Genomic DNA, 71,833 nt, shown 5'->3' on the forward strand with positions numbered 1-71,833 from the left:
CGTTATAATTGTTGATTGGGTATTTGGAAATTTATGTTCAACCAAATTGTTGAACGTGAAAATACAGCAAGAAGACTTTGGTTTATACACAAGGTGGAAGATATGCGTCTCTACATTTAATCTAAATACTTATGTTCTATTCTTTTCCCTCCCTAAAAATTATAGAGGGAAAAAGAAGGATAAATAAGAAAAGTATTGTGCACTTAGCAATGAAAGTATCGAATTAACCTTAAGATAATATGTTAGGTAGTTATAGAGATTACAGAGTGGTCTTTGAGTTCAAATTTGGACCTCATATAGCAAAGGTATACACCATATTTATTAAAATCAAAATTATTTTAAAATATTATTTTCTATATCTACCTTTTATATTTTATAGCAAAATAAGTCTTTATGGTATATACTACCATTGAGACATGAAATACGCTATTTATGTTTTTCCTCTAACTTAGACAGCTCAGCATACCTATTTTTAAGGTGATTGCCGTTACTATATTCATGAATACATGGCGCAAATACATGTGAATACATGTGCGTACAACTGGACTGCCTTGATTTTAGGCGCTTTTTACTGTTGTATTCATGAATACAGCAATGCGAATACATGTAAATACATGCGCGTACATCAGAGGTGGCCCAACATCATCCGAGGCCTAAAGCAAAGCCTTAATATATATATATATATATATATATATATATATATATATATATATATATATATATATATATATATATATTAATGAACATCGTTTTTTAAAAAATAAGACAAGTGAGGATGTGGAATAAAAAAAATGAGAACTTAGTTTTATAAAGTACAGAAAATTAAATGAATTTAACGTTGATTGCATCACAACTGAAATGGGAGAACCCAGAAAACATACTTCCTCCGTCCCAACTTAAGTGACTCCTTTTTTTTTTTAGTAAGTCCATTTCTATATTTGATAACAATTCAACTTTAGATTATTCTTTTTACCATTAATGAGATGATTTCTAGCCCACAAATTTCTATGATTTATTTAAGATTACAAGTTTCAAATGCCTTCCTTTATTTCATAAACTCCATATTCGGTCAAACACTTTAATATAAATTGGGACGGAGAGAGTCTAATTTATGTAAGGAAAATAAATAATAAGTTAGATTATTAGATATAGTTACGCGACCAACTAATGAATAGAGAAATATAATTAAGTAAAAAAGTAAAATAAGATTGACAGAAAACTATTTTAGTTATATTAATTAGAGGAAGAAATCGAGTTATTAAAAATTAATATGACAATAAAGAAATAAATTTATCAATAATAAGAGATAATTATATAAATAATATACTACTATATATAGAGAAATAGTAATTTTGGGGCCCTTAAATTTTTGGGGCCTTTCACTTGCTTTAGGGTCGGGTCGCCCCTAGCGTACAGCTGGACTGCCCTGATTTTAGGCATTTTTTGTTGTTGTATTCATGAATACATTGCGTGAATACATGCGCGTACAACTGGACTGCCATGATTTTAGGTATTTTTTACTGTTGTATTCATGAGTACCGCAACGCGAATCCATGTGAATAAATGCGCTTACAATTGGACTGCCCTGATTTTAGTCGCTTTTTGATGTTTTATTCATGAATACATGGCGCGAATACATGCACGTACAGCTGGACTGCCCTGATTTTAAGCGCTTTTTACTATTGTATTCATGAATACAGCAATGCGAATTCATGTGAATGCATGCGCTTACAACTGGACTGCCCTGATTTTAGGCACTTTTTGCTGTTGTATTCATGAATACATGGCGCGAATACATGTGAATGCATGCGCGTACAACTGGACTGCCCTGATTTTAGGCGTTATTTACTGTTGTATTCATGAATACACCAACGCGAATCCATGTGAATACATGCGCGTACAACTCGATTGCCCTGATTTTAGACGCTTTTTGTTGCTGTATTCATGAACACATGACGCGAATACATGTGAATGCGCGTGCAACTGGACTGCCTGATTTTTAGGCGCTTCGTGAATACAGCAGCGCGAATACACTACCGTAACAACTGAATAATAGGTATAAGAAGTAGTTATGTATATGGTAGCTATAGGAAGTTAATAGCCACTAAACAGTAGTGGAATCTGAAAAATCCTCTTCAAATTTCTAACCAAGAGTTTTAGCTTGGTTACCTACATTGGCGGAGCAACATTGAACCAAGGGGTGTCGAGCAACACCCCTTCGCTGAAAAATTACACTATATTGCTAGATAATTTTTTTATTTTATGTATATTTACTATACGTTGACTCTCATATATATATATATATATATATATATATATATATATATATATATATATATAGATTATGAACTCGACTTTCAGTTGTGACATTTTTGAGTCCCTTTATCTCCAATTCTATCGCCAACCTTGTTTGCAGTATTTCATCTTTTAATTAACGTAATTGTTTAAATATATTTGTTAAATTATGAGAAAATAAACGCTTAACCAGTCGAAGGTGGCTCCAAATAGCGAAATACCTATTTTTCAAAAGAAAGGGAAGGAACAAGAAAATTGATACTAATGTAGATGATCTAATTAAATAGACCAGAGAGACGGTCTTTTACTTTAGTGGAATTTGTTCAACAAAAAAGTGGTCTCTTATCTTTTGGATGTTTTATGATGCAAACAAACCTAAAGATTTTAATGGAAAAAAGTGCATATATTTTTGTGTTTTGTTTACGGAGACATGATTTAAAGTTTATAAGTTTTGAATTTGCGATCGAACTTATAACTTGTTTTAGTTACTGAATTCGTAAAAAAATATTTATATATATTTAATAAATTTTTTAATATATAAATATAAAATTTAGGCAAAAGCTACTGATTTTGTCTGTACCCGCAGCTCTGCCCCTGTATGTGGAGATATAGATGGTTGAGGTAGGCTTGACCAAAAAAAATAAAAAAATTAATAATATTAATATTATTATTAATAATAATAATAATAATAATAATAATAATAATAATAATAATAATAATATTGTTCGAAGCTTGACAAGTTGACTACTCAAAATTATTTAGTAAGTAATAGAGATTTTGCTTTGCTTGCCTGCAAAGAGCTCAATGTAGTTGACGACATTAACACTTGGTGGAGCTTTAAATGTTTGTACACCTTAATTATTTTTTATTTTTATTTTTGTGAATTAACAAATTTATAAGTGATAGAATTAGGCTACCAACCTGATAGTTAACCTTCCAATATTTCTTTCCAACTTCAAACTTCTTCCTCTTTCAAATTAATGATTTCACTATTTTACCCCTTTCTTATGATGTCAACTACTACCATTTCTTAAAAGGGCTAAAATACCCTTTTCTCTTTTCTCTTTTCTCTTTGATATTAGTTGAATATTAGTATAATTTTTTCCTTTTCAGATATATATAACTCCTTGCACATGAACTCGGAAAAAAAAAACAGAAATATTTTGGATCATAGATGCAAAAACTCGAAAGCACATTTAATTAGCTAGTGGCTGGTACAGCGTAATAAGAATTAGAATCTAAATCAAATTTTGAGTTGATATTCGTTGGATTTAATTTATATACATTGGTAGTGTGAAATACTTTCTATGATGTATGATATCAAGTGTATTATTATCCTGTTGTAACAAGTAATCCGCCGTATCTTTTTAAGTTACTTGTCTCATTTTTGTGGACGACATATGTAATTATTTTTTTATTGACGCCATAATTATAAAAATTATTTTACACCGTTGTATATAAAAGTTAAATCTATTTTATGACGTAAATAACATGCAAAACAAAAAAGTGGTTAATGAGAAGAAAAAAAAAGAGTTAACGATCGTGAGTTTTTTTAATAGATCACTAATGCATTAAGCATCTAATTAATTGTTAAAAGCCTGAATTAAAATTTCGGTTTCTTGTTGAATTAAGGAAGCTCAAGGTTATAAATGTAATACTAATAAAGAAAGTAATTGAAAAGGGCATGTGAACCATGCAAAAGCTTCTATATAAAACCAAAGATGGTAGCGTTTCATTTTCTCTTCATTCTATCTGATATATGATCTTTCGTTGATACCAAGTTTTATTTATTTTTCATTATCAACAACATAAAGATTATGAATTTTTTCTTCAGCACATTTTTTGGACACAATAAAATTGTGAAGACAAAAATGAGCAACATTTTCTTGTTTATCTTCTTCTTTTTCTCATTTCTTGTTCTTGAAAGTTTGGCTATAAAGAGAGTTTCTATAGTTGAATCAATTACTATGAGAGAAGATATGATAAAAATGGCTGGTTATGGAGAAGAAAAGCTCTCTACTGTTTTTATTCATGGGAAAGTTGTTTGTGATAATGATTCTGGCTGTAATAATAATAATAATAATATCAAGGATGAGATTTCAGAACTTGGTCCACGAGCTGTCCCAGGTTTGTGTTTGTCTCTCTTCTATAATCTGTTTTTTATATATATAATTGTGGTGTCAAGGCTAGTTTGTATGCATCTCGGTTAATTTCACGAGTACATGTTACCTCCTACTAATACAAATATCTGATAATTAACTTTGTCCACCAAAATTTAGATAAATGGAAAGAAATCGGGTGCCTCCTATAAAATTTGAACTTGAGACATCATAGTTTTTAACCCACTTTTTAATAATCCGAGTCATTCTTATTCTCTTATTTATGATTTTTTCTTAAAAATAATGTTTGGAAAAAGTGTAGTGAGACAATCGTTCGTTTCATTAGGATTATGTATGTGTCAAACTTGATTATAAATTGTCTATAGCAATATTATTTGAAATTCTTTTAGCGTAGTACAAGGACATGCGTAATTATGTTACTATATATTTGAAGCCAAGCTGAACATTTATCAAATTTATTTTTACAGTGTATAGTACTAGTTATCTAGTTTTGAACATTTTAATTTGCAGATAAATAATTAATAGTTGAAAGTTGAAACGTCCGAAGATTAAATTAGGACAGTTTGTGTTGTTAATTAAACCATAGGTAGATCTATATCATCAATAAAACTCAGTTTAATGCTAAACTTACTCCATTCATGGAACATTAGGATTCATTTAACTTAGAACGTTTCTTTGCATAGAAATAACCTTCTTTTAATAAAGTCCTTAACAGTTACCATATCAGAGAGATATTGCATTTATTGAACCTATGCTTCTAAAGTAAAGTTAAAAATAAAACAGAAAAGAGAAAAGGTATTATTAAGAAAAGGCAGGATTGAATATAAAATTTTGGAACTCGTAGAAGAATCTATTTAATAACTCACGTTGCTTAGAACCACGAGGTCTAGTGTTCAAATTAGTAAAAATAAAAAATATTAGATAATTTCTTTCTGTCTGTAATTCTTTCGTAGCAGTTTGAACTGACCCAGGGCTATCAACGTGAACATTAGAATAATGTTCACGGTTATTTAAAAAAAAAAAAAAAAAAAAAGAGCCCTCCCGTTGCTTCTATTAAACACCACCAATTTCTGTTCTTGTAGGGTAGGTGGAATGGAGTTTTTTGTAAGGTAGGATTCTACCAAAGGATAGTGTTATTTGAACCAAAAGTAGTAAACAAACATAAAATAATATTATTACTGCCACATGCATATGCAAATTCTGGATTTATGCCGGATGGATTCGATCGTTAATTTTTTTTTTTTAAATCACTAAACCCATTGTGTATTTGAAATTATGAGTTATATATATATATATATATATATATATATATATGTATGTATATATATATATATATATATATATATATATATATGTATTTCGTGTTAAAAATAGTGGATTGGCCTCTCGCCATATGTGATAAATTTCCATAGCTGGATAGAGTTTACATGGAGAAACATGTTCAGTGAAAATTCATATAGCCTTTGGAACTGAAGCGTAGTAGCTATAGTTGTTGTATTGCAGTAACTGGATAAAAGAGAAATTTGCAATAGGCTGACGAAAAATGTAAAAATAATTTAAGAAACATTAATCTTTAGAAAGCCGAATTAATAGCCATAAATACAGAGGGTTCATATAGTAAATCTCCGGTAATTTGATACTATTAAGGTATAATTGATTGATTGAAGTAATGTCAATTTCCAAAGGAATAATCACTACTAAGCTCCCGCCATGCCACAAAGGGTCTATTATACGTAGTCTTACTCTGCATTTCTGCAAGATGTTTCCACGGCTCGAACTTGTAACCTCATGGTCGCACGGCAACAACTTTACCAGTTACGCCAAGACTCTCCTTCACTACTAATCATATATATTACAAACATATTTCAGGTGCATCAGTAGCTGTGTTCTGTGGATCAAGTGGAAAGGCAAGAAGATCATGGGCAAGAAACACTACAGATGAAGATGGAGAATTCCTTATTGATCTTCCTTCTCATCTTCATGCTATTCCAAACTTGGAAAAAACATGTCTAGTTAAAGTACTTCATCTGCCAAGAAACACCATTTGTGAACATTCTTTTAGAGGAAAACACAAAGGACTCGAGCTTACCTCTATCGGTGATGGCATCCGTACTTACACGACAGATACAATTCATCTACCCCCTAAAGTTTCACAAAGGTGCAGAAAGAGAGTTGACAAAAAGCAACAAGAAACTGTAAGCATCATTTAGGGCAAAAAAATGAGCATGTCCAACAACTCATTCTGTTGGCGCTTCAGTCACAAACATTGGGTTGTTGGATTATAGCTCGGAACATGCTGGTATTAGCCCACAGTTCATCTTACGCTTCCTCCCACGACAAGTTTATGTGTGTGTGTGTGAGAGAGAGAGAGAGAGTGAGTGAGAGAGATATAAATACAAGTTTCTTGAGAAAAAGAGAGATGTAAATACAAGTTTCTTATATGAATTATGTGTAACAGGTACATGTATTTCCACTGAGAATATGAGTAGCCTTTCATATAGTCACAATAGTTTCCACTGAGAATATGATGCACAAAAGTATAATGAAATATATAAGCATAATTGTATTCACTGCAGAATCAATAACTTAAATAGTGGTGAGTAAATGTAGCAAACATTCACATGGATCCACAAAATCTGAAAGAAGAGCTAGAAGAAAGTTGAGGATGATGTAATCCTTGGACTCAACAACTTGTCATACAAACTATCCAGGAGAAATGTTCAGAAGAAACCTTGTCTTTTTAAATGATATGATGCTAACTAAAAAATTACTTATGAAGTCTTCCCGTCTTTCTTCTCAGCCCCAGAAATGATATATTGAGCGACATCAGCACAACATTTAAGTTTGTCTGCTTCTTCATCAGGTATCTCAATTGAGAATTCTTGTTCAAATGCCATGACAAGTTCCACTCTATCTAAGCTGTCTAGGCTCAAGTCCTTCTGGAAATCAGCACTCTCATTAACCTATAAAAGATTTCGAATTCAGCTCCACTATTTGACTCATAGTTTGCAACAAAAGATGCATTGAGTTGACATTGTCCGATAAGAAAGCTTGAGAAAAACTCTGATTAACAAAAAATAGAGGACTTGTACCTTGGTTGCATCGATCTTATCAAATTTCTTCACCAGGTTAAGCACTCGTTCTTTTATCTCATCCTGATTGGTGGCACCAGAACTGTTGCAAGTGCGTATTTGCAAATTGAGAATATTTAACACATTCCGGCTTTCAGCTTGAAACTGTACTTGCAATGGGATCCTAACCCTCATATACTTCAGAATAGAGGATCTCAAGCTTTGCATTGTGAACCTATAATAAGTTCAAAGTCACTGTCACAGTAAATGTACTAGCATCAAGAATAGGCGTTTTTTCTCAACATTTCATGTTTCATATCTACGTATTAGGAAATTCACCAAGATAAGAGTGTAGGAAAAATCTGCTAAATCTAAATAGTCATTACAAGTCTTTTACCCTGCTGAGTATGAGTGAATATTCGACAGCTTTAAGTCTATGAGATGCAAAACTGTAAGCAAGTTTGCTTAACAAGCACTAAATCGAACCAAACTTCTAAACAGTAGAGCCAAATTAACCCCCCACCCTCTTGACATACAGCCGATAAGTCACACGTTGTACTCAACTGTATCTTATAGCGGACTTATATTTCACATCCAACAATCATACACCTACTGTATTGTACCACTTAACAGGCCTATTCTCCACAAGTATATGATCATATGAGCAAAAATGTTGCTACTCCTTTTGACTGGATTATACCTTGCCCTTTTGGTATGAAAAATTTCCTCTGCTGTTAGCCCTGAAAAGATATTAACCTTGCTCCAGGAAATATGTCCCTCAAAACACTCATGCTATGTACGAAAAGAATGATTCTAACCCTTCAATATCCAACAACTTTGTCACAATCCACAACCCATTAAATTAATTTCCAATTTACCATTGGATTAGATAAAAAAAATTCAGAACTACTCTTAGCTAATAGAAACTAAGACACTGAAGCTTATCGCCTGCGAAAGAGCATAATGAAAGGAAACAGGTGAAATATTAACGAACTACTCAATCCATAACCACTACATCAATTATGACGATATCTATCAGATTTATACGAACAGCCAAACTCCGAATTCAAAAGGGTATCAAAATTGCCCTGTTATGCTTTCAAAATCCATATAAAGGACCAAATTTGAAATTTTAATTTTTATAAAACCTATAGAAACTAAAGAACCAAATTCAAAATGTTAACTTTTACTTTTTTGTAATAATGATGGTGTCGATGCCAGCGTGCGACTATTCCACTTGGTACTTGCTACCTCCCACCAGCACAAGTACCAAGTAACTCTGTCTACCAAGACTTAGGCGTATGGGGAAAAAATCACTTAGTGTCCTTTGTGTGAACCTTAATATCCAAGGTTTGCGCTCACCTACCCGTTACCACTAGGCCACACCATTGGGCGCAAAATGTTAACTTTCAAAATATCCATTAAAGCATCGAAGTGCCAAATTCAAAATATTAACTTTATAACACCAATTATAATTCTTTTTGATAATCAGCTTTATAACTCGAATTATAAATCAAAGAACCAAATTCAAAATGTTTAGTTCACAACCTGAAAAAAATGTTAACTTTATGACACCCATTAATCCATTATAAACCAAATCACCAAATTCGAAATGTTAACTTTCATAGCACCCATTAAAGATTACAACTTGAAGTAGCGAGTCACCTAGTTTTCAAGTGATGATAATAAGAGTAAATGGTACAAGTCCATGTTCTTGTTAGGCAGAATGCTGAAAGATATATATAGAAAGAAATGAAACAGCTGAGAAATCGCAGAAAACTTACCAATTTTAGCTTTCTTCTTAGATGTTTTCTGATTCTTTTGATACTCTTCTCTTTGCTTTATTGCCTCAACGAACTGAAATTTGCAGGGGATGGTTCTGGGCCGGGGATATGGAACGGATAGCCCATGGGGGAAATACAGAAATAGTCATTCTTTGGGTTGTTATTTACGGATTAGCCAGTACTTATTTTGTCCTAAAAATTTGAACTAAGAATCTTAATTTACGTACTTTGTGTCCTAAAAAATTAAATTGAAAAACTGAAATTAAGGAAATATTAGCTAATTTCTAAATAGAAGCCCTCTAGAATAGCTACCTGGTCCATGATGGCCATTATGCATACAAGTTGGGCCACGTCTGAGATAGCCCAACTAAGCACCAGCCCAATTGAATCTCGTGGTTAATCAGCCCAATTGAGTTGTAATCTCTTCTTCTTTTCTCATTTTTAACAAAGTTAACAGGAGGAGTGAGGTCTAGCTCACTTAGTGAAATAGTTCCTTCCATAGTTGAGATTAAAGGTGACAGGGGGCCGGTCCGGTCCGGGTTACCGGAAAAGTTGACCGGTCGGTCATCGAACCGGGCCGGTTACCATTTTTTCCATACCGGGTTTACCGGATCCGAGTCCATCCGGTTATTTAATGAACCGGAATGGTTATGTGCCTAAAGGGTCGGGCCTGGCCGATTTTATTTAAAATTATTTTTTGTATTTTGTATAACTACCGTAATTTATATTAAGATAAAATAAAAATATAAAATTAAAAAATAATGTTATAAAAAGAGTGTTTGAATAAAGGACGCAATTGTTTTAAAATCCTTATATTTGAATATTTTATTAAGAATTTAATATAATAGAATACAATGAAGATGGATAAAAATTGCACTTGTAATTTGCAATTTTTTTTAATTTCAAACTTGCATATTAAAGTTTACATTTAACAACAACTAAATTAACGAAAAAAGAATAAATTCAACGTTTAATTATTAAATATAAATCCAGAACTTCAAAGGTTTTGCATTGTCTTAGTAAGTTCTTCATAATAAATATGAACTTCTTGGCCATCTTCTGGAGTGTTAAATTCAGATGGGTTACCATGTGGTTAATATATCTCCAAGTTCCTCGTTTTCTAGTTTATCAACATCTTCACATCCCTGATTTCTTTGTTCCGATCTAATCCAATCTCTGGAACATACTAAAACTTCCAAAGTTGTCACGCCTCAAATCTGAAGAGGCGTGGCCGGCACCTGGTGCCATACTCGACCCTAGCGTACCACTCTATAACTGTGAACTCTGGAGGGTAGCCCTCAACTTAGGCTGATGAGGCCATATTTTGAATCATCTGAAAATAACGTATACAACCAGAAATAACAAACTAAACATCTACATAGGGCTGGTAAAGCCACAATTTTTTGATATAAAAAATGTACAGGACTCGTCTACAAGCCTCTAGGAATAACTGAATTATATCATGGTCGGGACAGGGCCTCGACCTACTCATCAAACCTGTATATATAAAATGGACTCCAAGGTATCGACCTGGTAACTCTGAGGAAGTGGAGCTTACAAACCAAGCTGATGTTTGACTTTATCTACTAGGAAGGTTTATCCAGTTGTCTATTAGTACCTGCAGGCATGAAATACAGCGTCCCCAGCAAAAGGGACGTCAGTACAAAATAATGTACCGAGTATGTAAGGCAACAAGATAACTAAAATTTGAAATCGAACTCATAATATAATAACTGAAAGTACCTAGGAGTCAAATGTAATTTGAAGATATGCTTACCTGCTAATACTGACGCATCTCTCTTAATATAGTAAGTAAAATAGTTGTACGACCCTATAAGGCTCGATATGTATAACTACTCTGCCGTAGTAGGCTCGCTCATAGGCGCTCAGCCATACTAGACTCTGTATCTCGGCCATTCTGGGCTTGCTCATAGGCACTCGGTCACAGTAGGATCAGTATATAACTTACCATATGATCAGAGGTAGCCCAATAGGGGCCTGCCCATCGATTATAGCTCGATGGTGGTGAAAATACTGTAATACTATATACATATATAGACCCTCTGCTCTCTTTACTGGAAGAAAATGATAATTAACTGAATATAAAGTCCCGATAAGGGAGAATACTGTAACTTCTGAGACTAGGATAATGTGAATAAATTCATGAATATGAACTTCTTTTTATGTCTCGTTATCAAATATATGTAGTTACGAGATCATGCTAAAATGAAGAAAAGGTTTAGCCTTAACATACCTTTGCAATCTTCTCTCCAATCGTCAACCAAGGTCAATATGATCTTCTTACGTGTACAATGAGTAACCCGACTTCGTCGTCATCATATAAGCATTTTAACTCTCATATTTCAAAAACAATATTCTACAAAAAAATGAACAGCACCTCCCCTATTTTTACTACATCCCATAAGTTACTAAAAGTCACCAAACAGTCCAAACAACAATAATATAATTCACAATAAACTCTCTGATTACTTCAACAACTATTTTGAGCGGCAAGCTCGATTTACAATTAACAAAATATAATTTAATCCAATTCCTTTTCCATGAATCTTCCTAAAACTTGTATAACATCATACTTATACTTACCATATCATTTTCATCCCAAAACATCATATGAATAATCTTCAAAAATAGTCCATGCGCCTAGCACCTTAACCTTTATCGCCAACCTCTTGTTTTTCATGTTATCTTCTTCAATCCACTGAATTAGCACATAGATAATCTTAACAACAGCAGACACAACACAATCAAACTGTTTATAATAATTTTCAGCCACAACCAACCATATATATAGCCTCAACACAGCCCACAAAAAAAAGATAATGATTCCTTATGCCATGCCAATTACTATCTTGAAGATTTTAACTCAAACAACTCAAATAACACATGATTAACCTTAAGCATAACCAAGAACATGATTTATATACCTTAGGAAGTAGATACAACTTGAAATTTCAGCCATAATATATATATATATATATATATATATATATATATATATATATATATATATATGAGAGAGAGAGAGAGAGAGAGAGAGAGAGAGAGAGAGAGAGAGAGCCTTAAAACAACCAAACAAAAGATAACAACAACTATTTCCCTTTCAAGTGTTATCTTGTAATTTTCATCCAATAACTTAACCAACACATAGATAAGATTAATCCCAAGAAATATGGTATTATACATACCTTAAAGAATCTGAAAAAACTCGAACCAAAGCTTCCCTTATCTTACAACCACCCTTAATCACATCACGACACCATAGAGACTCTCTTCATCACTTAGGCTAACTTTTGATGTTTGATTATGATGTATTCCTTTGGAATTTGTTTGAAGCCTTTGGGGAGCTGTTTGGGAGGGTTTTGAGAGTGTGAGTCTGGAAGGAGAATGAAAAATGAGCAAAGCTCATCCCAAAAACGAGATAAGAATAAGTGAAGAGTGGGCCCCGGCCAAGTGGGTCCCTCATGCGCAATCTCGCGAAAACGCAAATATCTCTCTACAATTGTGTCGTATTGATGAATGATTTGAAGCGTTAGAAATTAGACACATGGGGATTAAATTAAATATAAATATCTACCTGTAACTCTCAATATATTGGGAGAAAACTTCCTCGCAACCTGGCCTATAAACCTACTAGTTTCTCCGAAGTGCGGCGATGTGACTTGGCGACCCTACTTTAAAAATCCATATTTCTTTACTCTGGTATCGTATGAATAAATGGTTTGGACCGTTGGAAACTAGGTTCATATACCTTCATTTTTGTATGATATATGTCCCAAAATGACATCATAAAGCTTACGAATTAATTTCTCAAAAAGGCTCGTTACAAGACAAATCTTAACTCAATTTTTTCGCAACTTAAATCCGATTTTCCCCAAACTTTATATTCTATATCCAAATATCATATATAGTAATATAATGACTTTAAAATTATTTAAGTCATTTAACCAATACATAGATAAGATTAATCCCAAGAAATAGGGTATTATATATACCTTAAAGAATCTGAAAAAATTTGAACCAAACCTCCCCTTATTTTACAACCACCCTTAATCACATCACGACACCATAGAGACTCTCTTCTTCACTTAGGCTAACTTTTGATGTTTGATTATGATGTATTCCTTTGGAATTTGTTTAGAGCCTTTGGGGAGCTGTTTGGGAGGTTTTGGAGAGTGTGAGTCTGGAAGGAGAACGAAAAATGAGCAAAGCTCATCCCAAAAACAAGATAAGAATAAGTGAAGATTGGCCCCCGGCCAAGTGGGTCCCATAGGGGCCTCATGCGCAGTCTCGCGAAAATGCAAATATCTCTCTACAATGGTGTTGTATTGAGGAATGATTTAAAGCGTTAGAAACTAGACACATAAAGAATTAATTAAATATAAATATCTACCTGTAACTCTCAATGTATTGGGAGAAAACTTCCTCGCAACCTGGCCTATAAACCTGCTAGTTTCTCCGAAGTGCGGCGACGTGACTTGACCACCCTACTTTAAAAATCCATATTTCTTTACTCTGGTATCGTATGAATAAATGGTTTAGACCGTTGGAAACTAGGTTCATATACCTTCATTTTTGTATGATATATGTCCCAAAATGACATCATAAAGCTTATGAATTAATTTCTCAAAAAGGCTCGTTACAAGACAAATCTTAACTCAATTTTTCCGTAACTTAAATCCGATTTTCCCCAAACTTTATATTCCATATCCAAACATCATATATAGTCATATAATAACTTTAAAATTATTTAAATCATGATTAGAAAGTCTCATATTCATCTTAACTTACTTAATACTTCGGTAAACCTTTCGTATCCTTGTAGGAGAATTTCGTCCTTTTTTAGCTTACTTTAGATAATCCTATAATGACAGTGACGTCTGAAGTATGGGGTGTAACAACATGTCCCCTTAGAAATATTTTTCCCCAAATGATAACTCTTAAAGGCTTGCGAAAATGGGACGTAACATCATTAAATCACTTTATATCTTTCAAAGAGGATCTCATTTTCAAGCTTACATAATTGACTTACGATATACTTTCACGTACAAAAACATGGGGTGTAACAAAAGTATTGCTTCCCAATGAGTGACGGGTATCTCCTAGTTGTTGTCTTGCTTGACTAAATGCACTCTCTGATGCAACAGTTGAAATTGGCACATTCAGCACGTCCTGAGCATTAGCGGAAAGAACAGAAAATTACTTTTCATTCTCATGCCACCATCCCAATGGTGAAAATTCCTTTGTGCGAGGTTCTGTTTGCTTTTGCAAGTAGAATTGAAGTTCATCAATGTTCGTGCCACTGGTTTTAGTTGAAGGAAATATAGACCAAATATTATAACCATCAAGGCTTTCATCTTCATCCATAGTAGCAGATGCAGTAGAAGTAGTACAATGCATAGTGGGATTAACATTTCCTACATTAATAACATCATCATCAATTATATTTGTATAATAATTATATAATTATTGTAAATAATTATTTAGCTTGTTCATACAACAATATATATATCTGGGATTTCAGTTGGTTCAATCTCCATATAAGTATATAAAGCATTGATTAATTGGTGACAATTAGACATCTTAATAGAAGGTTTTAAAACAACACCAATTAAGTAAATTAGAGAAAATTGAAAGAAATATTTTTTGAATTTTGCTTGCAAATTTTCAACAGCATCCTTATATTTTTCTTTCTTCTTAAATTCAAAGAGAAGAAAAGAAATTTCAGCTATATGTACTAAGCCATAGTAATAGTAGGGTAATATGCTCCAGAAAACTCAACAGTAGCTGTATAAAATTTATGTAAAAATTTAACAACATTATTAATGGCCTCCCAAGTATTAGTTGTTAACATACGATTTGTATCAGTATAATGCGCATTAGCAACTTCAGTTATCGGCAATCTATATTTGTAGCAAAATTTTAAAAATAAGTATGTATAATTCCATCTAGTAACAATTTCATCTGGCATGAATCTAGGGTTAAAGTTATGCTCGGTAAACTTAGTCTTAAATTCCCTAATTCTAGATTGTCTATTATTTCCTTGAATAACACCAACTGCTCTTATAACATGAGTAATCTCAGTTGAAAATAAATCAAGCCCACTTTTAACAATTAAATTATAAACATGACATACACACCTAACATGGAATTTTTCGTCAAGTGGTGTTTTCAAATGTAGATTTAATACTGAAATATCAGAATTATTGTTAGAAGCATTATCAAAAGACATACACAATACTTTTTTTTTATTAAAATTATAAAATTCAACAATTTCGCAAATAGTAGTACTTGTAAAAATAGCAGTATGACTATGATCTTCACCATATTTAAAAGCGATAATATGTTTTTGCATACAATAATTATTATCTATCCAATGACATGTAATTGTCAAATAACATTTCCATTAACAGCATGGCCAATATTAGAAGTTAGAGAAACTCTACAAGGAAGGTGGTCAAACAAATAACATATGTATGTCTGATATTGTCTATGAAGTCTACAGATATCAGATCTACAAGTACTTCTAGGGATACATTTAAATAAAGGATTATAAATCCTTTGAATATACATAATAAGATATGATGAAGAAGCAAAAGAAAAAGGTAGACAACCCAAAGCAATTATTTTTGCTAACTCCTCACGAATCTTCATTTTATCATATTTCATAAGTCCTCTAGTACTAAGGTTTAGAGTTCCTTGATTTTCATCTAAATCAGATCCCCATTCTATAGGATGAGTAATTCTCAGATGTCTACTAAGTGTCCCAGTCCCCCCTAAACTTCCTCCAATCTTATGTTTCAAATCATCTTTACAAATTTTGCATCTAACTCTATCAAAATTCTCTATTTTCTCAAAATATTTCCAAACTTTACTTATCTTTCTTCGATTACTAGTTGGAGCCACATGTGGTCTACTACTAGCGCCACGACCACCACCCCTGCTACCAACTCCAACACTACTAGGTGTAAGAGGTATCTCATCTTCAATTTCTAATTCATTATCTTCTATACCGAAATCTTCCTGTAATTATTCATAATCTATATTATGATCAGGTGATGTTTCAAAAACATGTGTAAAGTGATTTAAATTACTACTAGAAGTTGAAGTAGTACCTCTTTTTCTATTTCCCCGATTACCCCGATTAGCAACCTTATTACAAACTCTTTTTGCAGCATTAGACATATTGTAAAAATTTAACTACTAACAAAAATTAAATATGCAAAAAAATAGTAAATAAGAGAAAGAGTTGGAGGGGGTGCACCGAATTCCTTGATAAATTGAACACTTGATGATTTTTGAAGTCTTGAATATTTGAAATTAAATTTCGCAACTCCAATATTACCACGAAGAAACGCCAATTTTTCAAAGTTCAAACTTCAAATAATACCATAAATTAAATTCCAAAAAAAATGAGAGCCAAATAGTTGATTGTAATTTAGGTGAAGAATGAGAGAATGACAATTGAGAATTTGAGTTTGAGAAATGAGAGATGAGAGATGAGTGAAGAAATGAGGGGGGGGGGGGGGGGGAGGAGATGTATTTATAGTTTTTTAAATGATTAAATTAGTAATTACTAAAAGTGTTATTTTTTTTTAAAAAATATGCCCCAAAAAGGACTATTCTTGCAAAACATCCGTTGGGCAACCGTCAAATTGGAAGCTGACAGTTGCCAACGGTCAAGTTAATTTTAATTTTTTTTTAAAAAAAAATCTGAAATAGCCGTTGGACCGGTCCGGTTAACCGGTTCACAAGTGATTTGATTTTACCGGTTTAGATCAGCCCCGTTAATCGGAATTTCGAAGTTAGCCGGCTCAACCCCCCTCCCCCCCCGAACCCAGCCCTGCCCGACCCCCTACCTACCGGTCTGGTTTAATACCAGTCTGGGCCGGTCCGGAATCGGGTCAACCCGACCCATTAAATACCCATAGTTGAGTTAGAGGGTTCAAAATCCCAATTCATTAATTCATTAGGTCTGAGCTCTAAGTAAGGGCAACCCAGTGCACTAAGCTCCCGCTATGCGCGGAGTCCGGGGAAGAGCCGTACCACAAGAATCTATTGTACGCAGCCTTACCCTGCATTTCTACAAGACACTATTTCCACGGCTTGAACTCATAAATCTCCTGGTTATGTGGCAACAATTTTACCAGTTACGTCAAGGCTCCCTTTCATTAGGTCTAGCTCTAAGAATTTGAATACAAATGTCAAACAATGAAGCCCATTGAACACTACCCATGTCAAAATACAAAGCCCATTTGTCTTAAGTTGGAAATAGGAAACGAAAGCCACTAAACAGAAAATAAGATTGAGACAAAAACAACCTCAAACCAAGACAGAAAAGAACACTAAACCACACGTTTCATCCTCGTCCATAAATTTTGGAATCTTCTCTATTTTAGCATTTCTGTTCATCTCCTTTTCCTGTGGAAAGTTGCCAAACCTCCTTACATAAGATTAAGAAACAAATAATAGGGACAAAGAAAAGAGAGAAAAACAAAAACAGGGGGCAAATTATATTATCCCCTTCGCATACCAAATTGATATATTCCTTTTAATCTTAAAGAGTTAGTGTAGCAGTGAGATGTCACGATTCGAATAGCAGTGTATAAACTTCCAAGTTTCAATTACGGTGGGAGAGGTTAAAATATTTGTATCGGGTAAAATATAGTATATGCGGACGTTTCTCGAACAGACACGTGGCTGTGGTGAAAGAATGGATATGAGTCGGTAGTCAGTTGATACTGGATATGTGACTGGTATTATATGAATTCCGAGGACACAAATATTGAAGAATTACAATTGAAAGCAAGACAACGATTGGAGAAAGCAACATTTAAGGAGCAATCGTTTGAGAAATTTCAGCATTTACTCCGAATGCTATACAGGCATTAAGAGAGATATTTATTCATTTTTAAGAAGGCGAGATTTAGGTCATACTTAACTATTGACAACAGTATTTGCACTCATAGGATTAATAACAAAGCTACTTATTACAAAATATTATGGTGTGATGAATAAGTTTTCTTCCTTCCGTAATCAGAATTCTCGTGTTTGACTCCTACAAAGAAAAAAATATTGTTCGGAAATGTTTTCTTCCTCAACGAGCCTTATGCAGGTATCGAACACCGTGTGAGAAATTAAAAAAATAAAAATAAAAATAAAAAGCCACCTACTCCTTATTTTTTGGGAAAAAAAGTTTACGCCTTATTTGAGATGGTGGGGGCATAAAATAATAAAGCCCATATAACTAACACTGAACAAGAAAACAACCTACAAACTTTCCCAAATGGACACACAATGGAGGGACAAAAAACTATATCCAGCATTAGGCATTTTCACCATTCTTTCTCTTTTGTACTTGAACTTCAATGACAACCTTAATTTCTCCTTCCCACAAATCTTTCTAAGGCAACCAAAGATGGGTTTTGTTGGAGTTAATAAAACTCAATTTGTGATCAAGAATGAGGACCCAAAGACTCATTCTTTAACATTTCAAGAATTGTATATTAATGGGTGGAATTCTTATTGGTTAATGGAGGAAAGTGTGTGGGAATCTTCAAGGTATAGAGTCTCTGAGATGTTGAGAAGAGGTGCTGAAATGGGCTTGAGTGTTTGTAGGACTTGGGCTTTTAGTGATGGTGGTGGGCCCAATGATCTTCAGCTCCTACCTGGAGTCTTCAATGAAAGGGTGTTTAAGGTAATTCACTTCTAAGTTTGTTTGATTTTATAGCAATTATTTGGATTATTGAAACACTTTTGTTGTAACTTGTTAAACTCATTCAAGTATCTAATTTCATTCTGATTTTCACTGTGTTATGGTGGTGTAGAGTGGGAGGTTGATTTGTTTCTCTTGAGACAGAGATAATTTCCTGTTAGTAAAAGTTTAGTGAAAAGAGAAGGTAAAGGTTGATTCTTTGTAAAAGATAGGCATATATAGTTAAATACTATGCTGCAACATTTGGTAGTATTTCTAACTTCACTTTAATCGTAAGTGAATCATCGACTAGTAATGAAGGTTGCGGCCTAGCTGTCAATGAAGTTGGACGAGAATCACGGAAGACCATAGTTCAAATTCCAGCACAGACAAAAAACGCTAGACGATTTTTTTCTCATTTGCGTAAAATTAGTGGGTAGAACAATTCAGATACCTGACGAACAGATAAGAAGATCGGGATAGCTGGGATGACCTATTTCATGATCAGATGATCCACCTCTTTGTCGCTTGGGAGGGATAACGCGGATAGGTCAGATACGAGGGAAACAACCCATAAAAGAGAGATCGGATGCCTTTTTGATGCAGTTCACGATGCGGAGCCGCCAACTAGCTAAGCTAGTTGTAGGTGCACGAAAACTGCCCCAAACACCTCCATTATAGAAAATAATGAATAATCGACCGACTAATTCAGTACCCTGTTGTAATGGTGAGGAGTTGGAGCTGGTGGAATAACAGGTTTGGATATTCAGTTATATTCAAAAGCTAGCTGGGCTTAACTATGGGTGGACTCGCCTTTGGTCATATCATTGGCGTACTATGAAATCATAATTTGAACCTATAGGATTTTATGCAAAAATACATTGAAGGACTCAACTTTTGGTGTTCAACATAAAGCGCATCAGTTAAAAGAGTACTGAAACATTCCAGTAGTCTAAATTGCTACATTTAGCAAGCGAAATAGCTAGCATATAGTATTCTACAATGATAGTACTGACGCATAATTTCCTATGATTTCAGCATCCAGGCAACTTAGTTTTGTGCTGATAGTAGATTGCGTTATAGATGGCCGAAGATACAAATTTTATGTAGTATTTGCTCAAAATCCATTATATTCAATCTTTGATATAATCGATCCCGTGCCATAAGAACGCTGCAGAAAGGAGCAACAGAAACCACAGACTAGTAGACCGCAATAGAAAAAACAGACATTATATTGCAGCATTTGGAATTTCTGATGATTGTCTTGTCCCTATATCTGAAAGCATATGTCCACATAATTCTGTTCATCTTACTGGACTGTTACATATTATTGTGCATGGCATTTCTTAGTGATGCAATTTTAGGCCTCGTGGAATTTACAAGTCCCATCCTAGTACAATAAATCGCCACCCCTTTTTCGCATTTTGATATAGTCTAATTATCCTATCAATTTCAGGGATTGGATTATGTTATTGTTGAGGCAAGGAAACATAACATTAGATTAATCCTCAGTCTTGTAAACAATTTAAATGCTTATGGTGGCACTGCTCAATATGTGAGGTGGGCACGAGAAGAAGGTGGTACCAATGTGTCTTCATCAAGAGATTCATTCTTTACCAACCCAACGGTCAAAGCGTACTACAAGTCTTTCGTCAAGGTATGTTCAAATGAAGAAAATTATGCCATTCTAGAATGTGAATCCAATATACTTCAAAGAAAACTTTTTTTTATTTTTTATTTCTAGCTTTCTTTTCTTTATTCTCCGTTGACATTAATATATGTTTTCCATTTACAAGGGTCTTCACTGTGTGGAAAGCATCCAAGGTTGGCATTCATATACAATTAGCAGCATCTAACTAGTTTAAAATCTGTTTCATGTCTTCAGTAGTCATGATCTGATCTAACTTCAGTTGACATGTGTCTTCGGAATCCCCTAAGGAGTTGCGTCAATGTCATGTTTTAGACACAGGATTTAAATTTTTTATTAGTACTGCATCGCATTAGTGTAGGCTTCGACGAAGTAACATTATGCGAGTCAGCCATTCATAGCCTGAAATGTATGAGGGGTCTATTTTCATATGGTTGCTTTTTTCTTACTACTTCCTCCTAAGAGGCATGATCCAAGAAATGAGATCATTGTGGAATTCTTACTAAATCCTCAGTTCTCTTTGTAAAAACCCTGGTAGCTATTGTTCTTTATTTTTGTGAAGTTGTCACCGATCAAAGCAAAGAGGACATGAATTTGGACACATAGTGTATTAGTCATTGTTTGGTGTACCTGTTCTAATTACAAAGGAAAAATACCTAGATCAATGAAATTCTTCTGGAAGGGCGTCAGAAAAAAGCATTTTTTAATAGAAAAGTTAGCAGCTGTTAATGAATTTCTAGCTCCAACTTCCAGTGGTTCTATTCAATTGTTCATCTATTCAATTATTCATCTTCTTGTAGTGGATGGAGCTTCCTTTATTTTTCCTCAACTTCTTTCTATATACTTTAAGGCGATAAAATAACCAGCCATGGCAGGCTGGTTATTATAATTCATTATTCTTTTTGACACATGGCAGGCTGTTGTGACTAGAAAAAACTCCATAAGTGGAGTCAAATATTCTGAAGAACCAGCCATATTTGCGTGGGAACTCATAAATGAGCCTCGTTGCGAATCCAGCTCATCAGCTGCTGCTCTCCAGGTGAACTTTTTTTGGATTATACTGCTTGTTAGTGAGATTTGGCCTCTCAATGACACAGGAAAAATGGAATATTGAAGCCAGAGCGACTAGCATGCTCTTACCTTAGGTGGAACAATCTTGTGTAGTGAAATTGGTCAATTAGCTAAAATAGTTGTTTTCCGCATGTATGTTCAAGGAAAATAAAGCATCTGACGCAGAAAACGCTTGCAATCATGCCACCTGGCTTTACAGTAGCATTTCTTACTTAAGACTGTTAATTACTATAATTAGTTCGCATATCAAGATTTCTGGGATAATACATAAAACCGCTATTGCTCGTCATGACGTATCTAGTACCTTCTTATGTTTAGCTCGAATGTCGATTTCGTGAACAGGCGTGGATAACTGAGATGGCTGGATTTGTCAAAAGTTTGGATCAGAAGCATCTCGTGACTGTTGGACTCGAGGGCTTTTATGGTGTGGAAAAAACTGGAAGCTTTGGAGTGAACCCAGGAAAATGGGCTGCATCACTTGGAGTGGACTTCATTGAAAACTCCGCTATTGACAACATCGATTTTACTTCCGTTCATGCTTACCCCCACAGTTGGTTAGTCAAAGCAGAATAAATTTATTCCAACTCGTTCCCAAATCTGGTAGTAGTAGTAGTAGTATATGTAGAAGTTTAAGCTTGTTTTCTTTCAAAAAGATGCAGCGTAAACAGCAAAAAAATATGCATTTATCACTATTTCCTTATTGATTCTGTTAAACCATGTTGTGTTGCAGGATCCAAGGTATAAATTCAGACGCGAAAGTAAATTTTCTATCTCATTGGGTTGATTCTCACATTAGTGAAGCTGAAAAGATCCTTAAGAAGCCTGTTCTTTTCACAGAAGTTGGGTTTCCTTCAAGTACGCAAAAGGAAGGATTACATGACAGAAATATTTATTTGAAAATAGTTTACGACAAGATTTATGAGTCAGCAAAGAAGAAGAAAGCTGGTGCGGGAGCCTTAGTTTGGCAGTTGTTGGTGGAAGGAATGGAGCGATATGGTGACAAGTTCTCGTTTATAGCGTGGAAGCATCCCTCTACGTATAAGCTGATAGTAGAGCAATCTTGCAGGCTACTCAATACATCTTCTCAAGGCGCCTCACATAGAAAACTCAATCGAAAAGATCATTGTTTCGCTAATGCATCTTAAAAATGATAGTTGATTGATCAGGGCGGACAAAAAAAAGGACGAAAGTTACCTCTAGAAATAGCCAGTCTTGAATGGTTTGTTCTGACATTGATCAAAGGTATGTAAAAGAAGCAACTCTGAGAAGTGTTAGCTCGAGGAGTGCAACAATCAGCTCATTTTATCAGGTACATAAACTCAGTTTTCTGTTGATGTATATTATATCTCGTTTGTACATATTACAATAGCAAAAGCATGTAAGTGGTTAATTCCTTTTCAATTGAAATAATAAGTGATTATTTTTGTAGTATTACCAGTCATTTGTCATCAATTCTGTACATTTGGCACTTAATGTTCCCTGTGACAGAAGTACATGACATATGGTAGGGAGCGCTTCTCTCTTTAGCGGGCTATACACCTTATACAACGCGAATCTGGAATAGTAATTCAGATGCAGGATGCATAAAGCCAAAAAGAAAAACAAAAACAAAAAAAGAACTGCAAGAGGTGAAGAGGTGTTCTTATAAAGAGTAGTACAACTCATAGTTTAGCCTGGTATTAAGTTAATACTCCTACTATTTAACAATTGATAATGTCTTACAAAATTCATAGCAATATATGCCAATATAAAATATAGAGAATTTTTAATGTATGTCTTTTTTGTTTTATTTTCATTCTTACTTTGTACAATATCGGTTTTGATGAGCTTAATTAAATGATATGATATAATCGGTACGGATTTATATAGCTCGCCCCAACTTATTTAAGATGGAGACAATGTTATTGTCGAAATTTTTTCGAAATATCAGTTCATGCTGAGCTTTATCATAAATAATCCTATTAGTCCAACACTAATACTTGTATTATGGTAAGTTAACTACATTACACCTCTAAGGTACGATCCTTCCCTGAACCCTGCATAAATACAGGATATTTTGTGTATCCGACTGCCCTCCGAACTCTGGAGCTGGTCTTTAAAACAGCATTAATTTCCATTTATTGCTCCAAACAATTGAAGTAGGGCCATGTCTTGGGTTGTTCAATAGTGACTCATCATCTTGTTATGGTCTTAAATGTTGACGACCTTGTCCTGCACATTGCCTAATGCTTTGCCACTGCATTAACAATGAATAATGCTTCATAAAAATGTGTCGATAAACGGGCCTAGAGTTCAATATTTTAATTGAAAAAATAACATTATATAGCTGCTCTCAAAATAATAGCCGACAAAATATACTTCCTTCGTTTACTTTTACTTGGCACGTTTTGACTTTTCACGCCCCTTAAGAAATAATAAATGAAGTGCATAATTTACCATGATACCCATATTAATTGATGCATATTTTATTGGATTTGAGAAAATAATTTGAAATGAGTAATAAATACTGTGGGTATAACAGGAAAAAGAATTTGTCTTCTCTAGATATGCATAAAATGACAAGTAAAAATGAAAATCTATTTTTAGTATACATGCAAGTAAAAGTGAACGGAAGGAGTATATTTTTTGTAATATATATATATATTTCTGTATTGTTATATACAAAAATATATAAATGTTATATATTTTTGCGGCTACCGGATATAAATAATTTCGGTTGCATACTAAAAGTGATCTTTGCCCATTTTAATTGGATAGTTAGTGTGGTGAAGAAATAATCTCTTGTCACCATATATAATTTGAATAAAAAATTTGTGTCTATAAAGATTTCTGTATTTATTTTACCATCCTCCTGTGTTATTTTCGCTGATTTGTTTTTGTGGGTAAAAATAGTTACTATATAACTTTAAAACCATTTGCGATGGCGTCATATCTTAACTCTTGTTTGGGAGCTAGAAGGGAAGGAAATATAAGAGAGTTAATAACATACTTGAATGTTAGGTTTAGTTTTTGAATTTAATTTCTTGCAGTTATGGTGAAAACATCTTTACTCAACCGGATACTTGTAACGTAATGACAAGTAAATTTCTATGATAAATATCAAGTAGTAACTTCATAAAAATGATAATTGACCAACTATAACATATTAAAATATACTGATCGCGAAAAGAAATTATATATTGTTAGTATGGATAACTTAAATCCTTTATTGTTTAGATAGAAAAAGAATAACAAGAATGATCTACACTTACTATTACCTATAGATTATGTTATTAAATAACTTGATTACAATGACAATGTAAAGGACAATTAAAACTCTTTACAAAAGAACATATTGCGTTGATCATGTGCAGAATATATTTCCTAATTAGTAAACGTATCTTAGATGACGACTACTTAATTATCTTATGTGAAAGATGCTCTCTCCCCAACCCCACTTCACATGCTTCCTAAGTCAACCATCATATAATATGTTTTTTTCTATCAGAAAATAACCAAAGGCATCTCTTTCTTCTAATCCATTTTCCAAGAAGAAGAAAAAGAGGAGAAATGGAAGGGGAGATCCACAATTTCATAGTAGTATGGGCTATTGTTTTAGCAAGTTTATGTTACTCTCACACCATTGTCAAATTCTTTCCCAAAGGCAACTCAAGATTTCTTGCTATAATTCCCATTGTTTGTCTATTTTTCATTCTTCCTCTTTATCTCACCTCCATTAATCTTGGTGGCACTACTTCTTTCTTCATTGCATGGCTAGCCAATTTCAAGCTTCTTCTTTTTGCTTTTGGTAAAGGCCCTTTGTCATCAACCCCACCCCTCCCACTTTTAACATTCATTCCCTTGGCTTGTTTGCCTATAAAGTTTCAAAATTCATCAATTAGCAAGGTTGAAACCACCAAAAAGAGCACAAGGTCAACTTTGAATCATGTAACCAAAATTGCACTTTTAGCCATTTTGATAAGGGTGTATAGCTATAAAGACTATTTGCATCCAAAAATCATTCTTTTCCTCTATTGCCTACACATTTACTTCATGCTAGAGATCATATTGACCATGGTTAGCACCATGGTTCGTGTCGTGACTCGAGTCGAGCTCGAGCCACCCTTTGATAAGCCTTACTTGGCTAGCTCACTTCAAGATTTCTGGGGTAAGAGATGGAACCTCATGGTAACTAATATACTCCGTCCGACCGTTTATGATCCTGTCCGGTCGATAGCGATGGATTGGATCCCGAGGAAGTGGGCCCCACTTCCTGCTGTTCTCGCGACGTTCTTCGTCTCGGGGCTAATGCATGAAGTGATTTTCTACTACATTGGAAGATTGAAGCCTAGTGGTGAAGTCATGGTCTTCTTTCTCCTTCATGGATTGGCTTTGGCTCTTGAAATTGTGATCAAGAAAGTGTTGAATGGCAGAATTTGGATTCCTAGAATTATCTCAGGACCATTAGCACTAGCTTTTATAATTTTCACCAGCTTTTGGTTGTTCTTTCCACCATTTTTGAGGGGTGAAACGGAGCTTAAAGCATGTACTGAATCTCTAGCTTTCTTAGAATTCCTCAAGCATGGCAAACTAGTTAGTCCAACTAATATCACATGTCCACTCTTGTAAGATCTTTATTTTTTAACGTATTTGACCGCTCGACCAATAATATTTACAGCCCCTAGCTAATAGATGTGCATTATACACAAATAATGTACATATAAATTTGTCTCTTTTTGTCTTCTTGAGCCGAGGGTCTATCGAAAACAACTCCTCTACTCACTCGGGATAGAGGTAAGGTCTGCGTACACACTACCCTCCCCAGACCCACTTGTGGGATTTTACTGGTCCTTGTTGTTGTTGTTGTTTGAGCGGATGACTATTTAAGTTAATTTCTCAGATTTTTATTCACAATGGACCTTGTCTAGCTAATTTTCACATGTACAATTGTTCTTCTCCTTTAATACCAAGGTTGAATGAGATATGATAGAATTAATTTGACTGCCGTTTTAAATTTCCTACTGTTAAAACATCGTATGTGTCTTGTACTACTAATGTCATTGAATTTTAAGATGCACTTTCGTGATAAAACTAATTCTGTCTTTGTCAAAAGCTAACATACAATGTATACGGACATGATAACTTTTAGTTGTGGAAACACAACAAGAATGTTGATGTCATGATCAAAGAGATCTGGTTTCTTAAATCAAATATTTAAAATTCAACTATAAGTAATAAGTGTATATTAGTAAACTCTAACATAAGATTAATAACTTGTTACAACATTTTATTAAATTGCTTTAAAATTCTATATTTACCTCTCTTCGCATTGCAAATTGACAGTAAGTCTCTGATTAAGTGTGAAGGGATCTCATCCATCTCATCATATATCGTTATTGAGAAATAACAATATAACAATAAACCTTAACGTACTCTTAAATATGACCGCTTATGAATTCAAAACACATATAACATTTAAAACTATGATGAGAGAAACATTCCTTCAAAATTCAAATATGTTTAATGATTTGTAAAAAAGATTAATATTAGTTATTAGCTGCAGATGTTGCGTTTATGGGATTTAATACATCATCAAGATCCACAAGGGATAATACAAAAAAGAGAAGACTACTTGAACCGCCGACCTATAGTGACAATAATACATTTATTATAAAAGGAGAATGTTCATATATTATGTATTTTGACTAATTTATTCAAATAATGGCACATGGAAAATATATTATAACGCACCTCTTATGCTGTTGATTTTGACCCCGTCAAAGTCAAATTCACATTGTTCTTCTAAAGCAAACTAAGGTTAGGAGACTTTTTTTTTTTTGTTTTTCTTTTAATTTTAATTATAAATTATTTAAGTTGCACGCTACTCTTTCCCATGATGTTGACAGATACTTGATAGGCATTTGGACATAAAAATTATAATTTTTGGAAAAAAAATAGTATTTGGAGTTAAGTTGAAAAAATGATGTTTGAAATTTGAAATTATATTTGGACATGCATTTCACTTGATAAAATATTACAGTTTGTGAGTGCGAAAAATTTCTAAAAACTTACAACATTTTATGGATAAACACATTTCTGGAAAAAAAGTCGAAAAAAAGAATTTTTTTTTATGGACAAACGGGTCCTTAGTATAAATAATTTATCACTAAATGACCAAACTAACCTAATCTTACAAGAATGGACAGGTGATATTGGAAGGACTAACTAGTTTACCATACCTAACAAATTCTAAGAAAGCAAGAGATTCAGTACATCCTTTAACATCTGGTTTACCCCTCAATAAAGGTGGAAAGAACAACCAAAAGCTGGTCAAAATTATAAATCCCAGTGCTAATGGGCCTGAGATAATCCTAGGAACCAAAAATTTGCCATTCAACAATTTCTTGATCATAATTTCAAGAGTCAAAGTCACCCCATGAATGATAAAGAAGCATGTGACTTCCCAACTAGGATTTTGTCTTGATATGTAGTAAAAAATCAGCTCATGCATTAGCCCGGACACGAAAAACGTCGCGAGCACAGGAGGAAGTGGGGCCCACTTCCTCGGGATCCGGTCTAACATTATAGACCGGACAGGATCGTAAACGGTTGGACGGAGTATATTGGTTACCATGAGGTTCCACCTCCTACCCCAGAAATCTTGAAGTGAGCTAGTCTTGTAAGGCTCATCAAAGGGTGGCTCGAGCTCGACTCGACTCACGACTCGAACCATGGTGCTAACCGTGGTCAACATGATCTCTAGCATGAAGTAAATGTGGAGACAATAGAAAAAGAGAATGATTTTTGGATGCAAATGGTCTTTATAGTTATACACCCTTATTAAAATGGCTAGAAGTGCAATCTTGGTAACAAGATTTAAAGTTGATTTTGTGCTCTTTTGAATGGTTTTAATTGATGATGTTTGACACTTGATAGGCAAACAAGCTAAAGGAATGAATGTTGAAAGTGGCAAAGGTGGAGTTGATGACAAAGGACCTTTACCAAAAGCAAAAAGAAGAAGCTTGAAATTGGCTAACCAAGCAATGAAAAATGAAGTAGTAGAACCAAGATTAATAGAGGTAAGATAGAAAGGAAGAATGAAAAATAGACAAACAATGGGAGTTATAGCAAGAAATCTTGATTTGCCTTTGGGAAAGAATTTGGCAATGGTGTGAGAGTAGCATAAAGATGTTAAAACAATAGCCCATACCGCTATGAAATTTTGGATCTCCCCTTCCATTTCTCCTCTATTTCTTCTTCTTCTACTTCTTTTGGGGAAGATGGCTGGAATTAAGGACCCCCTTTATTATTTCTAATAGAAGAATAAAAATACATATAATGATGGTTGGCTTAGGGGACATCTTGAAGTGGGATTGGAAAAGATTCACATAATTAGATTAGTCTTAATCTGAGATATGTTTAATGATTATGACATACATGTGGCACATGATCAAGGAGGTCTGGAATAAATAAAGGAGTTCTAATTTTTTTTCACAATTGACAATTTAATGTAATCAAAACTTTTGAAAACCCACTATATATAAATAATCTTCTATGAATTAAACTTTTATTATATGCACTTATATGGTTTTTTGGTACTGTCCCTTTTTGTCTATATTTTCATTAATGTGGGATGCTTTCCTGAGCCGATAGTCTATTGGAAATAATCTCTCTATTCTCATAAGGTATGGGTAAGGTCTGCGTACACACTACTCTCCCCAAATCCCATATTATGAGATAATACTGGGTATATTGTTGTTGTTGTTGTTGTATATGCACTTATACTAAAACAATTTTTCACCAACCGTGTATTCTAATTTGTTGTAGCAGGCGTCTTGCGTTATTGTTCAGATTACTGAATCATTTTTTTTTGGTTTGTAAACTAGGAACGCGCAGCTGCTACACTTCAGGTGCGCTTTGGATAAACTCCACTCTAGTATTATAGCTCGCAAACCACATTAGAGAGGTTAATAATCTTTTATGAATAACAATTATCATTATCATTTAACAGTGCAAAATTAAATTCTTTTTATACTGCAAGTTTATAAAAGTTAAACTGTATTTAAATCCCCAATTCGTGTCCGTGTACAATGTACTTGACTGTTGTTGGTCCTCTTGCGGATTCAATAAGGAATAGTCTGTTTCTGCTTTTATTTCTTCGCAGCTTCTTGTTTGATCATGAAAGTCTCGTGAGATGTTAAGTTGTTGGGTCCATCCAATACCTATGTACAGTAAACAAGGGCGTATGTAGCACGTAAGTGACGGGTTCGATTGAACTCATAATTTTTTATGTGGAGTATAAATTTATGTGTAAAAATCTATCAAAATTATAACAAATAGTATATATGAAACCCATAATTTTAAGAATATACTAGGTTTTATATTAAAAATCTTAATAATTAAACCCATAAAATTTAAATTCTGGATCGCCTCTAACAGTAAAAGCAAAGTTGTTTCTCCTTTAGTAGTCGTTACCTAGATTTGGGGTCCGCTGTCTTTCTTGATAATTGATCCAGAGACGGAGTCAAGATTTGTAAGTTATGTGTTCTGAATTTTCGTAGTTATTAGATTCATAATTAAATAGTTATAGTATATTTTTAATTGAATTCATAATATAAATAAGAGTCTAAAAATAATTATTGAATTCGTCCGAACGTACTAAATTTTTTAGCTTCGTCCTAATTGGCCGTAAGTCTCACCTTCGACAGGGTACGAGTTTTTTTAATTTTTCGAATGCTTATAGATTCAGAATGAGCTTAAGCAATTTCTTTGACTAAATTAGAAATTAAAATTAAAGAACTAACGATTTACAAGTTACGAAGAAGAAAAGCATTTTCCCTGTAAAGAAAATCATAGACTATATGTGCACTAACTCGTTATTTCCAGATGTTATTTCCAGACTTGTGTAACTATAATTTTAAGAGCAAATTGTGACTCTATAGACTATATGTGCACTAACTCGTTAATATGTAATAAATTAATTGGTTAAATACATAACCGGCCCCCTAAAATAGGTTAAATTTTACATTTTGACACATGAATTAAGATATGTTCTTATTAGACACCCCAATATTCTTTATAAAATTGTGCATATTAAACAATTCATGACTAGCAAGTCAAAAGGATATCGAGTTGAATGTGCGATGACGTAGCAAAAATCACAAAGAAAAAAGAAAAAGAAAAAGAAAAAGAGAAGCCATGTTGTCTAGCTTCCGTTTCTCCTTCCATTTCTCCTTTTCTGCAAGATTTGATGGAATCAAAGTATTAGAATATCTTTTTTATTTATGATGATAGAACATATTTATTTTCCACATAAGATTTGTTGTCATTTGAGATTACCTTTAATCTAACAATAATATGTAGATTCAAAAGTTTTATTAGAATTGAATTCATAGAAAATTTCAAGAAATCTGCGTGATATGAAGCTCTTGTGTCACTTGCCTTATTTAGTATTTACCCCCTTCTAATTTTTATGATACATTTCGCATTAGAGGTTGTTTTAGATTTTATGTACGATCAATACCGTAATATAAAAGAGATGAAAATGGTATATTGCATTGGAAATACAATCAACTTAGCTATAAGAGTGTATGGGTTTGTTACAAATACATTAAATGTAAGTAAATTTGTGTCTATGGATTATCTCAAAACAGGGGCGGATACTGAACCTAGTACTTTCAACGAGGAGCATAAATTTATGTGCAAATAATTACTAAAATTATAATAAATAATAGATATGAACTCATAACATTAAATGTTGAACCCATAGAACTAAAATTTTAGATCCGCTTGTGTCTCAAAAATGTTAAATTCACAGCATTTGTAACATCCTTAAAGAATGCACCAATAGCTTCGTACTCCTCAAATGCTCTAACATCAGAATTACACCTTAACAACTGAGGAAAGAACAGCCAAAAACCCGTGATCATAACAAATCCAACGGTCCAGATCGTCCCGATAATCCTAGGCAGTTTAAACTCGCCATTAATCGCCTTCTTAATACAAATCTCAATGTTTAAACACACTCCATGTAACAAAAAGAACCAGGTGATTTCCCAAGTGGGCTTAACCCGGCCCAAATAGTAAAATATCAGCTCGTGCATTAGGCCCGATACAACGAACGTGCCCATCACGGCAGGAAGTGGGGCCCACTTCCGGCCCAAAATGTTTGTGGAAAGGCTTAAAGTTGGATTGTATACCGTGGGGCGAAGGATACGAGTGACAATGAGATTCCAACGCCGGCCCCAGAAATCTTGTAGTGATGTAGATAAATATGGTTCATTGAACTGTGGTTCGAGCTCAAGCCCGAGAAGCCCATGGGCCAAGCCCGAAACAATGGCTAGAATGATTTCTAAGCTAAGGTATATGTGGAAGCAATAAATGACCATAATTATATGGGGATGCATATAGTCACTATAGTCATATACTCTAAGAATTAAGGCAAAAAGAAGTGCCTTTATGCCATAATTCAGAACTGACTTGGATTTTCCATAAGATGGAAATGGCCTTTCTTGAAAATGGCCATTTTGGTTACTATACTTCCCATTTTGAACACCAGTACATTTTTCAGCTGATTTTTGAGATGGGGTTTCATGAAAATGACCATCTTGAAAAGGGTTATTTTCAGTTTTAGCAGCTGAGTTGAGAGCTGGTGTTTCTTGAAAATGTCCATTTTTGTCAAAATCCTTTCTTGTTTGTACACTAGAAATTTTTTCAGCTGACTTTGTTGATGGGGTTTCTTGAAAATGGCCATTTTGATGAAGTTTACCTCTATTAACCCCATTTTGAACATAAAGTTCAGATTTTTCTTGAAATTTTTGCTGAATCTTGATGGGGAGGCAAGCAAGGATTAGAAATTTAGGGATAGAAAGTGAAGAATCAGAAAGTGGACCATGGTCAAAAGCAAGGAGAAGAAGCTTAAAATTGCAAAGCCAAGAAATGAAAAAAGCAGTGTTACCACAAAGATGAACAGAGTTAATTTTGAGAGGGAGATAGAGGAAAAAACAAATCATAGGGAGAAAAGAGAAGAGCCTAAATAAACCTTTTGGAATAATTTTAGTAACTAAATAACAGTAGCATAGTGATGCATAAATTGATAACCATACCTTAATAAAAGTTTCAATTTCTCCTTCAATCCAATATTTGATCACATTACTTATATTTCCCTCCATATTACAAATCTGTTTTTTATTTATTTACTTTTTCCCTCCTTTTATTCCTCAAAAGAAGAAGAAAGCAAAGGAAGAGAACAAAAGCAGAAGGAGACATAAGATAAAATTCTCTGCTCCAACTTCCTTTAATCAGTCCACAAATTAGAACATATTTAAGTAAACCAATGAATTTTTTACACGTGTAATTGGAGATGTTATATCCGAATTTGTATTCCTTAATGTGCCCATAATATTTTGGAATAATAATTTTCAACGTGCTTTGGAATTGTTTTCCGACCAACCTATGTACAACATTAAATTTAACTAGAAAAATTTTGTAGCTTTGTATTTATTGAATCAGAAAGCTAATTGTTACTATTCTATATTCAGAATTTCAAATAATGTCTCCATATTTACAGAGATACAGAAAACTAAAAGGTAAAAGTAAAATAAAAGGAAATAAAAATGTAATATTAAAATAAAAAGGAAAACAAACTTGAAGAGAATTGTACTCTTAATGTTTCATTATTTTCTTCATTGTTTACATTGGAATATCATTATAAAAAAAAGTTGAATATCAATATTTAAAATTTTCATAATTAAATAATCAGTCAACAAGATAAAATGATCACGCTGGTAATGGACAAATAGAGGAAGGCTGCTAAATTCCATTAACGAGATGAGAAGACACCCACTTTGAAATAACTTCCTCGACATTTCAGCCGAGTTTTTCTTTTAATAATTCCATTTTACGTCACACTTTTTTTGTAGTACGTTTTAAAATAAAATAAATATATTCTCGTGATTCGTTTTTAAAACATGTAGCGACCATTAAAGACTAAACACATATTTCTCTTATCCTTTATTGATTTAAAATTGCACTAATATAAAAATGTCTCAATTCAATGTAATTTGATCGACTCCAAAAGATTACTCAACCTATTTCCATGTAATTAACAACTCTTCTTTGGTGCTGATCATTACTTTCATTAGCTTTATTAAAATGATTGTAAAAATTGGAAACGGGAAACCCCACGAGAAAACAACTTACAATTCTTTTTCAAACAAGCATTCCAAGTTTGAATGTTGACTTGCAATTTTTAAATTATCAACCCTCTTACCTAACTCTCATGAGTTAATTTAATATTTAAATCCAACCTAATTATTCTCCTTAACGGCATTTGACCTTGTTCTTTTTCTATGGAATGCATGTAAGAACAACTCAATAGTCGTTAAATCATGATAGAAATGCCCATCTGCCTCTGCTGTTAATTGCAGAAAAGGGTGCACAAGATAGGAATGCTAAGCACCCGATGATTGTAACGACTCGACCGGTCGTTTTGACAATTTACATTTCATTCGGCGTTTTAAGGTCTCGAGCAGCTTCGTATTATGTGTTATGACTTGCGTATGTGGCCAAGTTCGATTTTCGGATGATTCAGGATCAATTTGGAAGAATGATTCTTGTTTTAGAAACTTAAGCGGTAAGAGTTAATCGGAGTTTTGACTTTTGTGTAGACAACTCCGAAATGACGTTTTGATGATTCCAATAGTTTCGTATGGTGATTTTGGATTTAGGCGTGCGTCCGGATTTGGAAGTCCGTAGGATAATTTGAAGCATTTCGGCGAAAATTAGAAAGTTGAAGTTTTGGAAGGTTGAAAGGTTTGACCGAGAGTTGACCTTGGTGATATCGGGGTCGGAATGCGATTTCGAGAGTTGGATTAGCTCCGTTATGTCAATTGGAACATGCATGCAAAATTTTACGTCATTCCTGGTTGATTCGATATATTTCGGCACGAATTTTGGAAGTTAGAAGATTTGAAAATGCATAAGTTCGATTCGTGGTGCGATTCGTAATTTCGACGTTGTTTGAGGTGATTTGAGACCTCGAGCAGATCCGTGTTATGTTATGGAACTTGTTGGTATGTATGGACGGGGTCCTGGGAGCCCTGGGCGTGTTTCGGATGGGCTATGGGCCATTTTCTTATGTTTTGGAATGCTGCATTTTTGGTGTATAATGTCCTTCTCTGCGATCGCGTAGGTGTAGCCGTGATCGCGAAAGCGGTTTGGTGGACTAGTCTTTCTTCCCCTTCACGTTCACATGGATCAGTCCGCGATCGCGTACGTGTGGCTTCTCTTTCTTCGTGTTCGCATCCCTTTTTCCGCGTTCGCATAGAGCTTCTGGTGGGGGCAGTGTGATGTCTTGTACGCGGTCACATTTCTACTTACACGATCACATAGTACATTTCTTGGGGCATCAGTATTCCTTCTTCGCGATCATATATATCTGTTCGCGATCGCGTAGCATAATTTCTGGGTAGTAGTCATTTTTTCATTCGCGATGTGCAAATACCTGTGCAGCAGAATATATTTTTCAAATCGAGGGTTTGGCCATTTTTACCATTTCTTGAGTTGTAGACCTCGGTTTTGAGCGATTTTTCATGGGTTTTTTAAGCAAATCATTGGGGTAGGTGTTCTTCACCCAGAATTTATTATATTCCATGATTCTATCTTTATTTTTATCTTATAATTAGTGTTTTGAGTTGAGAAAAAAATGAAATTTTTGAAGAAATCTTTTAAAATGCAAAATGATGATTTAAAGGACGAATTGATGTCGGAAATTAATGATTTTGGTATGGTTGAACTCATATCGGAATGTGTGTTCGGGCTTTGTGAATTTTATCGGGTTCTGAGGGGTCCCAAAGGGTGACTTTTGGGTTGACCTTTAGTTCTTGTTAAAGATTGAAGTTTTATTATCCATAATTATTTCCTATGAGTTTTCTTTATGATTCGAAGTTATTTTGGCTAGATTTGAGCCGTCCGGAGGATGTTTCACTCGAGATCATTTTAGAGTAACAGTCTAGCTTCTTTGAGGTAAGTATCTTGCCTAACTTTGCGTGGAGGATCTACCCCTTAGGATTTGAGTCATTTATGTTAATTGTGTCATGTAAAAGCCGTGTACACGAGGTGACGAGTACGTGCTCGGGCTTATTTGTAAAAATTTGACCGCTTTGTGCTCTTAGGTTCTTATGTCCATTAAATATGAAGTTATTTTGTCATGTTAAATTCCTCATTTACTAAATCTACCCTTACGTGTCTTATTTGGAATTTATTGCTTCATGTTTTACCCTTATTACCGATTAAACTCTTATGTGCCTTAACTGAAGTTGTTGCTTCTTTTATTGCCATGCTATCCTTGATTGAGGTTATTATTATCTTTTTCGTAATTGCCTATCATTAGTTGAAGTTATTATCTTTTTCCATAATTTGCTTATCCTTAATTGAATTTGTTATATCTCTTCCGTAATTGTTCAACCCTAAATGAAGTTTTGTTATCCCTCTTATCATTAAATTGTACTTTTGTGGAATCATTGCTACACATTATCTCTTCCTTGTTGAACTATTCCCGTTGAGACCATTACTCACTGTTGTGTCTTTCTTTGTGAGTACGTTCTTCCGTTTTCTTGTGTTCTGAAGTTCCTGAGTTGATTTACTTGCCGTATTCTCGTATTATTGTCGTTGTTGCTGTTATATTCAGTGTTGTTGAGCCGAGGGCTATGCGTGGTTGTGATATCGAAACTGTTTTGAGAAAATATTGTGGCATGTGGGCACATATTGTGAAAGTCATTTATTTGAGTTGTTATGTTTTAGCACACGTGTTGTTGAGAGAATTGTTATTGTGTTTGCACGAGGTTTCTACCGTGCGGTTGTTATTGTATTTGCACGAGATTTCTGTCGTGCGGTTATTATTGTATTTGGACGAGGTTTCTGCCATGCGGTTGTTTTTGTGTTTGCACGAGGTTCTCTGCCGTGCGTTTGTTATTGTGTTTGCACGAGGTTTCTGCTGTGCGGTTGTTGTCACACCTCCTTTTTCCTAGGAATCAGGGAGTTTTTCCAATTAAAGTGACATTATTCGAAATGAGATTATTTATTTAGTTAGAGTCGCCACTTGAAATATTTATTATGGTGTCCCAAGTCACCGATTTATTTTAAAATCCCAAATCGAGAAAAATTGACTCTATTTATGGTCCGCGAATACAGAAGACCGGGTAAGGAATTTTGTTAACCCGAGAGAAGGTGTGTGGCACTCCCGAGTTCCGTGATTTTATCACGGTCGCTTACCAATTAATATTTGGCTTAATTATCTGAATTACTACATGTTTAAAACCTTTTATGCGTTACCGCTCCTATACCACTTTTAATTATTTATTTAAACGATTGCAGTATTTATGAAATTTATTTGAACAAGTCGCGATGTCGCGCACTCATTATTTTTGTACATATTGTAAATCGCGTCGCGTGAAACGCACCTGCAATTTACAACATATTTATTTTTATTTTTATTGAAAGTTGAGGTCAAGTCACGTGAAACGCGTACTTGAGTTCGAATTTACGAATCGTGGCCATGCCACGGAGAACCGTACCTATTGCAAGTTATGATATTCAATGTCCTAACTACATTTGAGATGTACGATGAGACAAGGAATTATGAAACAATTGTGAAAAATAGGTTAGTTTTTGCTCTTATTAAATTAGCCTGACTAAAATAAATTATTTGGTCCATATTCTACCCCAATAAACCTCGAAGCTCACTCTAACATAACTAGATTGCATTATGCTAAAGGAACCCCATTACTCACTAATTTCACATTATTAAAATTATACAGGGCCCATATTTTCTTTCGATATCAAAAATAATTTCTTAATCCCATTAGCTCCCTTTTGAGTTCAAATCTCATTCTCAAACTTAAAATTCTTGGCTAGCAGCCCATACAACACATTACCAAAGAAACTCTCAACAAAAGCGACATGATAAACCAACCAAAATCCATGAAAAAAACAACAACTGATGGCATGTAAATCGTGGACACAAACTCAAGGCATCAATTAATCGTCTGATATACTCATTTTCGCTAGCTAAATTTAGCAAAGCATTCACCAAGGAATTAGACTAATTCTCAGGAACTTTAAACAAATTTCACCACATAACTATCACATATTAAATCTAAAAGTAAATTATAGAGAAAAAGTTAGAAATAAAACCTCAATTGTTTTTATCTAGGAAGCTCGAACTCAAATAAAGTGTTGAAATGGAGATGTCGAACTTCTGATCAATCTCGAAAGCAAATTGAACCAACGAACCAAAGACTTCGCCGATTCAACTGGGTTTAGACAATGGTTTCGGGTATTAAAAGGGGTTGTTTCAATGGAGGTTTGTAGGCAGTGGCAGAGTCAGCATTTTCGTTAAAAGTTGTAAAAATATATAAAAGTAAACATATCAGAAAATTAAGGGGAGTCAATACATAATATATTTACATATAATTTATTTTTTTTACCTAGCTACACATTGTATTTTTCCCGCAAAGGGGTGTCATTTGACACCCCTTCCTATAAGGTGGCTCTGCCACCGTCTGTGGCTGATTTCAAAGGTGTTCTACTGGTTGTTTGGAGCTTATTTCTTGACTGTTTCGCTGGTAAAATGGCAGCAGCAAACTGATCGTTTAAAGGCTGAAGATTGAAGCTTGAAAGTGGTGTTTGGCTGAGGTTTTGGAGCTATTTTTTAATGGGTTTTTGCAGCTGTTTTTTGAGGGAGATGAAGCTGATCTTTTGGGTGGCAGAAGGTTGCGAGAAAGATAGGTTTACAGTGGCCTTAAGAAACTCTTGCTACTGCATTTTCTTTCTTCCCAGCTATTGTGCAGCTCTCTTTTTGGGATCCTAGAGCTCTAGATTTTCTATCTCTTTTTCAGATGGTATTAGTGTAAAGTGACGTGGGGGAGTTGGAAAAAAAGAGGTAAAGGAGTGCTAGTGTAAAGTGACGTGAGAGAATTGGAGAAAAAGAGGTAAATAAGTGCTAGTGTAAAGTGACGTGAAGGAGTTGGTGGAAAAGGGGTAAATGAGTGCTAGTGTAAAGTGACGTGAGAGAGTTGGGCGAAAAGGGATAAAAGAGTGTCAGTGTAAGTGACGTGAGAGAGTTAGGGAAAGTGTGAAGTGAGGTATTGGTGAGATAAGTGAGATATAATTTTCTTAAGTAACACCTATAAAAGGTTAAATAAGAGCTAAAATATGTAGATTAAACTTAAAATATATTTACATACTAAATGTTAGTGAAAAAATAAAACATGATAAAAAATTAGGGTGCTCACAACATGCTCCTCTTTGCTTGGGAACATGAAGTATTTTTAGGCAAAGAAAGATGAGAGATATGACTAATTTTTAGCCATACCATTATTCAAAAGGGAAGAGATAAGAGAAAAGAGTACAACCGAGTCCTGATTTTGGACGGTCTACATATCCCGGGTTATAAGAGAATCAGGTCGCGTGTAGTTCAAGGAGAATGATAGAATGATGAGTTGCAGAGTTGTGTGAGGTTCCGTCGAGGCTCCGGTCCGTGGTCCTGTTATTACATCAAGATAAAAAAAAACTAAACAAACTATCATCTATCAGTTACAAGATTTCTATCTATAAGTGTTCTAAAACTTGATAGGGGAGTTTTTCCCAAGGATATTAACTGGGTTTGGACAATGATTTCTGGTATTAAAAGGGGTCGTTTCAATGGAGGTCTGTGGCTGATTTCAAAGGTGTCCTACTGGTTGTTTGGAGCTTGTTTTATGACTGTTTCGCTGGTAAAATAGCAGCAACAAACTGATCATTTAAAGGCTGAAGATTGAAACTTGATGGTGGTGTTTGGCTGAGGTTTTGGAGCTGTATTTTTATGAGCTTTTGCAGCTATTCTTTTATGGAGATGAAGCTAGTATTTTGGGTGGCAGAAGGTCGCGAGAAAGACAGGTTTACAGTGGGCTTAAGCAGCTCTTGCTGTTGCGTTTTCTTTCTTCCCAACTGCTGTACAACTCTCTTTTTAGGGTCCTAGAGCTCTAGATTTTCTATCTTTGTTTTCAGGTGGTATTAGTGTAAAGTGATGTGAGGGAGTTGGGAAAAAAGGGGTAAAGGAGTGCTAGTGTAAAGTGACGTGAGAGAGTTGGAGGAAAAGGGGTAAATGAGTGCTAGTGTAATGTGACGTGAGAGAGTTGGGGGAAAAAGGGGCAAAGAAGTGCTAGTGTAAGTGACATGAGGGAGTTGGGGGAAGTGGGAAGTGAGGTATTGATGAGATAAGTGGGATATAATTTTGTTAAGTAACACCTATAAAAGGTTATATAAGAGCTAAAATATATAGATTAAACTTAAAATATATTTACGTACTAAAATTTGGTGAAAAATTCATACATGGTCAAAAATTAGGTGCTCACAGCATGCCCCTCTTTGCTTGGGAACATGAAGTATTTTCAGGCAAAGAAAGATAAGCGATATGACTAATTTTTGGCCATACCATTATTCAAAAGGTAAGAGATAAGAGAAAAGAGTGCAACTGAGTCCTGGTTTTGGACAACTTATATATCCCGTGTTATAAGGAAATTAAGTCGCGTGTAGTTCGAGGAGAATGGTGGAATGGTGAGTTGCAGAGTTGTGTGAGGTTCCGTCGAGGCTCCGGTCTGTGGCCCTGCTATTATATCAAGATCAAAAGAAACTAAACAATCCTATATCTATTGGTTACAAGATTCCTATCTATAAGTCTTCTAAAACTTGATAGGGGAGTTTTTTCCGAGGGTATTTGTAACGACCCGGCCGGTCATTTTGAGAGTAATAGCCCCAATCCCCTATTTACTATTTTTCCCATATCTCTTTCTGCTTATGTGACTTTCCGGGAGGTTTTGTTTTTGGTTTCAGAGTGTGTTGGGACACTTAGTCCTTAAAACGAGAGCTTAAGTTTTAGGATTTTGACCGTAGTCGGAACTGTGTGAAGACGACCCCGGAATAGAGTTTTGTCGGTTTCGTTAGCTCTGTTGGGTAATTTTGGACTTATGAGCATGTCCGGATTGTGATTTGGAGGTCCGTAGCTTATTTAGGCTTAAAATTGCGAAAGTCAAATTTTTAGAGATTTGGACCGGTAGTGAAAAGTTTGATATCAGGGTCGAATTTCGATTTCGGAAGTTAGAGTAGGTCCGTAATGTTGATTATGACTTGTGTGCAAAATTTGAGGTCAATCAGACGTGGTTTGATAGGTTTCGGCATCGGTTGTATAATTTTGAAGTTTTAAGTTCTTTAAGTTTCAATTGGAGGGTGATTCATGAATTTTAGCATTGTTTGATGTGATTTGAGGGCTCGACTAAGTCCGTATGGTCATTTAGAACTGGTTGGTATATTTTGTTGAGGTCCCGAGGGCCTCGGGTGAGTTTCGTATGGTTATCGGATCATTTTTGGACTTGGAAGATTTTTCTGGTGCTGGTTCTGCTATAATCGCACCTGCGCAAGGCTGCCCGCAGGTGCGAGCAAATTGGCGCAGAAGCGGATTTGGGCAACCTGATCTGGGGTCGCAGGTGCGAGGTTAGTTCCGCATCTGACTTAAAACCAAAGGGCTTCGCGAATTTTGTCATTGTGGACTTTGCAAACTCAGTTTAGGGCAATGTTTAAGAGCATTTTCAAGATATTTCCTGAGATAAGTCCCTTGTGCTTATTTTTTATCAATATTCTTGCTTCCCCATTTATTTTTTCACCTAGTTAGTGTGTATTTAAGGTGGAATTTGGGAGTTTGAGACTAGGGATTTGGAAAGTTTGATTTGAGGATTTGAAGGACCATTTGGTGTCAGATTTTAGTAAATTTGATATGGTTAGACTCGTGAGTGAATGGGCTTTTAGATTTTGTGATTTTTACCCGATTCCGAGACGTGGGCCTGGGTCGACTTTTAAGGCGAATTTTGGAATTTTTGTTAAAGTATTGATTTAATTATTTAGATGAGTCTATTATGGTTGTATTTATGATATGTAATTGCTTTTGGCTAGATTTGGGCCATTCAGAGCCGGATATTCGTGGGAAAGACATTCTTACCGATTGATTGAGCTTGGTTCGAGGTAAGTGGCTTGCCTAACCTTGTGTGGGGAAAACTCCCTGTAAGAATTGTACTGTTTATGATATATGAGCGCCGTGTACGTGAGGGACGAGTACGTACACGGGCTATTTGTGTAAAAACCCATTTTTCCTACTAAGTAATAACCTGATTTCTTCCTTATTTGAGTTTCATCAGCATGTGTAGTATCATGCTAGATTAGAATAGCATGCCTACTTGCCTGAACTATTTACTTGAACTACGTGCATCATGAATTTATCTGTCTTTCCTTAACTGATACTTAGGTTGAACTGTAGAATTTTGTGCCGTAATTATTGAATTCTATTGTTTTCGTTGCATATTTACTTTGGGACTACGGAACGGTATTCCGGGAGATCCTTCTGTACTGCATATTTACTTTGGGACTACAAAACAGTTTCTGGGAAATTCTCCTGTACTGCATATTTACTTTGGGACTACGGAACGGTATTCTGGGAGATCCTCCTGTACTGCATATTTACTTTGGGACTACGAAACGGTATTCCGGGAGATCCTCTTGTACTGCATATTTACTTTGGGACTACGGAATGGTATTCCAGAAGATTCTCCTGTACTGCATATTTACTTTGGGACCACGGAACGGTATTCCAGCAGATCCCCCTGTACTGCACATTTACGTTTGGGACTACGAGACGGTATCTCGGGAGATCCCCTATTGTGCTTCTGTGTACTGAGCTGTTACCTTCTATGATTTCATTCTTGTCAATTTCAGCTTTTATTTTATTGAGGTATTACACTCTATCTTATTTTATTATATATTTACCAGTAGGGCCCTGACCTGACCTCGTCACTACTCGACCGAGGTTAGGCTTGGCACTTATTGGGTATCGATTGTGGTGTACTCATGCTACTCTCTGCACATATTTTTCGTGTGCATATCCAGGTACTTCTTATCAGCCGCACTATCAGTGAGCCGAGACAGATTTGGAGACTTCAAGGTATATCTGTTGCGTTCGCAGACCTCGGAGTCCCCTTCTTCTCTTCCCCATGTCCATTATCTTATTTAATTTTCCTTTGTTAGACTCTGATGTATAGAGACATTAGATTTTTCTTCTGTAGTTTGTGATTCACGGTATTCCGGGTTTTGGGATTGCTGCGTATTTTTGAATAGTTGGTTATTGTACATGCCAAACGACATGGTTCCCATTTAGTTGTTAAATTTATGTTTTCATTTCATTATTCCGTAAATGTTAGGCTTACCTACTTGTAGAGACTAGGTGCCATCACGACGTTACACAGAGGGGAATTTGGGTTGTAACAAGTTGGTATCAGAGCTCTAGGTTCATAGGTGTCGTGAGTCACAAATCGGTTTATTAGAGTCTCACGGATCGGTATGGAGACGTCTGTACTTATCTTCGGGAGGCTATAGAACTGTTAGAAAAATTTCACTACTTTTATTCCTTATCGTGCGATAATTGTTGACTTCAAAAATTCTAAACTTCTGTATTCTATTCTCTCACAGATGGTGAGGACACGTACGAGCGGATCTGATGAACAGGCACCCGCGCCCCTACTAGAGCCGCGAGAGGCCGGGGTAGAAGCTGAGGACGTCCACGTGGTGCATCCAGGGCACCCACACGAGCTGCTACAGAGGAGCCCCCAGTAGCTTCAGCTGGAGGGCAGACACCTGAGGTACCTGCTTTTGCACCAACCCTCCAGGAGACTCTAGCCTAGTTTCTAAGCATGTTCAGCACCTTAGCTCAGGCTGGATTGATTCCACTTGCTCATGCCGGGGGAGGAGCACAGTGTAATGACTTGGACGGTCATTTCGGGAGTTATAACTCCGTTTCCCCCATTTCTACTTCTTTTTGTGTCATTCAGCTATATTGTGTTATACCGGATTAGTTGGTTCGGGTCCGGAGTGGTTTCAGAGTGGATTGAGATACTTAGTCTTTTATTTAGAAGCTTAAGGTAGAAAGGTCAACCGGATGTTGACTTATGTGTAAACGATTTCGGAATTGAATTTTGATGGTTCCGTTAGCTCCGATAGGTGATTTTAAACTTAGGAGCGTGTCCGGAATGTGATTTGGAGGTTCATGGTAGAATTGGGCTTGAATTGGCGAAATTGGAAATTTGACGATTTTCGGTCGGCAGTGGAAAATTTTATATTGGTGTCGGAATGGAATTCCGGAAGTCGGAGTGGGTTCGTAGTGTCATTTGTGACTTGTGTGCACACTTTAAGGCCATTCGGACGTGGTTTTGTGGGTTTTGGCATCGTTTGTGAAACTCGTAAGTTTAAAAGTCCTTAGGCTTGAATCCGAGTGTAATTTGGTGTTTTGATGTTGTTTTGAGTGATTTGATGATTTGTCTAAGTTCGTATGATGTTGTGGGATATGTTGGTATATTTGGTTGAGGTCCCGAGGGCCTCGAGTTGATTTTGGGTGATTAACGAAATAAGTTGGAAATATGAGGAATTGCTGAAGTTGAACTTAGCTGTCATAATCGCACTTGTGGATGTCTCATCGTAGGTGCGAACCCGCAGAAGCGAGCAGGAGGTCGCAAATGCAAGATTGGAGGAGCTGGGCAGAAGGCGCATGTGCGATGAAGTTTCCGCACTTGCGATAGTCGCAGAAGCGGATTATGGGGTGCATGTGCATTGTTGGACCGCATGTGCATTGGCATTTCCGCACATGCGATTACCGCAGATACGGTGTAGAGGCGCAGAAGCGGTCCTAGGGATTTTAAGTGATTTTCGTAGAAGTGGAGCTTGGTCCGTAGATGCGGTACCACAGATGTGGTGAAGGGACCGCAGGTGCGGCTTCGCTGGGCAGAATGTATAAATTGAGGACTTTGTGAATTTTGCTCATTTCCACCATTTTTTAACTCGGACTTTGGTGATTTTGAGGGGATTTTTGAAGGGGATTTAGGGATATTCAGTGAGGTAAGTTGCCTGAGCTCTATTATCATTAGCTATGGTGTTTTCCCGTTGATTTCTCACCTAATTAGTAGGAGTTTTGAAGTGAAATAAGGGGTTAGGGCTTGGGATTTTGGAGAGTTTAATTTAAGGATTTGAGGGACCAAATGATGTCAGATTTGGATAAATTTTGTATGTATGGACTGAATACCCTGTTTTACTGAGAGTCCAAGTGGCTTGAGTGGTTTATGATTGAGTGAGGCCGAGCGCCTGATTTGTGAGGATATTTATGAGATCAGGCTGCACGCCGCAACATGTTTGATAGAGGCCGAGGGCCTGATTGATTTATGCCATGATTTGGCTTGATATAGCGCTTGGGCTGAAGAAGCCCCTTCGGATTCTGTACACGCCCCCAGCGAGTGCAAGTACCTACTAAGTGCGAGTGCCGAGTGATGAGTGACTTGGAGGCATGAGTGGTGGTGAGGTCTGCCCGAGGGGGTGTATACGAGTGATTGTGAGGTTTGCCCGCGGGGCTGTATATGAGTGATGTTGCCCGAGGGGCTGTTTATGATTTCATCATTTTTTTGCTCACATTTGCATTGAGCCTCTGTTTGAAACTATTGAAAAATATCTTAAAATGACTTTTACTAGAACTGGGTTTAAACGAGATAATTTGATTCAAACACTGATTTTTAAAGCGTGTTGTATTTTATCGATATTTCATGATATGAACTTTATATGCTTTATTGCCCGTCACTATTGCTCGGTCTTTATTTACTGTTGTTGCTTAGTGAGTTGGCATACTCACGTTACTCCCAGCACCTTGTGTGCAGATTCAGGTGTATTTGGACACAGTAGCGGCTATTGACTATTTCGGTTGTAGATTTTCTCGGGGGATAGCAAGGTAATTGCCTGGCGATCGCAACCCTGCTCTTCTCCCTCTTATCTTCCTTTAGTTGTATTTAGCTATATTCTAGACTGTGTTAGTCTCGATATTGCCAGAAAAATTGTAGTAGATGCTCATGACTAGTGACACCCTGATGTCGGGCTTTTTTCCGTACTTTTTATTTGATTTGAATTCCTTTACAAAGGTTTTTATGCTAAATAGCCTTGAAATTATTTTTAAAATGAAATTATCGGTTGTTTTGGAAATGAGTCGGCTTGCCTAGTTCCATGATAGGCGCCATCACAACAGGTTGAGTTTAGGGCCGTGACAAGGCAAAGCTCTAGGTTACATAGGTCTCACGAGTCATGAGCAGGTTTAGTAGAGTCTTGCGGATCGGTACAGAGGCGTCTGTACTTATCTTCAAGAGGTTGCAGAACCTTTAGGAAAATTCCACATTCTTGAATTCTTGTCGTGCAAATCTGTTGATCCTGATAACTAAACATCTGTTATTTTATTCTCTCACAGATGGTGAGGACTCGTACTACCGGACAGGATGGACAACCACCAGTACCACCATCCAGGGCCGTGAGAGACCAAGGTCATGGTAGAGTCCACGGTAGGAGCAGAGGTGCAGCCCGCACAACGGCCGGGACAGTACCTGCAGATCCACCAGTTGTCCCAGATCAGGACCAGATTCCGGTTGTTGATGCACCAGCTCAGGCACCACCTATGCCTATTGTGATTCCAGGCCTCCAAGAGGCCCTAGCTCAGATTCTGTCAGCGTGTACCAGTCTTGCTCAGGCGGTCTCTGTTCTGGCCATAGAAACCACTTCTCAAGCTGGGGGAGGTTCTCAGACTCCCACTGCCCGTACACCAGAGCAGGTGGTACAGGGATACCAGACACCAGAGGCACCACCAACCCAGCCGGTTGCAGCTACTTAAGATTATGTGGTTCCTGCTATGTCTGAGGATGATCAACTTAGGTTGGAGAGGTTTGGGAGACTCCAGCCGCCACCTTTCAGTGGCACAAAGAGAGAGGATGCCTAGGACTTCTTGGATAGATGTCAGAGGATACCCCGTACAGCTGGTATTCTGGAGACTTGTGGGGTCTCCTTCACTACTTTTTAGTTTTTTGGGGCTGCACTCAGATGATGGGAGACTTTTGAGAGGCGTAGGCCTGTTGGCGTAACACTTCTTACTTGGCATCAGTTCTCCGTGGTCTTTTTGGAGAAGTTCATGCCTCGATCCCGCAGAGAGGATCTACACAGACAGTTTGAGCGGCTTGCCATGGTGATATGTCTGTGACACAGTATGAGATACGATTCTCAGATTTGGCTTATCATGCTATCTGGTTGGTTCCCACAGATAGGGAGAGGATCATGAGGTTTATTGATGGTCTCACTTTTCAGCTACAGTTGCTCATGACCAGGGAGAGGGTGTCGGGTGCTGCTTTTGATGAGGTTGTCGACATTGCTCGGCATATTGAGATTGTTCGCGGTCAGGAGAGGGTTGAAAGGGAGGCTAAGAGGCCTCGTGGTCAGGGTGGATTAAACGGTGCTCCGTTTGGGGGTCAGTTCTAGCACGGTAGAGGTCGTCATTTCAGACTGGCTCAGACGGCTCGCCGAGTTCACTGCGGCGCATCATCTGGCCATGGTTCTCACAGTCACCAGCAGGTCCAGTCATCATTCAGTGCACTACTAGCGCAGAGTTCTTCACGTGCTCCTTCGGGTCAGAGTTCGTCTATGGCAGGTTCTTCTATTAGTTATCTCAGTGCTCGGGGCTCCCTTCAATCCCTGCCACCAGCATCAGGGAGTTGTTTTGAGTGTGGGGAGTTTGGACATATGTGGAGGCAGTGTCCTCATCGTCATGGAGGTCTATCTCAGCAGAGGAGTCAGGCTTCGACTTCAGTCAGCTAGGGATCGCCCTAGAGGAAGAGGTAGATCAGGGGGTGGCCAGGCCCGTTTTTATGCTCTTCCTTCCAGACCAGATGCTATTGCTTCGGATGCTGTGATTACATGTATTGTCTCAGCTTCAGGTTCTTACACCATGTATTGTGATGCCTCGAGGGTAGGTATTGGATGTGTTCTGATGTAGGAAGGTAGGGTGATTGCCTATGCCTCGCGCCAGTTGAAGACTCATGAGAAGAACTATCCTGTCCATGATCTTGAGTTAGCAGCCATTGTTCACGCCTTGAAGATTTGGCGTCACTATTTGTATGGGGTTCATTGTGAGATCTATACTAATCACCGGAGTTTACAGTATCTGTTGAAGCAGAAGGATCTTAATTTGCGTCAGCAAAGATAGTTAGAGCTTCTTAAGGACTACGATATCACTATTTTGTACCATCCGGGGAAGGCCAATGTGGTGTCCGATGCTTTGAGTCACCGGGCGGAGAGTTTGGGGAGTTTAGCTTATTTTCCAGCAGCATAGAGGCCCTTGGAATCGGATATTCAGGCCTTAGCGGTCCAGCTTGTCAGATTGGATATTTTGGAGCCGAGTCGGGTATTGACTTGTGTGGTCTCCAAGTCTTCTCTTTATGACCGTATCAGGGAGCGTCAGTATGATGACCCCCACTTGCTCGTTCTTCAGGATAGGGTTCAACGAGGTGATGCTAGACATGTGACCATTGGTGATGACGGCGTGTTGAGGATGTAGGGCCGGATATGTGTGCCTAATGTAGATGGGGTCAGTGAGTTGATTCTTGAGGAGGCCCACAGCTCGCGGTATTCCATCCATCCGGGTGTCGCGAAGATGTACTAGGATTTGAGACAATACTATTAGTGGAGGCAGATGAAAAAGGATATAGTTGGGTTTGTAGCTTGGTGTCTCAACTGTTAGCAGGTTAAGTACGAGCATCAGATACCGGGTGGCTTACTTCAGATATTAGAGATCCCAAAGTGGAAGTGGGAGTGGATCACCATGGACTTCGTAGTTGGGCTCTCACGAACTTCGAGGAAGTTCGATGCTATTTGGGTGATTGCGGATCGTCTGACCAAGTCCACGCACTTCATTCCTGTTGGTACTACTTATACTTTAGAGCGGTTAGCCTAGATTTATATTTGAGAGATGGTTCTCCTGCATGGTGTCCCAGTTTCCATCATTTCAGATAAAGGTACTCAATTCATATCGCAATTTTGGAGGGCCGTGCAGTGAGGGTTGGGTACTCAGGTTGAGTTGAGTATACATTTTCACCCTCAGACGGACGGACAGTCCGAGTGCACTATTCAGATATTGGAGGACATGTTACGCGCTTGTGTTATTGACTTTGGGGGTTCATGGGACCAGTTCTTGCCGCTCGCGGAGTTTGCATATAACAACAACTACTAGTCGAGTATTCAGATGGAACCATATGATGCTTTATATGGGAGGAGGTGTAGATCTCCAGTAGGATGGTTTGAGCCGGGTGAGGCTAGACTCTTGGGTACAGACTTGGTCCGGGATGCATTAGATAAGGCAAAATTGATTCAGGAGCGGCTTCGCACGACGCAGTCTGGGCAGAAGAGCTACGCGGACAGGAAGGTCCGTGGTATGTCTTTTATGGTTGGGGAGAAGGTTTTACTAAAGGTATCACCCGTGAAGGGTGTTATGAGTTTTGGGAAGAGGGGAAAGTTGAGCCCCCGGTTCATTGGGCCTTTTGAGGTACTTTAGAGGATAGGGGAGGTGGCTTATAAGCTTGCCTTGCCACCCAGCTTGTCGAGTGTGCATCCAGTGTTTCATATTTTCATGCTCCGAAAGTATGTTGGCGATCCATCCCATATTTTGGACTTCAGCACGGTTCAGTTGGAGGGTGATATGAATTATGATGTGGAGCCGGTAGTCATTTTGGATCGGCAGATTAGGAAGTTGAGGTCAAAGGATATAGTTTTGGTAAAGGTGCAGTGGAGAGGTCAGCCTGTGGAGGAGTCCACCTGGGAGACCGAGCGGGAGATGCGGAGCAGATATCCACACCTATTCGAGATTCCAGGTATGTTTCTAGACCCATTCGAGGACAAACAGTTATTTAAGAGTGGGAGGATGTAACGACCCGGCAGATCGTTTTGGGAGTTATAGCCCCGTTTCCCCCGTTTCTACTTTTTTTTGTGTTATTCAGCTATATTGTGTTATACCTGATTAGTTGGTTCGGGTTCGGAGTGGTTTTGGAGTGGATTGAGACACTTAGTCTCTTATTTAGAAGCTTAAGTTAGAAAAGTCAACCAGATATTGACTTATGTGTAAACGATCTTGGAATTGAATTTTGATGGCCCCGTTAGCTCCGTTAGGTGATTTTGGACTTAAGAACTCGCTCGGAATGTGATTTGGAGGTCCGTGGTAGAATTAGGCTTGTATTGGCGAAATTGAAAATTTGGCGATTTTCGATCGGTAGTGGAAAATTTTATATCAGGGTCGAAATGGAATTCCGGAAGTTGGAGCGGGTTTGTAGTGTCATTTGTTACTTGTGTGCAAAATTTGAGGCCATTCGGACGTGGTTTAGCGGGTTTGGCATCGTTTGTGGAACTCGAAAATTTAGAAGTCCTTGTCTTGAATCCGAGTGTAATTTAGTGTTTTGATATTGTTTTGAGTAATTTGATGATTTGTCTAAGTTTGTATGATGTTGTGGGATATGTTGGTATGTTTGGTTTAGGTCCCGAGGGCCTCGGGTTGATTTCGGGTGATCAACGGAACAAGTTGGAAATAGGAGGAATTTTTGAAGTTGAACTCAGCTGTCATAATCGCACCTACGGATGTCTCATTGCAGGTGCAAGCCCGCAGAAGCGAGCAGGAGACCGCATATGCGATATTGGAGGAGCTGGCAGAAGGCGCAGGTGCGATGAAGTTTCCGCACCTACGATGGTCGCAGAAGCGGATTATGGGGCGCAAGTGCATTGTTGGATCGCAGGTGCGTTGGCATTTCCGCACCTGCGATGACCGCAGATGCGGTGTAGAGGCACAGAAGCGGTCCCAGTGGCTTTAAGTGATTTCCGCAGATGCGGTGAAGGGACCGCAGGTGCGGCTTCGCTGGGCAGAATGTATAAATTGAGGACTTCGTGCTTTTTGCTCGTTTCCACCATTTGTTTAACTCGGACTTTGGAGCTTTTGAGGGGAGTTTTGAAAGGGATTCAAGGATATTCACTGAGGTAAGTTGCTTGAGATCTATTATCATTAGCTATGGTATTTTCCTGTTGATTTCTCACCTAATTAGTAGAATTTTTGAAGTGAAATAAGGGGTTAGGGCTTGGGATTTTGGAGAGTTTAATTTAAGGTTTTGAGGGATCAACTGATGTCGGATTTGGATAAATTTTGTATGTATGGACTCGTGAGTGAATGGGCTATCTAGTTTTGTAAATTTTATCGGATTTTGAGACGTGGGCCCTCGGGCTGGGTTTGAGCCAATTTCGGGTTTTGAGTCTAATTTGGTATTTTTGTTGTGGAATTGATTCCTTTAGCCTATATTGATCGTATTGTATTGCTTGTGGCTAGATTCGGGACGTTTGGATGCCGAATCGAGAGGCAAGGGTATTGCGGAGTAGAGATTTGCTCGGATTGAGGTAAGTAACGATTGTAAATCTAGTCCTGAGGGTATGAAACCCTGGATTTCGTATCATTTTACTATTTTGAGGTGACGCACATGCTAGGTGACGGGCGTGTGGGCGTGCACCATTGGGGATTATGACTTGGTCTGTCCCGTAGCAACGGTAGAGTTGCATAATTTGTTGAAACTATATGATACTTATGTGTTTTAGAAAGAGTTTCTGTAAATTGGGCTGAATTTTATGTTTGGGCCTTGTGCCAGTGCTGTTTGGACCCTTAGGGGCATTTTCTTACTATTCTCTCACTGTTTTCGATTGAAAATCTATACTCACTCATGGTTATACATGTTTACTGCATAACTCAGTTTTTATTACTCTGTTTTGATGCATATAAATATTATTTTTGGGCTGAATACCCTGTTTTACTGAGAGTCCAATTGGCTCAAGAGGTTTATGACTGAGTGAGGCCGAGGGCCTGATTTGTGAGGATATTTATGGGATCAGGCTGCACTCCGCAGCATGTTTGATATAGGCCGAGGGCTGATTGATTTATGCCATGATTTGGCTTGATATAGCGCTTGGGCTGAAGGAGCCACTTCGGAGTCTGTACACACCCCCAGCGAGCGCAAGTACCTACTAAGTGCGAGTGCCGAGTGATGAGTGACTTGGAGGCATGAGTAGTGGTGAGGTCTGCCCGAGGGGGTGTATACGAGTGATTGTGAGGTTTGCCCGAGGGGCTGTTTATGATTTCATCATTTTTTTGCTCACATTTGCATTGAGCCTCTGTTTGAAACTATTGAAAAATATCTTTAAATGATTTTTACTAGAACTGGGTTTAAACGAGATAATTTGATTCAAACACTGATTTTTAAAGCATGTTGTATTTTATCGATATTTCATGGTATGAACTTTATATGCTTTATTGCTCGTCACTATTGCTCAGTCTTTATTTACTGTTGTTACTTAGTGAGTTGGCGTACTCACGTTACTCCCTGCACCTTGTGTGCAGATTCAGGTGTATTTGGACACGGTAGCGGCTGTTGACTATTCCGGTTGTTGATTTTCTCGGGGATAGCAAGGTAGTTGCCTGGCGATCGCAACCCTGCTCTTCTCCCTCTTATCTTCCTTTAGTTGTATTTAGCTATATTCCAGACTGTGTTAGTCTCGATATTGTCAGAAAAATTGTAGTAGATGCTCATGACTAGTGACACCCTGATGTCAGGCTTTTCTTTTCCGCACTTTTTATTTGATTTGAATTCCTTTACAAAGGTTTTTATGCTAAATAGCCTTGAAATTATTTTTGAAATGAAATTATCTGTTGTTTTGGAAATGAGTCGGCTTGCCTAGTTCCATGGTAGGCGCCATCACGACAGGTTGAGTTTAGGGCCAAGACAAGTTGGTATCAGAGCTCTAAGTTACATAGGTCCCACGAGTCATGAGCAGGTTTAGTAGAGTCTTGCGGATCGGTACGGAGGCATCTGTACTTATCTTCGAGAGGTTGCAGAACCTTTAGGAATATTCTACATTCTTGAATTCTTGTCGTGCGAATCTGTTGATCCTGATAACTAAACATCTGTTATTTTATTCTCTCACAGATGGTGAGGACTCGTACTACCGGACAGGATGGACAACCACCAATACCACCATCCAGGGTCGTGAGAGACCGAGGTCGCGGTAGAGTCCGCGTTAGGGGCAGAGGTGCAGCCCGCACAACGGCTGGGACAGTACCTGCAGATCCACCAGTTGTCCTAGATCAGGACCAGATTCTGGTTGTTAATGCACCAGCTCAGGCACCACCTATGCCTATTGGGATTCCAGGCCTCCAGGAGGTCCTAGCTCAGATTCTGTCAGCGTGTACCAGTCTTGCTCAGGAGGTCTCTGTTCCGGCCGTAGCAACCACTACTCAAGGCGGGGGAGGTTCTCAAACTCCCACTGCCCGCACACCAGAGCAGGTGGTACAGGGATACCAGACACCAGAGGCACCACCAACCCAGTCGGTTGCAACTACTTAGGATTCAACTTAGGTAGGAGAGGTTTGGGAGACTCTAGCCGCCACCTTTTAGTGGCACAAAGAGAGAGGATGCCCAGGACTTCTTGGACAGATGTCAGAGGATACCCCGTACAGCTGGTATTCTGGAGACTTGTGGGGTCTCCTTAACTACTTTTCAGTTTTTTGGGGCTGCACTCAGATGTTGGGAGACTTAAGAGAAACGTAGGCATGTTGGCGCAACACTTATTACTTGGAAACAGTTCTCCGTGGTATTTTTGGAGAAGTTCGTGCCTCGATTCCGCAGAGAGGATCTGCACAGACAGTTTGAGAGGCTTTGCTAGGGTGATATATCCGTGACACAGTATGAGATGCGATTCTCAGATTTGGCCTGTCATGCTATCTGGTTGGTTCCCACAGATAGGGAGAGGATCATGGGGTTTATTGATGGTCTCACTTTTCAGCTACAGTTGCTCATGACCAGGGAGAGAGTGTCAGGTGCTACTTTTGATGAGGTTGTCGACATTGCTCGGCATATTGAGATTGTTCGCGGTCAGGAGAGGGTTGAGAGGGAGGCCAAGAGGCCTCATGGTCAGGGTTGATTCAGCGGTGCTCCGTTTGGGGGATTGTGACTTAGTCTGTCCCGTAGCAACTGTAAAATTGCATATTTTGTTGAAACTATATGATACTTATGTGTTTTAGAAAGAGTTTCTGTAAATTGGGCTGAATGCTATGTTTGGGCCTCGTGCTAGTGCTGTTTGGACCCTTATGGGCCTTTTCTTACTATTCTCTCACTGATTTCGATTGAAAATCTATAATCAGTCATGGTTTTACTTGTTTACTGCATAACTCAGTTTTTATTACTCTGTTTTGATTCATATAAATGTTGTTTTGGGCTGAATACCCTGCTTTACTGAGAGCCCGAGTGGCTTGAGAGTTTTATGACCGAGTGAGGCCGAGGGACTGATTTGTGAGGATATTTATGGGATTGGGCTACACGCTACAACGTGTTTGATATAGGTTGAGGGCCTGATTGATTTATACCATGATTTGGCTTGATATAGCGCTTGGGCTGAAGGAGCCCCTCCGGAGTCTGTACACACCCCCAGCGAGCGCAAGTACCTACTAAGTGCGAGCGCGAGTGGTGAGTGACTAGGGGACTGGGAGGCATGAGTGATGGTGAGGTCTGCCCAAGAGGCTGTATACGAGTGATTGTGAGGTATGCCCGAGGAGATGTATATGAGCGATGTTGCCCGAGGGGCTGTTTATGATTTCATCATTTTTTTCTCACCTTTGCATTGAGCCTATGTTTGAAACTGTTAAAAAATATCTTTAAATGAATTTTATTGGAACTGGGTTTAAACGAGATGATTTGATTCAAACACTGATTTTTAAAGCATGTTGTATTTATCGAGATTTCATGGTATGAACTTTATATGCTATATTGCTCGTCACTACTACTCAGTCTTTATTTACTATTGTTACTTACTGAGTTGGTGTACTCACGTTACTCCCTGCACCTTGTGTGCATATTCAGGTGTATTTGGACACGGTAGTTGTTGTTGACTATTCCGGTTACAGATTTTCTCGGGGATAGCAAGGTAGCTGCCTGGCGATCGCAGCCCTACTCTTCTCCCTCTTATCTTCCTTTAGTTGTATTTAGCTATTTTCCAGACTGTGTTAGTCTTGATATTGTCAGACAAATTGTAGTAGATGCTCATGACTATTGACACCCTGATGTCGGGCTTTTCTTTTTTGCACTTTTGTTTTGATTTGAATTCCTTTACAAAAGTTTTTATGCTAAATAGCCTTGAAATTATCTTTGAAATGAAATTATCGATTATTTTGGAAATGTGTCGGCTTGCCTAGTTCCACGATTGGCGCCATCACGACATGTTGAGTTTAGGGTCGTGACACACAAACTCCCGTCATCGGTACTTCAGAGCAGCGGGTTTAGGTCGACCAGGTTCCAGAGATTGTACCAATACAGCCGGTAGCTCCAGCTCAGCCCGAGGTTAGGGCAGTAGCTTCTGAGGCGGAGCAGCTCAGACTTGAGAGGTACAAGAAGTATCACTCACCTACCTTCAGCGGATTGGCTACAGATGATGCTCAAGGTTTTCTGGAGGAGTGTCATCGTATTCTCCGTACTATAGGTGTAGCGGAGATGAGTGGGGTTTCATTTTCCACCTTTCAACTTAGATTAGCAGCCTATCAGTGGTAGCGTGCTCATGAGTTGAGTAGTCTGGCTGAGGCAGCTTCACTTACATGGTCTCAGTTCTCGGACATGTTTTTTCGAGAGTATGTCCCTCAGAGCCTCAGGGACTCATGGCGCACGGAGTTTGAGAAAATGCGCCAGGGATCTATGAATGTGTCAGAGTATGCAGTCTGTTTTTGTGATTTGGCCCGACATGCACCAGCCGTGGTTGCCACAGTTCGAGAGAAGGTTCGACGGTTTATTAAGGGACTCCACCCTAGTATCTGGATTAGTATGGCCAGGGAGTTGGAGATGGATATTTCTTATCAGCAGGTTGTGAGTATTGCCAGGAGATTGGAGGGTATGCTTGCCCGGGATAGAGAAGAGAGGGAGGCCAAGAGGTCTCGAGAGACTGGTTATAAATCTGGAGCTCGTGTCCCAGCAGCTCGCCATGGTAGGGGTTATGTGAGTCGCCCCGTTCATTCAGCTCTTCCAGCCGCCAGTGGTGTTCTAGCTCCTTCTATGCTCTAGGAGTCTTATTATGCACCGCCAGTATCTAGTGTGCCTCCTGCACGGGGTGTTCCTAGCGGCCAGTCCAGTAGACCTGGCCCTAGCCAGTCACAACAGCCACACCCTCCCAGAGCTTGTTTTGAGTGTGGTGACACTCGCCATATGGTGAGGGATTGCCCCAGATTTAGGAGGGGTGCACTTCTACAGACTTCTCAGCCACAACGTGCTCCACCGGGTCCTCAGGCTATGATTATGGCACCAGTTGCCACCCCACCTGCTCAGCCAGCCTGAGGTGGAGGTCGGGAAAGTAGAGGTCGTCCTAGAGGGGGAGGCCAGGCCAGATATTATGCCCTTCCTGCTCGTACAGAGGGAGTCTCTTCTGATTCTGTCATTACAAGTATTGTCCCGGTCTGTCATAGAGATGCGTCGGTATTATTTGACCCAGGCTCTACATATTCTTATGTGTTCTCTTATTTTGCCCCGTATTTGGGTGTATGTCGGGATTCTTTGAGTTCCCCTGTTTATGTGTCTACTCATGTGGGAGATTCTCTTGTTGTGGACCGCGTGTATCGGTCATGTTTGATTTCTCTTAGTGTCACACCTCCTTTTTTCCCGAGGGGATAGGGGAGTTTTTTCAATTTAAGTGACATTATTCGAAATGAGATTATTTATTTAGTCCAGAGCCGCCACTTGAAATAATTTATGGTGTCCCAAGTCACCAGTTTATTTTTAAATCCCAAATCGAGAAAAATTGACTCCATTTATGGTCCGCGAACACACAAGACCGGGTAAGGAATTCTATTGACCCGGGAGAAGGTGTGAGGCACTCCCGAGTTCCGTGGTTTTAGCACGGTCGCTCAATTATTAATAATTGGCCTAATTATCTGATTAATACATGTTCTAAACCTATTGTGCATTTCCGCTTTTATACCTCCTTTAATATTTATGTAATTTATTTGAACAAGTCGCGATGTCGCGCACTCGTTTGTTTTTGTACATATTGCGAATTGCGTTATGTGAAAAGCACCCACGATTTACAAAATGTTAATTTTTAATTATTTGAAGTTATGGTCGAGTCATGTAAAATGCACACTTGAATTGAAGAATTATGTATCATGACTATGCCACGGGAACCGTACCCATAGTCACGATAATTTATTAATCGCGCCTAAAGCAACTAGCGCGTGTTCGTGAGTTATTTTCTTAAACTACTTTGAGATTGCTTGTGAGGTCATGAATTATGAAAATTATTGTGAGAGGTTGGCAAATTAAACAAAAATAAAGACAATATAACGAAAGTTGTATACATATCATTATTCTTATGCTTATCTCAATCAGATCCAAACAAAATTCATATTGGCTCATCAACAAAAGCTAATAAATCTCTTACACCCCACTTATGAGCAAGATTCCAGTTTTATCAATAAAAACATAACATGTAAGTTTTCAAGACTAAACTAGACCCGTTTCACGTCATTACTTCAAAGAATTCGAAAGTTTAATCCCAAACGATTTTACTGCTTAACATGGAAACCAACCAACCAACTAAAGAACTAAATTATCAAATTAAATTTGAACTCATGAATTAGTTACTTCAGTCATACAAGCACAAACTTATTATCCAAATGAAAATCTCGGTACCCATGAATTGAACAGTAATGGGATAAAATAAAATCTCGCGCCTAACTACCGTAAACATGGAACTTATTAAAATAAGAGAATGCTAATACACGGCTAATATCATTTAAATTCCAACATTCACAAACAAGAGTGAAGAAAAATACTACAAAGAATTTAATACCCAAAAGATAGGAAAGAATCGGACCTTTGTATTTAAGAAGGATATCCAAATCAAATCTCTAACAAAGCAGCTGTGAGATGGAATCAAAATCCAAAAAATGATAACGGAACTTGAAAAGAAAAATGATCTGGACCGCAAACTCGACTCGATCGGAATGGAATACCACCGCAACGGACCTCGGCAATGGCTATTTTCGTGTATTCTCTTTTATTTCAAGCTGTTGCGCAACTTTTTCTCTTAGCTCCCCCCGTATCTGTTTTTTTTTCTTGCCACTGAAGTGGGGGAATTAGCTTAGGATTTTTGGGTGTTAATTTGGTTTTTATATGGTAGTGGGGAGTGAGTATTGGCCCTTGGATGAAAGTAGATCAATGGATATGATTAAGGAAGGGTTTTGATGGGTGAGAAAATGGTTTGGGCTAAAAGGGATTGGGAAGAATGAGTCTTAGTCTTGTTGGGCCACTAAAATCCAAAAATAAGCTCCCAATTGGCCCAAATTTAATTATTTCTCATTGAATAAAAATAAAAATACTACCAAAATATACTAATTAATCTTAGTTAATAAGAATACATTATTAAAGTGAACTATATATTAAAATGAAAATATTTTTGTTATTTTTTTAAAATGTTATAAATATTATAAAATACTAATAAGCCAAAAAAATGTTATAAAACTATTTTTGTGTTTTCAATCTTATGTTTTAAAATAAAAATTAAAAGTTGAAGGAAATCCTACAGAAATAAAGTCAAATAAATATTCTAAAAATACTAAGACTACTAAAGATTATTTTAATGTGCGGGTCAAAAATTACGTGCTTACTGCTGCCCCTCTTTGCTTGGAAACAAGACGTGTTTTTGAGCAAAGAATCAAGTAAGCGACGTAATTGATTTCTGACCCGATACTTATTCGAAAGAAAATAAAAGATGAATAAAAGATTGTGACCGAGCCCTGGTATCTGAGCTGCTTACATATCCTTGGCTATAAAGGAATCAGACCACGTGTAATTCAGAGGCGAATGAAGTGATGGAGCATGTGGAGAGGATGAGAGAGTCGAGTGAGGTACCGTTCGAGACTCAGGTCCGTGGTCCCTGCCATTACATCATAAATTGAAAGCAAAAATTACAGCAAAAAATAAAAGAAAAGTACAAGATCATATCTACTTCTTGTCTTGAATCTCCACTTGTTCCTTCAACATGAAACTAAAATTTCACCCAATTCTTCAGGTGGGCATCCTGCTGACTTGAATTTGAAGAAAACTGGAAGTTGACCCTATTCTTCAGGCGGGCACCCTGCTGCTTGCACTTGAAATAAACTTGAACTTGCGGTAGACTTGAGCTTGCAAACCTTGTTCTTCAGGTGACTCGCGCTACTTCTGATTTGAATTGAAAAACTGGAGATTGCCCCTATTCTTCAGGCAGGATCCTTCTGTCTTTGACTTGAACTTGAAAACTAAAAGTTGACCCTGTTCTTCAGGCGGGTTCCTGATGCCTTTCTAACTTGAACTTGTAAACTGAAAATTGACCTTGTTCTTCAGGCAGGCTCCTGATGCTTCTTTAACTTAGACTTGAAAATTGAAAGTTGACCCTGTTCTTCAGGCGAGCTCCTGATGCCTCTCTAACTTGAACTTGAAAATTGAAAGGTGACCCTGTTCTTCAGTCGGGCTCCTGATGCCTCTCTAACTTGAACTTGAAATTGAAAGTTGACCCTGTTCTTCAGGCGGGCTCCTGATGCCTCTCTAACTTGAACTTAAAAATTGAAAGTTGACCCTGTTGTTCAGGCGGGCTCCTGATGTCTCTTGAAAATTGAAAATTGACCTTGTTCTTCAGGCAGGCTCCTAATGCCTCTCTAACTTGAACTTGAAAATTGACAGTTCACACTATTCTTCAGGCGGGCTCCTGATGCCTCTTGAACTTGAAATGAATTCCCTCGTTCTCTAGGTGGGCGCCTGCGACTGACTTGAACTTGAAATGAATTTCCTCATTCTCCAGGTGGGCGCTTGCCAATGACTTAAAACTTGAAATAAATTCTCTCGTTCTTCAGGTGGACGCCTGATGCTGACTTAAAACTTGAAATGAATTTCCTCGTTCTCTAGGTGGGCACCTGATGCTGACTTAAAACTTAAAATAAATTCCCTCGTTCTCCAGGTGGGCGCCTTATGCTGACTTAATACTTAAAATGAATTCACTCATTCTCGAGGTAGGCGCATGCCAATGACTTGAAACTTGAAATAAATTTCCTCGTTCTCTAGGTGGGCGCCTTCCAATTACTTGAAATAAATTCCCTCATTCTCCAGGTGGGCGCCTGCCAATGACTTAAAACTTGAAATAAATTCCCTCGTTCTCTAAGTGGGCCCACAGAATGGGCAGAAGCTGGGCAGGTGTGAGTGTAAATGTGCGGTCGATTATGCGACCGCAGACCTGTTCTGCGGTGGGCGCCTTCCAATGACTTAAAACTTAAAATAAATTCCCTCGTTCTCCAGGTGGGCGCCTGTCAATAACTTGAACTTGAAATAAATTCCCCCATTCTCCCAGTGGGCACCTGCCAATGACTTTAAACTTGAAATAAATTCCCTCGTTCTTTAGGTGGGCGCCTGCCAATGACTTGAACTTGAAATAAATTCCCTCATTCTCTAGGTGGACGCCTGCCAATGACTTAAAACTTGAAATAAATTCCCTCATTCTCTAGGTGGACGCCTGCCAATTACTAAAAACTTGAAATAAATTTTCTCGTTCTCCAGGTGGGCGCCTGCCAATGACTTGAACTTAAAATAAATTCCCTCATTCTCCAGGTGGGCACCTGCCAATTACTTGAAATAAATTAAATTCCCTCATTCTCCAAGTGGGTGCATACTACTGACTTAAAACTTGAAATAAATTCCCTCATTCTCCAGGTGGGCGCCTGATGATTTAAAACTTGAAACGAATTCCCTCATTCTCCAGGTGGGCGCCTGATGCTGACTTAAAACTTGAAATAAATTCCCTCATTCTCCAGGTGGGCGCCTGATGACTTAAAACTTGAAACGAATTTCCTCATTCTCCAGGTGGACGCCTGCGACTAACTTGAACTTGGAATGAATTCCCTCGTTCTCCTGGTGGGCGCCTGCTAGTTACTTGAAACTTAAAAAGAATTCCCTCATTCTCCAGGTGGGTGCCTGCTAATGCCTTAAAACTTGAAATAAATTCCCTCATTCTCCAGGTGGGCACCTGATGACTTAAAACTTGAAACGAATTCCCTCATTCTCCAGGTGGCCGCCTGATGCTGAATTAAAACTTGAAATAAATTCCCTCATTCTCCAGGTGGGCGCCTAATGACTTAAAACTTGAAACGAGTTCCCTCATTCTCCAGGTGGGCGCTTGATGTTGACTTAAAACTTGAAATAAATTCCCTCATTCTCCAAGTGGGCGCCTGATGACTTAAAACTTGAAACGAATTCCCTCATTCTCTAGGTAGACGCCTGATGACTTAAAACTTGAAATGAATTCCCTCGTTCTCCAGGTGGACGCCTGATGATTTAAAACTTGAAACGAATTCCCTCATTCTCCAGGTGGGCGCCTGATGCTGACTTAAAACTTGAAATAAATTCTCTTATTCTCCAGGTGGGCGCCTACTGACTTAAAACTTGAAATGAATTCCCTCGTTTTCCAGGTGGGCGCCTGCTGACTTAAAACTTAAAATGAATTCCCTCGTTTTCCAGGTGGGCGCTTGCTACTTAAAACTTGAAATAAATTCTCTCATTCTCCAGGTGGGCACCTGCTAATGACTTAAAATTTGAAATGAATTCCCTCATTTTCCAGGTGGGTGCCTGCTGACTTAAAACTTGAAATAAATTCCCTTGTTCTCCAGGTAGGCGCCTGATAACTTAAAACTTGAAATGAATTTCCTCGTTCTCCATGTGGGCGCATGATGACTTAAAACTTGAAATGAATTCCCTCGTTTTCCAGGTGGGTGCTTGATGTTGACTTAAAACTTAAAATGAATTCTCTCGTTCTCCAGGTGGGTGCCTGCTAATGCCTTGAAGTTGAAATAAATTCCCTCATTCTTCAGGTGGGCGCCTGATGACTTAAAACCTGAAATGAATTCCCTCATTCTCCAGGTGGGCGCCTGATGACTTAAAAATTGAAATAAATTCCCTCATTCTCCAGGTGGGTGCCTGCAATCAAAACAAACAAAACAAATAAAAATTTCTACCCCAGTTTGCACTAGGAAGATTTGTGAGTTGTTAGCAAAAGTGTAAATCACCTATGTTATCGATGACGAATGCAATTATGAGACTAGAACTAAAGACTCGACTAGGATGTGCGTCTCCTGTGAGTAAAACCAAGAAAATTTTGACTAGCAAATGCATCTGCTAAAAATAAAAACTGAATGACCCAAACTAGGAAGTGCGTCTCTTAGGGGGTGACACTTGAATGATCCAAGCTAGGAAGTGCGTCTCCTAGAAGTGAAATCTCAATTTAGGAAGTGCGTCTCCTAAAAGAATGACCTGAAAGACCTAGACTAGGAAATGCGTCTCCTAGGGGTGAAACTTGAACTAGGAAGTGGGTCTCCTAGATGTGAAATTGAGCATGAGAAAACTGTAAACTGAGCTTGACTAGAATAAAAACTGACCCTATTTTCCAGGCGGGACTCCTGAACTTAAAGAAAGCTAAAGATTCTTCTCAACTAGGGGAATGCCTAGGAGGTATGGTTCTTCTCAACTAGGAAAAATGCCTAGGAGGTAATGATCTTATCAATTAAGAAAATACCTGGGGATAATGAGATTCCCAAACAACTTATGCTTCAATTAAAACAACCACGTGATTTTTTCCTATTTTTTTTTCTTTTTTTTTTTAAAAAAAAATTGGTTGACTCGTGACAAACTTGCAAGCTGACTTTTAAGCATTGTTATTTGACTTGGCTTGCCAGGGTTCATTTTTATTGGTTTCGAAGAAGATCCAGAGTGATTTTTCCATGGGATTCGACCAAGTTTATTCACGTCACTTCACTCAAATTCCCAAAATTAATTCATTCGTTTCAGTTGTATTGCCAAACAAGTTATTCCCTTTCACTTGGATTGTCGAATTGAACGTCTCTTCACATTGATTATCAAATTTATCACTTTCCTTCCTAATTTGGGACCTCTTTGTGGTAAATTTAAAAATTCTTTCTTGCTTGTCTTGAGCAAAAGAAGAAGAAAAAATGCACAAGTAAAAATCAAAGAGAGTGGTGTATGATGAGATTTCACTGAGAAGAAGGAGAGCTTATCTAAAATGAAGAATAAGGCAAAGGATTTAGACCAATAACTTGATTTGTCCATCTTTCCAAACTTGTTGACTTGTCAAATCCTTACTTGATGTTGAAGAGTTGGTCTACTTTGCTCCTCCAAATGTGCCGCAGACATTGCATGTTTTAAACAAATACATTTTGTTGCACACATATCTCACCACTTCGACTTGTAGTGCCTCGAAAGGTTTTCACCAACAAGTCTCTCTCATTTTCCTCTTTGCTCTCATTCAATGCCGCTTCCAATTCTTAGCTTGGCTAATTGACTACCCCTTCAATCGTATTGATTTCCACAAAAATCTTGATAAGCTCACAACATGCTTGACTTGGTATTTTCAGGAATCGAACTGATAAGGACTTTTATTTGGACCGTAATGAAGGCTTTTGGATATGGTGAGAAAAAAAGGACCACATGGAGGCTCAGAATTATAATGACAAGGTTACTTTATTTACAACTTTTGGAATACATTTTAAAAATTTTGCTCCAGTTTCTAAAACGAGAGAATTTGAGTTTTTTTTCTTTTTTCTTTTTTTCCTTTTTCTTTTCTTTTTCTTCTCTTTTTGAGATGGAATTTCTAAAAACCTGCCCCACTCTTGACTTCGTGGGATTATGAAATATTTTATTTGGTGCGACCGAACCGTAAGGCTGCCTACGTATCTTGTGGTAACAAGAATCTGGTCGAACGTAGTTCAAAAAACTACATGGTATGAGGATCTCTCTCTTTTTCTTTTTCTTTCTTTTTTTTTCCCTCTTTTTTTTCTTTTCTTTTTCGTTCTAACTTTTCTTTTCTTTTTTCTTAGATATTACCATTCAAACGGGAACGATTCTAAACCTTGACATGTACTTGATTCCAAAAGAGGGTTTATACTGAAAGAGAAATATATTAAGGCTCAAAGGGCTTACAAGTGGTATTAGTGTTTGGATAGCGGAAAAATAGCCTTTCGTCATTTCAACTCTAAAAATGTCAACTCAAGACATATTTCAAAATGATTTCACCTGGATTATCCTGAAGGATTATCGTACATTCGAAGGATAGAACTAAAACTACTTTAGATTCCACTGCAAATTTTCTCTCTTCTACTGAGTCCTTGAGGTGCTTATCATTAGCTCAAAAACCTGCCTCTTTCTGAATGTGAAGTTCATTGCAATCTTTTCCTTTGAAACTTCATTATCTTATGACTCATTACCTGAAAGCTTGTGTTGATGTCTAAACCTTGCCACTGCTCAAGACGCATGTCATATTAATTAGGCTAGAAGATGGTGAACTGTAGTGAATGAGAATGAGAAAATGCAATAACAATGGGGAAGGGGTAAAAGATTTCATTTAAGAGAGAAAGGTGAAAAGGACACGGGGGTTGAACAAGACAAGCAAAACACGATCCAAAATCCCGGGTTGAACCGGTCTATCTGAAAGAATGACCAAATTAAAATTACAAACAAGTCCCTTTGGCACGAGAAATGATTGAGATCTGCACTATTCTTCAGTCCTTTAGATAAGGTCGTAGGCTATTATTGGCATGTGAGACCAAGGGACATTGGTATCCTCTATTTTGAATCAGCTCAATGAATCATTTTAATTAATCAAGACTTCGAAGTATTCAAAAAGGGTCCAGGCATGAAGGGATGTGACTGTTTGTATCGAGTGGTACATGGTCTATGTTATCTTTTGATATGAAGATGGATTGAAAAAAGATGGGTATGGTCTTGAAAGCACATGAGTTGTCATTTCTGGCCAACATTGCTTTTGGGTGAATAGAATCGGAATGGTGTTTGTTCAACTCCAAACTTGTCATGAGTCAATCTTTATTTTGGAAAACCTCTTTTTTTCTTTTTTCTTTTGAAAGTAATTCGATCGAACCCGATGTAGGTTGCCTACGTATCTCACATCCGGTAAGAATCAGACCAAGCGTAGTTCAGGAAAAGTGATGGACAGAATAAACTAAAATCTTTTTGGATTTTTCATTTATATTTTTTTTGGTTTTTCAAATAAAAAATAGGAAGTACGGTAACAAAAAGCTTAAACTCTGACACCACCTAAAAAACTCAATACTGCTGGACAAGATCAGAAAGTAAAAGAAACATGAAAACAGACTCAAAAATATAAAAAGTCTCCTCAAACAGCTTCTAAATGCAACGGTCCTGACTGGGATGGTCCTAAGGCGTCTATCATGCTCAACCCCTGGTAAGTGGATCCAAACCTCAATGATAAGGATAAGACCAAACCGAGTTAGTGACTCAGGACACTATGTGAGACCATAATGCTACCTATTGGGCACATGCAAAGCACGAGAGAGGTTGTTTCTACAAAATGACCTATGTGGCCAAGCGTGGCTAGAAGTAAAAACTCAATTAGGACGACCTCTAAAACATGGAAACACCTCACGAAGGCTCATAAACTCTTAGGAATTGCGGTCCCTAAAATTGCTTTGCAAAAATGACCTGCATAAATGGCCTATGTGGCCAAAAAATGACTAAGCATGCAAGTTCAACATGAATGGACCTTAATCTGAGAGACTTGTTGTGGACTTAGGCCTCTAAGACATGGGTTAACAAACCACTTTGAGAAAAATAGCCCTATTTTGCAAAATGACCGATGTGGCCAAACGTGGCTAGGCATGCAAGATTTGGCTACGACCACCGAAGCCAAGAACTTAAGACTCACTAGGAAGACCGAACCCTATGTGGGCTGCCTACGTTCCTGCCTCAAAAGACGAGAATTGGGTATCATTAGTTCGGGGAGATCATGAATAAAGTAAATAAACACACTCTTTTTTTTTGAATTTTGGAATTTTTTTTTAATTATCGAATGAAAGACTTATAAAGAAATATAAGTATTTTGGATTTCGATTTTTTCTTTTTGAGAATTTCGAAAAGAAAGACTTCTAAGAAGAAAGAAAATATTTTTTTTTGAATTTCGTTTTGCTTTTTGGAATTGCAAAAGAAAAACTTCTAAAGAAGAAAGGAAATATTTTTGGATTTTTGAACTTTTATTTTAAATTGATGAAAGAAAGACTTCTAAAAAAAATATTTTTGGATTTTTAGAAGAAATTAAAAGAAAATATTTTTTGGATTTTTTTTATAAAAAAAATGGTGTTTCAAAGAAAGACCTTTCTAAGGAAGGAAGTAAAGGAAAATATTTTTGGATTTTTAAAAAAAAATATTTTTAGAATCAGACCGGCGTAGTTCGTCAATTTTGATGCACAGAAAAATATGATTTGTTTTGAAATGATTCTCTCTCCTTTTTTTTTTTGAAATTTCAATAGAGTAACAGGATTTTTTGAATACCGGGATTATCAAAACCGGGTGTTTTTCTATCCTACCTCACTCTTGATTTTTCTTTTTTCTTTTTTTGATTTTATTTCCCTTACTCAAGAAGCCGGTCAACATACAAGCCAAGCAAATTAATGCACAAGTAGTACGTAAAGAATGCATTAGGATGGTCCTTTAATTTTGGGTACACCTGTCCTAGACGGACCCAACCTCTGTGTTGTGTCCCCTAAGTCAAATGCACGTGATGTAAGCAAACGTACCTACTAGGGATCCGGCATGAGGCTGTGTTATTCTAAGTTTAAATCCTGGGTGTATTGTTCTAGACCTGGCTTACCCGAGCGGACAACTCGAGCCGGAGAGGGGGGCAGCGTACCGGGAATACGGAAGCTTCACCGGCTTTGCAACTTGTCCGAACCTCGTTCTAAAATTAGGATATGACTCTAAAAGAAAAGAATCAACGCGAAGCGCACGCTCCCAGAAGATTTAGAAGACTCGGAGAGAAGGAGGGTTTCGTAGCAGTTTATATACAGCTCAAACAATATCAAAGCGGTAAAAAGTGACATTTAGCACATTAAACTCAAACACGTAAAAATCAGATAATAAACAAAACCAAGTATCACAATTATTCTAAGCTCGAATTCTAAACCCTGAACCAAAGATTCTGGGTTCGATCCCCAGCAGAGTCGCCAGAGCTGTCACACCTCCTTTATTCCCGAGGGGATAGGGGAGTTTTTCCAATTTAAGTGACATTATTCGATCCCCCATATCTATTTTTTTTTTCTTGCCGCTGAAGTGGGGGAATTAGCTTAGGGTTTTTGGGTGTTAATTTAGTTTTTATATGGTAGTGGGGAGCGAGTATTGGCCCTTGGATGAAAGTAGATCAATGGCTATGATTAAGGAAGGGTTTTGATGGGTGAGAAAAGGGTTTGGGCTAAAAGGGATTGGGAAGAATGAGTCTTTGTCTTGCTGGGCCACTAAAATCCGAAAATGAGCTCCCAATTGGCCCAAATTCAATTATTTCTCATTGAATAAAAATAAAAATACTACCAAAATATACTAATTAATCTTAGTTAATAAGAATACATTATTAAAGTGAACTATATATTAAAATAAAAATATTTTTGGTATTTTTTTAAAATGTTATAAATATTATAAAATACTAATAAGCTAAAAAAAGTTATAAAACTATTTTTGTGTTTTCAAACTTATGTTTTAAAATAAAAATTAAAAGTTGACGGAAATCCTATAGAAATAAAGTCAAATAAATATTCTAAAAATACTAAGACTACTAAAGATTATTCTAATGTGCGGGTCAAAAATTACGTGCTTACACTTAGTAGTTTTTAGACCAGAGCCGATTTATTTTTGCTAAGCATGGTGGACTTTGATATTATTTTGGGCATGGACTAGTTGTCGCCCGATTATGCTATTCTTGATTGTCTCGCTAAAACCGTGACGCTGGCTATGCCAGGTTTACCGCGATTAGAGTGGAGAGGCACCTTAGAGTATACTCCCAGCAGAGTTATTTCTTTTCTTAAAGCTCAACGAATGGTTGAGAAGGGGTGTGACACGTATCTAGATTATGTGAGAGATGTCAGTATTGATACCCCTGCAGTTGAGTCAATTCCAATAGTGAGGGACATTCCAGATGTGTTCCCAGCTGATCTTCCGGGCATACCGCCCGAGAGATATTGATTTCGGCATTTATTTATTGCCGAGCACTCAGCCCATCTCTATTCCTCCATATCGTATGGCTCCTCCTGAGTTGAAGGAGCAATTACATGAGTTGCTTGATAAGGGCTTCATTTGGCCTAGTGTATCACCTTGGGGTGCTCCTGTCTTATTTGTGAAGAAGAAGGATGGTTCTATGCGGATGTGTATTGATTACCGCTAGTTGAACAAAGTCACAGTGAAAAGCAGGTATCCATTGCCTCGTATTTATGACTTATTTTATCAGTTACAGGGTGCTAGAGTGTTTTACAAGATTGACTTACGTTCAGGATATCATCAGTTGAAGATTCAGAGCCAGATATCCCGAAGACGGCTTTCAGGACCAGATATGGTTATTATGAGTTTTTTGTTATGTCTTTTGGGTTGACCAATGCCCCAACAACGTTTATGCACTTGATGCACAGTGTATTCCGGCCTTATCTTGACTCATTCGTTATTGTGTTTATTGACGACATTCTGGTATACTCCCAAACTCGGGAAGATCATGAGCAACACCTGAGGACTGCGCTCCAGTCTTTTGAGAGAAAAGAAGTTATATGCAAAATTTTTAAAGTGTGAGTTTTGGCTAGACTCAGTGGCATTCTCGGGTCATATAGTATCGAGTAAGGGGATCCAGGTGGATCCGAAGAAGATTGGTGACTTGCAGAGTTGGCCCAGACCATCCTCAGCTACAAAGATCCAAAGTTTTCTTGGTTTGGCGGGGTATTACCGCCGATTTGTAAAGGGTTTCTCATCTATTGCAGCACCTATGACCAGGCTGACCCAGAAGGGTGCTCCGTTCAGGTGAACAGAGGAGTGTGAGGAGAGCTTTTGGAAGCTCAAGACAGCCCTGACTATAGCCCAGTATTGGTACTGCCTTCAGGTTCGGGGTCTTATATAGTTTATTATGATGCGTCATGAGTTGGCCTCGGCGCAGTGTTGATGCAGGACCGTAGGGTGATTGCCTACACGTCCAGACAATTGAAGGTGCATGAAAAGAACTATCCCGTCCACGACCTTGAGCTAGCAGCTATTGTTCGTTCCTTGAATATTTGAAGGCATTATTTGTACGGAGTTCCTTGTGGGATTTACACTGATCACCGGAGTTTGCAGCTCTGTTCAAGTAGAAGGAACTTAATTTGTGTCAGAGGAGGTGGTTAGAGTTGCTTAAGGATTATGACATTACCATTTTGTACCATCCCGGGAAGGCCAATGTGGTGGACGATGCTTTGAGTCGTCGGGTAGAGAGTTTGGGGAGTTTAGCATATCTACCAACAGCATAGAGGCCTATGACATTGGATGTTCAGGCCTTAGCCAGCCAGCTTGTGAGATTGGATATTTCTGAGACGAGTCGGGTATTGGCTTGTGTGGTCTCTTGGTCTTCTCTTTATGATCGTATCAGGAAGCATCAGTATGATGACCCCCATCTGCTTGTCCTTAAGGACGCAGTCCAGCACAGTGATGCTAAGGAGGTCACTATTGGAGATGATGGTTCATTGAGGATGCAGGGCAGGCTATGTGTGCCTAATGTTGATGGCTTGCATGAGTTGATTCTTTAGGAGGCTCACAGTTCACGGTACTCTATTCATCCGGGTGCCGCAAAGATGTATCAGAACTTGATACAGCATTACTGGTGGAGGATAATGAAGAATAACATAGTAGAGTATGTGGCTCGATGTCTGAATTTCCAGCAAGTAAAATATGAGCATCAACGACCAGGTTTGATGCATGGTCTTTCCATACTGGTGGAGGATGGTTGTGTTCCATCCACTTTTCTCTGTCATTCTTATGGTATTTCGCTGATACTTGTTGTTTCCTTTCCTATTGCCATTACTGTATTGTGAGCCATATTACATAGTCTTTGTGTAGATGTCAAATTTCTATTGTTCATATACTTATACTTGTTCAGTTTATTAGACCAGTGGGTGTCTTGGCTGTTCCTCGTCACTCCACCGAGGTTAGTCTTAATACTTACTGGGTACCGCTGTGGTGTGCTCATTCTACACTTTTGTACATTTTTGTGCAGATCCGGGTATTTTGAAGTCAGTTGATCATTAGCTAACTGTGCGAACTGTTGCTGTGGAGACTCAAGGTAAACCTGTTGCTGCGTTCGCAGGCTTCGGAGTCACCTTCTAATTTGTATTCATATTGTTTACTTTATTTCAAACAGTTGTATTTAGAAAATCTTAGAAAAATTTGTAGAGCTTATGACTTGTACTACCGGTTTTGGGAATTTTAAGAGATTTCTATTAAAATTGTTAAATATTATTTAAATAATGTTGTTGTTTCAATTAATGTTAGGCTTACCTAGTCCCTAAGACTAGGTCCCATCACGATACCCAAACAGAGGAAAAATTGGGTCGTGACATACCACTTGATAAACAAAGGAGTATTTATGAGGAGTAAGTGGTACAAATGATTTATAAATCCATTTTTATTATTTTGAAGTTAACTTTAAAATGATATATTACAACTATTTTTTTGATGAGGAAAACAATAAAGAAACACTACCTATCTTCTGTTTCATTAAAGGGTGCGGTGACAATTGTGGAATGATAAAGGTTTCTCTATCTTTATTCATAAGTCTCGATTTCGAGCTTCGAGAATTGAGTCTTTTATGATAAGGAGCCTAACAACCCCACAGTAGATTTTCTACGGCATGAATCCAGATTAATAGGGTCAAACATTTTCCGACATTGTCACGATCCCAGTTTCCCTTCGTAGGATGTCGTAACGACACCTAGTCTCTACGACTAGGTAAGCCTAACACTTATTGAATAAATTGACAGAAATTAACCAACATAACTATTAAGCAGAAATCGGATATTTCTAAATGACTCAACCTTTACAACATGAAATAATATCCCAAAATCGATAGTGCAAGTCATAAGCTCTATTGAGTTTACTAGAAGAATCCCTAAATACAACTGTTCGGAATGGAAATTAAACAACACAAGTACAATATCAGAAGGTGACTCTGAGGCCTGCGAATGTGATGTCAGGTTTACCTTGAGTCTCCACAACACTGCGCGACTAGCTAGCTAATAATCAATAATAATCGTGGCACCTGGATCTGCACAAAAATATGCAGAAGCGTAGTATGAGTACACCACAGCGATACGCAGCAAGTATCAAGACTAACCTCGGTGGAGTAGTGACGAGGGACAGTCAAGATACCTACCGGACTAAACAACATGAACAAGTCTGAAGGTGAACTAACAGAGAAACAATATTAATATAAAACTAAGCAAGATAAGGAATACAAAATAATGCTTGCAATGATACACTAGTAACATCAATATTTAACAGGAAGCAGTCAAATAATAGTGTTGTAGAGTAAGTTGAACACAATCTAAGTCCGATGATACCAAATAAAGGAAAACCAGCAACAACTTAATAAGAACAACCGATTTCACACTAGATCTGCCAAGCATTTCCACGAGGTACCAAACCTCATAATCACAGCTCGTAGGTTCCAATTCATGAACCCTAATCACTTGGCATCGTGTGCTCGCATTACAATTCATAACTGCACGGCCGACTCACGTGCCAGGAGGACGGTTCTCACATAGAAGGCAAGTAGACAAGAGTACATGTAATGGTCAATAGCGTCAGGATTCATCTTCTTAAACCGATATGAGTGATTAATCTACGTGTATGCTTGATCTAGTGTTCTACCACAATTCAAGTCAACAAATGAGAGTAGAGACAACGAATGGCACATAAGAAACTATCACCACAAAATGTACAGTGTAAGTAAGACAACAATGAAGTTGAAGCAACGATAAGCACAACAAGATTGGCTATGTAGAACTAAGCAAATATTGCAACACGGAGGAAGACAATTAATAGTATGCTAAAGAAACAACAATAAAAAACAAGTACAAAAGAATGGGAAAATTACAACAAGAGCACTACCGAGGTACTGCCTCGTAGTCTCAAATCATAAAATGAATCACAACTTTATTATATCACCATGGCAGCCTTTATATTTAGTTTTGAAAATCATTTTTTCCGAAATAGCATCCCATGATTTAGCCTACCTTATCACACCGCATGGCTTCTAGTAGTTTCCCTACTAGC

General features: G+C 37.6%; 6 protein-coding genes across 7 annotated transcripts; 3 read left to right on the top strand and 3 right to left on the bottom strand.

Annotated features, from left to right (window-relative positions):
* Positions 1-4,045: 4,045 nt before the first annotated feature.
* On the top strand, positions 4,046-6,922 carry LOC104121033 (uncharacterized). The gene is made up of 2 exons (XM_009632929.4): positions 4,046-4,422; positions 6,285-6,922. The coding sequence occupies exons 1-2, from the start codon at positions 4,113-4,115 to the stop codon at positions 6,623-6,625; spliced, it is 651 nt and encodes a 216-aa protein (XP_009631224.1). The 5' UTR covers positions 4,046-4,112; the 3' UTR covers positions 6,626-6,922.
* Positions 6,923-6,955: 33 nt separating this feature from the next.
* On the bottom strand, positions 6,956-9,405 carry LOC104121034 (acyl carrier protein 3, mitochondrial). Of its 2 annotated transcripts, none has more exons than XM_009632930.4 (3): positions 9,271-9,405; positions 7,508-7,721; positions 6,956-7,378 (listed from the first exon to the last, which is right to left on the bottom strand). In XM_009632930.4, the coding sequence occupies exons 2-3, from the start codon at positions 7,712-7,714 to the stop codon at positions 7,187-7,189; spliced, it is 399 nt and encodes a 132-aa protein (XP_009631225.1). In that variant the 5' UTR covers positions 7,715-7,721; positions 9,271-9,405; the 3' UTR covers positions 6,956-7,186. The 2 variants fall into 2 exon arrangements, with proteins under 2 accessions (XP_009631225.1, XP_070031527.1); XM_070175426.1 differs by having other exon boundaries at positions 7,508-7,741; positions 9,271-9,346.
* Positions 9,406-18,460: 9,055 nt separating this feature from the next.
* On the top strand, positions 18,461-23,135 carry LOC104121035 (mannan endo-1,4-beta-mannosidase 6-like). The gene is made up of 5 exons (XM_009632931.4): positions 18,461-18,985; positions 20,439-20,639; positions 21,547-21,669; positions 22,044-22,255; positions 22,432-23,135. Exons 1-5 carry the CDS (start codon positions 18,575-18,577, stop codon positions 22,844-22,846), a joined length of 1,362 nt encoding a protein of 453 aa, XP_009631226.1. The 5' UTR covers positions 18,461-18,574; the 3' UTR covers positions 22,847-23,135.
* A 2,115-nt stretch (positions 23,136-25,250) lies between these two features.
* Positions 25,251-26,309, top strand: LOC104121036 (acyl-CoA--sterol O-acyltransferase 1-like). The gene has a single exon (XM_009632932.4). It carries the CDS (start codon positions 25,251-25,253, stop codon positions 26,307-26,309), a length of 1,059 nt encoding a protein of 352 aa, XP_009631227.3.
* A 1,355-nt stretch (positions 26,310-27,664) lies between these two features.
* Positions 27,665-29,176, bottom strand: LOC104121037 (acyl-CoA--sterol O-acyltransferase 1-like). Its single transcript, XM_009632933.4, has one exon. The coding sequence runs from the start codon at positions 28,918-28,920 to the stop codon at positions 27,871-27,873; it is 1,050 nt and encodes a 349-aa protein (XP_009631228.1). The 5' UTR covers positions 28,921-29,176; the 3' UTR covers positions 27,665-27,870.
* Positions 29,177-31,210: 2,034 nt separating this feature from the next.
* On the bottom strand, positions 31,211-32,953 carry LOC104121038 (acyl-CoA--sterol O-acyltransferase 1-like). The gene has a single exon (XM_009632934.4). The coding sequence runs from the start codon at positions 32,849-32,851 to the stop codon at positions 31,460-31,462; it is 1,392 nt and encodes a 463-aa protein (XP_009631229.2). The 5' UTR covers positions 32,852-32,953; the 3' UTR covers positions 31,211-31,459.
* Between the last annotated feature and the right edge of the window lie 38,880 nt (positions 32,954-71,833).

The sequence above is a fragment of the Nicotiana tomentosiformis genome, chromosome 5, assembly GCF_000390325.3.
Source record: "Nicotiana tomentosiformis chromosome 5, ASM39032v3, whole genome shotgun sequence".
In the NCBI taxonomy this organism is placed as follows: domain Eukaryota; kingdom Viridiplantae; phylum Streptophyta; class Magnoliopsida; order Solanales; family Solanaceae; genus Nicotiana; species Nicotiana tomentosiformis.

What these genes read in the sequence shown, in the direction of transcription:
- LOC104121033 (XM_009632929.4), top strand. Translation starts at nt 4,113, where the DNA reads ATGAATTTTTTCTTCAGCACATTTTTTGGACACAATAAAATTGTGAAG. An exon ending in TGGTCCACGAGCTGTCCCAG is followed by an intron (nt 4,423 to 6,284) that starts GTTTGTGTTTGT and finishes AACATATTTCAG; the next exon opens with GTGCATCAGTAGCTGTGTTC.
- LOC104121034 (XM_009632930.4), bottom strand. Translation starts at nt 7,714, where the DNA reads ATGCAAAGCTTGAGATCCTCTATTCTGAAGTATATGAGGGTTAGGATC. An exon ending in ATAAGATCGATGCAACCAAG is followed by an intron (nt 7,379 to 7,507) that starts GTACAAGTCCTC and finishes AATCTTTTATAG; the next exon opens with GTTAATGAGAGTGCTGATTT.
- LOC104121035 (XM_009632931.4), top strand. Translation starts at nt 18,575, where the DNA reads ATGGACACACAATGGAGGGACAAAAAACTATATCCAGCATTAGGCATT. An exon ending in TCAATGAAAGGGTGTTTAAG is followed by an intron (nt 18,986 to 20,438) that starts GTAATTCACTTC and finishes TATCAATTTCAG; the next exon opens with GGATTGGATTATGTTATTGT. An exon ending in ACTACAAGTCTTTCGTCAAG is followed by an intron (nt 20,640 to 21,546) that starts GTATGTTCAAAT and finishes GACACATGGCAG; the next exon opens with GCTGTTGTGACTAGAAAAAA.
- LOC104121036 (XM_009632932.4), top strand. Translation starts at nt 25,251, where the DNA reads ATGGAAGGGGAGATCCACAATTTCATAGTAGTATGGGCTATTGTTTTA.
- LOC104121037 (XM_009632933.4), bottom strand. Translation starts at nt 28,920, where the DNA reads ATGGAAGGGGAGATCCAAAATTTCATAGCGGTATGGGCTATTGTTTTA.
- LOC104121038 (XM_009632934.4), bottom strand. Translation starts at nt 32,851, where the DNA reads ATGGAGGGAAATATAAGTAATGTGATCAAATATTGGATTGAAGGAGAA.